Below are 72,089 nucleotides of genomic sequence, written 5' to 3'. Positions count from 1 at the left end.
ATCTCCCTTTTCCTTAGAGCCAGTGTCCTTAACTCTTCTCCCCACTCCCCCCGTGTGAAGAGACTTACAGCAGGCCCTCACAGCCCTCTCCACGTTTTTAGCCTTAAGGACATCTCACAATTCTCCCCCCCCATTTGCGTAGACTTTAATAAGGGTTTTTTGCCTTAAGCAAGGGTTCGTGCGTCATGCTCGTTTGCTCATACGGTGAGCAAACGAGCTCAGAATTCAGATCCGACTGAAGCGTTTTGATCGCAGCAGAGTGAGCTCTACAAGGCGACGCCTAAGATGGCCTCTTTTCAGAGACGTCAAAATATCGCCTCAAGAGGAGCACGTAACAACGAGATGGGGGAAGAGGCCCCCAACGCGGCTCCAGCCCTCCCTTTTCAAGCTCCTCAAGGAAATGGTGGCCAGGTTAGCTTGGTTAATTTTTAAAAGAAGAGATTTTTCTTAAATTAGTGTTAATGAATGGTATCTTTTCCTTTTAAAATGACGACATAAAGATTGTATGAAGTTACAAATTATGTGATGCTGTATTTGATAAATTGCGTTGAAATTGTTATCTTCACGAATTGTGAATGCTATAGTTAATAAATTGCATTGAAGTTGTTATCTTTAGAATTCAAGATTTTTTTTTGGCTTCAACGCTAACTCCGTTCCGTGCTTATGTAGCCGGGCGGCATCGTTAGCAAAGCCCGAGAATGGCCCAAGGTATCCCTCATACCTTTGGAAGAATAAGGATCACCGATTGAGGCAAGAGATTATGAGGCTGCCTAGTTCTGAGGGCCCAGGCTAGTGCTGTAAATAAGCCCACCCTAGTGCGCAGACATCCCTCTGAGGGGCGGGAGGATCAAGCGATGGAGCCTGAGAGGGCGACAGGCCGGCTTGAGTCCTTGCCAGCGACCGACGATGAGGTGTATGGTCCCGTAGGGTTTTGCCCAGCATGTAGAGGCTGGAAGGCCGAATTCTAGATCATCGGTAGTATAAGAATAAGAGAGCCGGTTTGGCTTGTATGGAATTGGTTCATGTATAAACTTTTTATATAAATATATCTTGTCTTTGGTATGATTACATTGTGTAAAAAGGCTGTTTTAACGAACCTTGTGAAAAAGGGTCTTAATCAAGGAATATGTTTATTTATGTCAAACAGTGTGGTAGGATTAATTAGAAAACAAATTGATGTGTGAGTAGGGTGGAAAGTGGGAGGATAGAATACCTCGATGGTACTATCCTATGGATGGGTGGACCCGATTAGTCGGGTAGCTTTCCAACAGATTAAGTGAAAGCCCTACACTAGATAATTAGGTTCTTGGGCAACTCTATTCTAGAAGACTAGGCCAGCGGGGCTGTGCCTTGCATAAGATGAGGAAAAAAGCATTGTCTCTAGAAATCAAGTCTAGTAGTTGCCCAATTTATGATCAATTGCCCTATGGGTGATTTGATGCTTAGAAAATCACGCTTCCCCTGCGGGATAGAGCTAGGTCATACCTATAAATCGTATCCTTGAATCTCTACAGGGTCAAGGTGTCGATGAATAGGAAATTTTTCCCAAGATAAGACTTAGTGGACTATCTTAAGTGTTTCTCCCATTTTAGAAGGGAGGAACCTTACAACTGGTATCAGAGCCAAGTTTAGCTCTTAGGAATTATCATTTAAGGATTGTTTTACAATGAATGTTTTACCTAACATAATGCTAATTAGTAAAGACATCCTACTAAAACAAATAAGTTGAATTGATGTTTGAATGATTGTAGGAAGAAGAAGATGCCTACTCCAAGTTTCTAGTTTTCCAATGCATCTTCGAGACTGCTAGTCATTCCTCGAATTTCGAGTTCCGTGACACCATGGTGCAGATATTAGAGAAGATGTCCCTCCCTCATTTCTCTCGTATTCAAAGAGGATGGGGTAGAGATTTCTGGAGTCGTGGGCCGAGATACTTCTTCATTTGAGCAGATCAAATTGGGAACCTCACCACCGACCTTAAGCGGATTCGTTGGATTGAGAAGCTGAAGATGATCCGCTTATTTTGGTTCGTCGGTACCCCCAGGGCCGACACCTCTGTGATTATAGATGGGGTTCGCATACCTCAGGATCGCTGGGTGTATGACAAAGTGATGCAAGTCTTACCTGCTGATAGAGTAGCAGTGTTGGGATCTACCCCAATCCAGAGTTTACCACCCTTACCATCAGTTTTTAGAGTCTTAGAAACTACAGCGGAACCCCCATATTTCACCTATGTGGACCGCTCTACCCTTATGTCATAGTCAAGCCTAGGAATTTCCCTTCATAGCAAATAAGACTAATTATATTAGTCTCAGATCTTTGTAATAAAACTTGTCCTTGTAAATATTTGGAAATAAAATAATTTCAATGTTTTACTCTCCAAAAATAAGCATTGTGCAAATATGAATCTTGTAATCTTAAAATTGTTTTTACAATGATGGCCAGGACGACCACCCTCCACTTTCCAATGCGCTTTACACCGATACCCAGGAGAAGAAGCTCCTGCTCAAGCAAATGCAACCTCCCTCCTTTAAAGGAGAAGGTTCAAAGGTTGAGAAGGATGCTGAAGTCTGGATTGAGGTTATTTACGATTATTTCTCTGCTGCCGGTTACTGGAGTAGCAAATCAGTCTATGCTCGCACGGTTTCGCCTAACTCTGGTGGAAACAGTGCAGGTGCCGTGACAAGGAAGTCACCGAGCATTCTCAAACGTGGGAAGACATCAAGCAGGCAGTGAAGGAAAGATATCTTCCTCCATCCCATGAATCCATAAAGATGAATGAGTTTTTTAGTCTTAGGCAGTGCAGCTTAACTCTTGAGGACTACTATTCCAAGTTTATCACCCTTCGGAAGTATGCCCCAGCTATGACTACTTCCCAGCAAGTGGCTCGTTTCTGCCAAGGGCTAATAAACCCCTAGATTCCCGCCTTGAAGCAATGAGGCCAAGCACATTACAGGATGCTCTCATACGAGCAAAGCCCCTTGTGAAAGAAATGAAGGCTAACAAACCGAAGAATCAAAAGAGATCTTACCCTAAGCCAAATCTTAAAGATCAACCCTACAAGAAACCTCAATAGAATTTCCCCTACTACAACAGAGGGCGACAAGGCAACTCTTCTATCCCCCTGCTTCTTCCAGAGAAGGCCCTTTGTGTTTCGAGTGCAATGAGCCGGGACACTTTAGAGCCAACTATCCCAAGATGGCAACATCATTTCCCCAAGGTAGCAGAGGAAATCAAGATCGTGGGACCCCTATCCACCAAGGTGCAAGAGGCAGTGGCCGTGGGGCAGAGGCCACGGAGGAACAGTTGTTGCTAGGACTGCCTGTGTTATAAGTGAAGAACCAACCTTGGAAATGGCTGAAGAAGAGTGCGCCACCGTCCATGCGGCAGTAGAACACCAAGGTCCGAATAAACAATTTGGTGTAATCCAAACCTCCGCCAATCATCACAGTAAGCCATTTCAGCTTTTGATTGATTGTGGCAATACCCATTCATTCCTTTCTCCTAGGTGCTTGCAAAAATTAAATTTGAGTCAAAAAACAGCTAGAAGAATGATTGTAGAGTTAGCCAGTGGGAAAGAACCTTGATTTTGAGCTGGGTAATGAGCAAACTCATGGTCACTTTAGAGTCTTGCCATTAGGAATTTATGATGGAATCCTTGGGATGGATTGGTTCATTGCAAACAAAGCTAGCATTCATTGTAACCATGGGAGTATCACTTTTGAAAATGAGCATGGCCAAGTAATATCTGTTCAGGGGATCACAGGAAAACCTAAATCTAGGGTAGTCAAGGCAAAACATCTTCTCAAGGGAACACGTAAGGGTTAGCAAGTTTTCTTAGTCAAACTCAACAAAGTCATTGAACCTAGTATGGAGACAGAACCCTCTTGGCTCCAAGAATTCTTTGACATCTTCCCTGACGAGTTTACAGGGTTACTGCCTCCTCGAGAAGTCGACCATGAAATCGAGGTGATCCCTGGAGCTCAACCCGTCTCAAAAACTCCCTATAAAATGTCCCTTCCTGAAGCCATTGAACTTAAGGAGCAACTTTCCCAACTCATTGAACAAGGATTTGTACGCCCCAGTAGCTCTCCTTGGGGAGCACCTGTTCTTTTCCAAAAAAAGAAGGACGGGACTCTCCGCCTCTGCATAGATTATCGAGAGCTAAATCAAGTCACTGTCAAGAATAAGTATCCTATCCCTTGCATCGACGAACTTCTTGACAGGCTTCATGGAGCCAAAGTCTTCTCAAAAATAGATTTGAGGTCTGGTTACTATCAGATCAAAGTCAAGGAAGCAGATATACCCAAAACAGCCTTCAATACCTATTATGGCCACTATGAGTTTACTGTAATGTCATTCGGGTTAACCAATGCTCCTGCAACCTTCAACCGCCTAATGCAAGATATATTCTGTCCTTACTTGGATGAATTTGTGCTTGTTTTCTTTGATGACATCTTAATCTACTCCAAATCAATGGAAGAGCATGAGGAGCATGTGCGTAGAGTTCTGCAATTACAGCGCAAACACAAACTCTATGCTAAGAAAAGCAAACACAAACTCTATGCTAAGAAAAGCAAATGTACCTTCTGTACTCATCAAATTGAGTATCTTGGATTCATCGTCTCCAAAGATGGCATCTCAGTAGACCCCGCCAAGGTCAAGGATATTCTAGAATGGCCACCCCCTAAATTAGTTCGTGAAGTTCGTGGGTTTTTGGGAATCATGGGATGGTATAGGATTTTTATCAAAGATTATACCTTGGTAGCTGCACCTTTGACGGATCTTCTTAAGAAGGATTGCAAAATAGTGTGGCTGCCAATCCATCAAAACAGTTTTGATCAGCTCAAGGTCATTATCACTTCTGCCCCAGTCTTGAAACTTCCTGATTTCGCCAAGGAATTTGAAGTGGTTTACTGATGCTAGTAGTCTAGCACTTGCTTAGGCCAAGAAGGAAGACCAGTCGCTTATACTTCCCGCAAGCTGAAGCAATAGGAAGAAAATTATGCCACCCACGATTTGGAGCTCTTAGCAGTTGTTCATTGCCTCAAATTATGGAGACATTATCTCTTAGGGGGTAAATTCCAGCTTGTAACTGACCACAAAAGTCTAAAGTGGATCTTCACCCAGCCTAACCTCAACATGCGACAAAGGAGATGGATTGAAATTCTACAAGAATATGACTTCGACATCGAATTCCGCCCTGGGAAAGATAATGTGGTAGCAGATGCACTTAGCCGCAAATCTTTCTTGAATGCAATTTCAATGCCAAATAATCCCATATTGGTCAAGGTGGAAGAAGTCACATCTCATGATCCAGATTATCAGAGGATGATAAAGTTAGTAGAAGAAGGGGGACATTCAGAGAAAGAGAAGAATCTAATCAAGGGATACTCCACTCATGAAGGAAGACTCTACTTCAATCACAGGATATGTATCCCTAAGGATCCTGCTTTAAAGAAACTAATCCTCCATGAAGCTCATGATAGCCCTGCTTGCAGGACACCCAGGCTATGCAAAAACATTAAATGCTGTAAGAAGGAGCTTTCATTGGGCAGGCTTGAAAAATGATGTGCTTCGGTACTTGAAGCAATGTCTCTCATGCCAAAGTATCAAAGCTGAAAGGGTCAAGATGCCTGGAAAACTTCAATCCTTAGATATTCCCCAAATGAAGTGGGAGTGCATTAGTATGGATTTTGTCACAAGTCTTCCCACTGTTCAAGGAGGATATGACTCCATTATGGTAATAGTGGACTTACTTACCAAAGTAGCTCACCTTATACCAGCGAAGAAGACCTTCAAAGCTTTTGATGTTGCTCGAGTATTCATCAAGGAAGTCCTCAAACTTCATGGTCTCCCAAAAAGGATAGTAAGTGATCGGGATTCTGACTTCACTTCAAAATTCTGGTAGTCTTTATTTCAAGCCCTCGGAACTTAACTTTGCTTTAGCATAGCTTATCATTCAGAGACCGATGGCCAGACTGAGAGAGTCAATCAAGTAATTGAAGACATTCTCAGAGCATATTGTGGACGGGAACCAAGAAGGTGGATTCAGTACCTTCCTCTCGTAGAATTTGCCTACAATACATCTTATCATCAAATCATAGGAATGTCACCGTTCAAAGCACTCTATGGGCAAGAATGCTTGTCTCCTCTAAATTTCTCTGATCCAACCATAAGAGTTGAGGCATCCAAGAAAATGCTCGAAGAAATGGAGGAACAAACCAAGGGAATCCAAAAGGATATTAAAGCTGCCCAAGATCGACAAAAGCATTATGCTGACAAGAGGTCTGAAAGGATCTTCAAGGAAGGAGACAGAGTTCTTCTACGAGTGCGACCCAAACAAAGTTCTCTATCACTTGGGAAATATAAGAAGCTTAGCCCTAGGTATTGTGGTCCCTATACTATTATCAAGTGTCTAGGTAAAAGTGCCTATAAACTCCAACTCCCAGCCCATATCAAAGTCCATAATGTATTTCATGTAAGTTTATTAAAACCATATGTCCCCAGTCTCGATCATATTCTTGTTGATGAACAAGTTGTAATCCCTACTCAAGGAGTCCTTGAATTATAGCCCAGTAGCATCATAGATTCTAGGGAGAGGCAACTCCGAAATAGAAATCTTATAGAACATCTAGTACAGTGGAAAGATTACCGTGAAGAGGATGCAACTTGGGAAGATGAAGCTACACTCTTAAAGGATTATCCCCAATTCATGACGAGATGAGGACATCTCGATTTCTTTAAGGGGGGAAGGATGTAACATACCCATCTTCACTAATAAAGAAATGTCCATGTAATAGATAAATTTATGAGTTTTTATGGTATAAAAATCAATGATTTTATTATTTAAGTCATTTCTACTTAGAATCTTCAAATTCTGAGCCCAAATTTGGAATCTGCGCGTGATTTTACTCCAATATAGGATTTTATAGCATCCAAAACGGACACTAGATCAAGCCTATACGCAAATTTCAGTCATTTTAGTTAAAAAACGACGACCTTTAAACCTTAATAAATGCACGACCGGGCGTCCGATTGACGAACGGTCTGAACCCCTACGACCAGGAGAATCTCCCGGACAAAAAAAAATTTCACCCCCCGGGGCGGTCCGGCACGCAAATCAAGGCAGGCACCCCAAATTTGGGTACCCCGTCCCAAAATTTGGTCTGTACACACTTACTAGGGTGCCCATACGATGGCCGCCCAAGAACCAAAGGACGATCGCCCACTGTATGGTCCCCACGTACCCCTACGTGGACACCCATGCTGCCCCAGACCAGATAAGGTACATGCGTACCACTCCTTTCGCAGACAACCGGCACCGTACCTTTCCCCTAGACCCATGCAGGCCACTGATCCATAGCCTTTGAAGGTACACCGTCCTTTCGTCCTTGCTTTGTGCAGCGCCCGTACCCATACCCCTCAGCTATATAAACCCCCGGGGTGCTCCACAGGCAGCACGCATTTCTGTGTAGCGTATGCCCTGTTGTACCACCGTCTGTACCGCCGTCCGTCCTTGTGCAGCGTACTTGCTGCAGTACACACTTACCAGGGTGCCCATTGTTGAAATGTCAAGCTCGTATACAGCTGGAGGATAGCACATGGGTGCTGACAGAGTGACAGTATGGTAGTTAGATATCCTGTGGTGTGTTTATGACCGCGTCCAGCAGGTCATGTGTGGTGTGGACATTACATTAGGTTTACTTTGTAGTGTGGACATAACACTATGTTGTGTTCCCTTTTTTGTGTGTGTGAGAGAGATGGTGACTATGGCTTCTCTCCTTCTTTATGGTTGATGATTATGGATTAGGGTTTGCTTCCCTTGTGTGTGCTGTCTACTGCTTCTGTTTTTTATCATGGTATCAGAGCCAAGAGCTCATTAGCTGTGTTGTGAGAGTGAGTGAGAGAAGAGGGAAGAAGAAGGAAAAGCTGTGAAGGAAGCCATTGAAGCTGTGGAGCAAAAGAAAGCTGTGGAGCACACACCGGCATCAGATCTGAGAGCTAAGGACCATTGGTGAGTGTAGCAAGACCCCCTCTGCGGATTGCAGGTATCAAAGAGCAAGTTCAGTGAAGATTGAAGTGCATAAAGCAAGCAGAAAATTTCTGGTTTTGAAGCTTTCATGGAAAGCTTGTGAAGGAATGTATTTTGTCAAAAGTATTGGTGCAAATACAAAGGAAACACAGAGGTTCTCATGTATTGTGAAAGGGCACATGTATTAGCAACACTGGAGCAAACCATTGCATGAAAATTGATGCATTACAGGCAATTTGTGAAGAAAAAAATTCTGGTTTTTTGGACTCTACAAAAACAGAGAACATATGCCCGGTGGAGGATCAATTGTGGCAATTCTACTCAAAATTGAGTCAAACCCTTCATACCCATGATAGATTAGGTCATTGCTAAGAGACCTATCCACTCATTAGTGATTACCCCTCTCTCCTAGAGCTCCAAGAGAAGGCGGCGCTTTTTGGAAGAGTTTCTTGAAAAGTTTGCAATGAATTTGGACTAATTCACTCATTTGGACACCAAATTGAATGCTTTAAAGCTTGGAGAGTTTAGCAAAGACATTGCTAAGGCCTTGTGATGCTTGGTTTCAGCTCATTTCATGTATTTGGAGCTCATTGAAGTGATTTATCAGAGGTGTGCAGGTTTGCAGAAATTCTGTCCAGAAACAAAGCATTTTTAATCAAGGCATTAATCTTTGTCTATATCAAATTGGCCTAATTCCTTTGGTACAAGTAGAGTCCTATGAGTTGCTAAACTTTTGAATCAAAAAGTTTTGGATTTGGAGAAGATTTGAAGGAGATAGAGCATTTTTAGTGAGCGGTGGTACCTGACAGATGCAGAAAAATTCAAACCAGAGGTTACAAAAATTGGTGGTTCTCATTCCCCTTGAAGAATTGGATCAAACCCTTCTAGGATATGTTGGAGAAATGTGTTGGGAAGCTAATGCAAGTTGAATCATTGAATTTGGACAAGATTTGAAGGATTTAGAGCATAATCTTGACTGGTTACTGGCGAGAAATTACTGGCGAGAAAAAAACCAGAAATTTTTTTGTGAAGGAGTATCATTTGGTTTCAACTTTGATCGAGTGTACATTGTTGATGAATCATTGTGGGATGTAAATGCACACAATTTGCAAGCATTTGATGTGATTTGGAGAGATTTGGAGCATTACAGGTACTTCAGACATTGTAATCGAAAGGGTACATCTACTCTATTTTTTTGCAACAATGGGAGATGGTCCGATACAGATTGTTGGAGAGAAGCTTGATCGCACTAACTTTCAAGTGTGGAAGTTTCGAATGAAGAGTTTTTTGAAAGGCAAAGGTTTATGGATTCTCGTCTCTGAGGAAGACCCGGAGCCATATCTACCTCCTCAACCAAATAATGCTCAGTTACTGGCTCACAAGCAATGGGTAGAGCGGTCTTCGAAGGTGTTGCATTATTTTTCCATATGTGTAACAGATGCCTTGCTTATTCACATCCAAGATGCAGATACACCGAAAGAAGCATGGGGTATATTGTGCCGAATGTATGAGACAGACACTGGTGCAAGGAAGATTCAACTAAAGCAACAGATTCACAGTGTAACACGCAGGAATAGGAGTATACATGAGTATGTTCAGGAAATCAAGGGTTATGCTGATTCCTTGTCATCAATCCATGCCCCAATGGATGATGATGATTTGGTTGCTCTCACATTGCGTGGTTTAGGCAAAGAATACAAATCTTTTGACACTTCCATCTCAGTAAGGTTGGGAGGAATGCCAGATTTTAATGAGCTTGTGTCATTGCTCATTGTGGAAGAATTGAAGCTTGGCCTTGGTGGTCTGAGTGTTACAGGTGGTGCATCCTCGTCAAGCAATGATGAGCATGCAAGGAATCAGGCTTTTTACTCATCTAGAGGCTTTCGAGGTAGGGGGAGATTTACCCCTCGAGGCCGTGGAGGACGTGGTTGGAATGACAGGTCTACTTAACCACAATCAAATCAGAATTTTCAGAATTCACAGTCATCATTTGGATCACGTGGAGGTCGTGGATTTCAATCCCATAGGGGGAGATTTGGAGCAGGTGCTCGTGGTAGAGGACGATGGCAAGGTCCTCAACAAAATTTGAATGGGATTGAATGTTACTATTGTGGCAAACTTGGACATTTGGCAAAAGATTGTTACAAAAAGCAGAATGATGTGAGGAATGGAAGACCACAACATGGAAATTATGCATCTACCAGTAACAATGATGGGAGTTCGAATCATCTTTTTGCAATGAAGCATGTTATGGGGACAATGGATTCTCAGAATGCAGGAGATGAGTCATGGTATATGGATTCAGGTGCCTCAAATCACATGACATGTCATGGTGAGTGGTTTGAGAAGATGCAACCATTAGATACAAATGGTTATGTGGTCACAGGAGATGATACTCAGCATCTTATAACACATGTTGGCAGTGTGCCTTTGAGGATGCATGATGGAAATGTGAAGAATATGTCAGAAGTGTTATATGTACCATCCATCACAAAGAGTTTGGCATCAGTAGGACAAATGGTTGAGCAGGGACTACAAGTCAGATTCAATGAGAAAGGCTGTTTTGTGGAAGATTTTAAGCATGGCTGTAGATTGGTTGCCAAGGGCAAGAAGGAAGGAAGGTTGTTCAAATTGGATGCAGGCATACCAGAATTGAGCTCAGCCATGTTTTCAAAGAGCAATGGGATTGTGCAGGACATTGACATGTGGCACAAGAGGATTGGACATGTCAATATACAGAGATTAAAGAACATGCAAACAAGAGGCATTGTCAGTGGATTGCCTCGATTTAAATATGATGGACATATGCATGTTTGTGAAGCCTGTCAGTTTGGAAAGCAGGCAAGGTTGAGGTTTCCTAGAGAAGGAAACATGAGTAATAGACCACTTGAGATAGTGCACAGTGATGTATGGGGCCCAGCACAAAACCCATCTATCAAAGGAAGTCTATACTATGTGACATTTATAGATGACTTCAGCAGGATGACATGGATATATTTTTTGAGAGAGAAGAGTGAAGTGCTGGAAAAATTCATGGATTTCAAAGCTCTTGTAGAAAAACAATATGGCTGTTGGATCAAGTGTCTGAGAACAGATGGAGGTGGTGAATACACCTCAAAAGCTTTCGAGCATTTCTTGCGGAAGCATGGGATAAGGAGACAGTTGACATGCAGGTATACACACACCTCAGCAGAATGGTGTGGCTGAGAGAAAGAATCGTGTCATATGTGAAGTGGCAAGGGCAATGCTCAATGAAAAGAGCATGCCAGATTACTATTGGGCAGAAGCATGTGCTACTGCAGTGTATATCCTGAACAAAACACCTACAGCAGCCATTCATGGAAGCACGCCAGAGATGCGGCTTACAGGTTACAGGCCAGACATTGGACATCTTAAAGTCTTTGGATGCGTAGCTTATGTCCATGTGCCAGATGAAAGAAGACGGAAGTTGGATCCTAAGGCAGAGAAATGTGTATTTGTTGGATATGCACAGGATCGAAAGGCCTACAAATGCTATAACCCTCAAACTAGACAAGTAGTCATCTCACGTGATGTGGTGTTTGATGAGCTTGCTAGTTGGTACAAAGCAAGAGATGAGGGAGTTATTGACACACTTGAGGCTAATGTGCCTGTGAACTTGCCATCACAAGCAAGCTCTAGCTCTACTACTATGTTTGGGCCAGCAGCAGAAGCTGAGAGTAGTAGCAGTGTACGTCCATGGTCAGGACAATTGAGGCATGAGAGTGTGAGCACTGGGAGTAGTGCTATGGATAAAGGCAAGAAGAAAGTTGAAGGAATTGGGATCACAGGCTATGAGTCCTCTAGTTCAGAAAGTTTGGATGAGGAGCTCGGAATACCTGTTGTACGTACACCTGGTGCTAGGCAGGACAGATATGTGCCACCACATGCTCGTGTTACAGGTGTACAGAGTGACCCGCATGCATTGCGGAGATCACAGAGAGTCAGATATCCAGTGGAGAGATTGACATATAGAGATTTTGCTATGCACTATGCATACATGACATCTATGGTAAAGCATGTGGAACCTACATGCTATACAGAGGCTATTGGAGAGCATGTATGGCAGAAAGCCATGGATGAAGAGATGGATGCTTTGGACAAAAATGATACATGGGAATTGGCTGAGTTACCTAAAGGAAAGAATGCAATTGGATGCAAATGGGTGTATAAGGTAAAGTGCAAGTCAGATGGCAGCCTAGAGAGACATAAGGCAAGGCTGGTCGCTAAAGGGTATGCACAAACTTATGGTCTAGATTATGATGAAACTTTCAGCCCAGTGGCTAAGATGGCTACAGTGAGGTCTATCATTGCACTAGCAGCACAAAAAGGTTGGGCTTTACATCAAATGGATGTAAAAAATGCTTTCTTGAATGGTGAACTACAAGTAGAGGTGTACATGGAACAGCCAGAAGGATATGTACATCCAAAATATCCGACTTTTGTTTGCAGGTTAAAGAAAGCACTCTATGGTTTGAAGCAAGCACCTCGTGCTTGGAGTGACAAGATCAGCAGATATCTTGTCAGTATTGGATTTGTGGTTGGAAATGCAGACTCTTCACTTTATGTGAAGAAGACACATGATGGTATCGTGATGATAGTCATTTATGTTGATGATCCGATTATCACAGGTGATTGTGGGAAAGGCATTGATGAGGTTAAGGCCTCTTTATGCAAAGAGTTTGATATGAAAGACCTTGGTGATTTAAGGTTCTTTCTTGGCATAGAGGTGATTAGAACAGGCAAGGGTATATGGTTGGTGCAAAGGCAATATGCACTTGACATGCTGGCAAAGTATGGTATGACAGCATGCAAACCAATGTTGACACCATTAGAGCAAAACATGAAGCTTAGGGCTGATTTGGGTGATGAGCTTGATGATATCACCATGTACAGGAAAATGGTTGGTAGCCTTATCTACATGACCATTACGAGGCCAGATCTCAGTTATGCAGTTGGTTTGGTGAGTCAGTTTATGCAGAGTCCTCGTAAACCTCACTTGGATGCTGTGAGACGGATTCTGAGATATGTCAAAACTACCGCGCATTATGGTCTTTTCTATGAGGCAGGAAAAGACATGCATGTCTATGGATATACAGATGCAGATTGGGCCGGTAGTGCATATGACAGGAGATCTACCAGTGGCTATGTTTTCAGCCTTGGTAGTGGAGCTGTGAGTTGGAGCAGTAAAAAGCAACCTACAGTTGCTTTATCTACCACAGAGGCAGAGTATCGTGGAGCAGCCATAGCTGCATGTGAGGCTATGTGGTTGAAAAAGTTGCTAGATGATGTCAGGATACAGAGTGATATGAGAGTTGTCATTCATTGTGACAACATGAGTAGCATTCAGCTTGCTAGCAACCTAGTTTATCATGCCAGGACCAAACATATTGAGGTCCACTATCACTTCATCAGAGAGAAAGTGCTAGATGGGCATGTTGATTTGACATATGTGCAGACAGATGAGCAGGTTGCAGATATCTTTACCAAAGCACTTGGTAAGGATAAGTTCGAGTATTTCCGTACTAGATTGGGAGTCCTAGAGATGGACATGTCGAGCTTGAGGGGGAGTGTTGAAATGTCAAGCTCGTATACAGCTGGAGGATAGCACATGGGTGCTGACAGAGTGACAGTATGGTAGATAGATATCGTGTGGTGTGTTTATGACCGCGTCCAGCAGGTCATGTGTGGTGTGGACATTACATTAGGTTTACTTTGTAGTGTGGACATAACACTATATTGTGTTCCCTTTTTTGTGTGTGTGAGAGAGATGGTGACTATGGCTTCTCTCCTTCTTTATGGTTGATGATTATGGATTAGGGTTTGCTTCCCTTGTGTGTGCTGTCTACTGCTTCTGTTTTTTATCACCCATACGATGGCCGCCCAAGAACCAAAGGACGGTCGCCCACTGTATGGTCCCCACGTACCCCTACGTGGACACCCATGCTGCCCCAGACCAGATAAGGTACATGCATACCACTCCTTTCCCGGACAATCGACACCATACCTGTCCCCTAGACCCATGCAGGCCACTGATCCATAGCCTTTGAAGGTACACCGTCCTTTCGTCCTTGCTTTGTGCAGCGCCCGTACCCATACCCCTCAGCTATATAAACCCCCGGGGTGCTCCACAGGCAGCACACATTTCTATGTAGCGTATGCCCTGTTGTACCGCCGTCCGTCCTTGTGCAGCGTACTTACTGCAGTACAGCCACCCTTGCAGCCACCCCTCTCACACCCCCTCATTTGGCTCTTTTCAGCAGATAAGCTAAAATTCCTCCATCTCCCTTTTCCTTAGAGCCGGTGTCCTTAACTCTTCTCCCCCCCGTGTGAAGAGACTTACAGTAGGCCCTCACAGCCCTCTCCACGTTTTTAGCCTTAAGGACATCTCACAATCCCCCCCCATTTGCGTAGACTTTAATAAGGGTTTTTTGCCTTAAGCAAGGGTTCGTGCGTCATACTCTTTTGCTCATACGGTGAGCAAATGAGCTCAAAATTCAGATCCGACTGAAGCGTTTCGATCGCAGCGGCGAGCTCTACAAGGAGACGCCTAAGATGGCCTCTTCTCGAAGACGTCAAAATATCACCTCAAGAGGAGCACGTAACAACGAGATGGGGGAAGATGCCCCCAACGCGGCTTAAGCCCTCCCTTTTCAAGCTCCTCAAGGAAATGGTGGCCAGGTTATCTTGGTTAATTTTTAAAAGAAGAGATTTTTCTTAAATTAGTGTTAATGAATGGTATCTTTTCCTTTTAAAATGACGACATAAAGATTGTATGAAGTTACGAATTATGTGATGTTGTATTTGATAAATTGCGTTGAAATTGTTATCTTCACGAATTGTGAATGCTATAGTTAATAAATTGCATTGAAGTTGTTATCTTTAGAATTCAAGATTATTATTTTTGGCTGCTTGTGTAGCCGGGCGGCGTCGTTAGCAAAGCCCGAGAATGGCCCAAGGTATCCCTCATACCTTTGGGAGAATAAGGATCGTCGATTGAGGCGAGAGATTATGAGGCTGCCTAGTTCTGAGGGCCCAGGCTAGTGTAGTAAATAAGCCCACCCTAGTGCGCAGACATCCCTCTGAGAGAGGGGCGGGAGGATCAAGCGATGGAGCCTGAGAGGGCGACAGGCCGGCTTGAGTCCTCGCCAGCGACCGATGATGAGGTGTATGGTCCCGTAGGGTTTTGCCCAGCATGTAGAGGCCGGAAGGCCGAATTCTAGATCATCGGCAGTATGAGAATAAGAGAGCCGGTTTGGCTTGTATGGAATTGGTTCATGTATAAACTTTTTATATAAATATATCTTGTCTTTGGTATGATTGCATTGTGTAAAAAGGCTGTTTTAACGAACCTTGTGAAAAAGGGCCTTAATCAAGGAATATGTTTATTTATGTCAAACAGTGTGGTAGGATTAATTAGAAAACAAATTGATGCGTGAGTAGGGTAGAAAGTGGGAGGATAGAATACCCCGACGGTACTATCCTATGGACAGGTGGACCCGATTAGTCGGGTAGCTTTCCAACAGATTAAGTGAAAGCCCTACGCTAGATAATTAGGTTCTTGGGCAACTCTATTCTAGAAGACTAGGCCAGCGGGCGGCTGTGCCTTGCATAAGATGAGGAAAAAAGCATTGTCTTTAGAAATCAAGTCTAGTAGTTGCCCAATTTATGATCAATTGCCCTATGGGTGATTTGATGCTTAGAAAATCACCCTGTGGGATAGAGCTAGGTCATACCTATAAATCGTATCCTTGAATCTCTACAGGGTCAAGGTGTCGATGAATAGGAAATTTTTCCCAAGATAAGACTTAGTGGACTATCTTAAGTGCTTCTCCCATTTTAGAAGGGAGGAACCTTACAGTTCTCTATAGTAGAATTCTCGAATCAAAGGGTTCAAGAATTAGATGCTTTATCTCTACCAGATGATGCTCAGACTATTGTCTCAGCTCAGAGCAACAAGCTCACATGCAAGACACTGCCCTCATATTAAGGACTGTACGAAGCACATAGCCAAATCATGCGAGTACCATCAATGACACGACAACCTCATCAGGAACGAGATATAGGGAGTTTGCAAGCTTTAATGTCGGCACCAGTTACGTGTACCATTCTACTTGCAGAGTTCTTAAAGCTTAGGCCAAGATTGTGGGGAGAAGTGGGACTACACAATTAACTGAGCAAGGATTGTGGGGAGAAGTGGGGCTACACAATTAACTGAGCAAGGATTGTGGAACCAGAACATTCAGGTTAAGGAGTTGTTGAAGGCAAAGGCTTCTGGGCTAATGCTTAAGCAAACAATTCCGGTTCCTGTGAACAAAGTTGGCAAGCATTGTGAAGACAATGAAGGAAATACTACGCTTCCTGTGGAGATCAACAAGATTGAATCTATAGCTATTCTAGATAGCGGAGCAGGGGTGAGTATAGCAACAAAAACTGTATGGGAAATGTGGGGAAAACCTATAATTAGAAGTACAAGGATGAGTTTGTAATTGGCAGACGGAAATCTAGAGAGTCCCATAGGATTGCTTGAGAACGTTATTGTCAAGTCATGTGGCATTGAGTACGGACATACCTTTGCTATTGTAAACTTTGGCAAGAACACAAATTACGAAGTGATCCTAGGAAGGCCATTCATGTGCCAATTCAAAATGATTCAAGACTGGGGTTACAATTACTTGTACCTCAGACATGAGAATGTAACCACGAGGGTGAATTTGAAAAACCATGCTTATCGAGATGTGACGCACTCTCCTATGGATGAGTTTGATTCGGCTTCTTCAGAAGCATCGGGAGCAACTATGTCTGAAGGAAGAGCTGATCTGTGGAGCATCTTGTCGAGACTTGCAACCTAGAAATGTTACCATAGACAGAAGTGTGACGGATGAGGCGTATATCCCTATACCTTTTCCTGAGAACTTGATAGATCCCTTAGAATGGAACCATGTTTTAGCTACCATAGACACTTGTGCATTGCCAAGGCAAACACAGTTCTGTGATCCAGATGGGTATGACATTATTCCCGTAAGAATGCCAAGACCGATCTATGCAGAGGAACCTCAAGAAGCCCCTAGGTATGAAGCAATAGGTATGAAGCAAACAAATCATTATTGCTAGGAGATATGGTATCTGTAGAGGAAGTATCCCCTCTTGAGTACAGCTCAGCTGACGAAGGAGATGAGGATAGATGCTTAGAATCCTCTGATGGGAAGGATTCGGATGACGATGCCATAGTCCTTGAATCAGAGTTAGAGAAGATAAGATTGTTGTTAAAGGGCAGAGAGGTCTTGCTGAGTATTCCTAGTGACAAATCGAAACGTAAGTTTTGCAAGAGTCACCGGAAGTTTCGCAAACAGAAAGTCAAGGAAAAGAGACAACAACAACAAAAAGAAATAGAAGATGTGGATAAAGAAGACTTTATTCCACCTCCAACCTTTGTATAGGGAAGAACGAGTACTTGTACTACTTGGGAGTTGATGATTGCATCAAAGACGAGATGAAATGGAGATACGGCTTTCAATTAGTGCAAAAGCTAAATGAGAAGGAGAGTGACAACCCAAAGAAGAAGAGGAAACAGAAACTGAAGCTAAAATCTAAGGCTTCAGAGCATTCAGTCAAGACTGAACAAAGCAACATGACGAGAGTGGAGCATAAAGCTTTAGTGCAAGAATGGAAGAGAATGCTAAAAGCAGCATGGTCTTCCATGAGTGATGACTCAAAGGAAGAAGAGGATACCACAAATATCCCCTCAAACTTTAAGAAATTCACCATACAAGATCGGAAAATAGTCTTGCAACAACCTATTCGTTGACAGAAACCTGAGGAACCAGGAGTTTCCTATGATGGCCCTGAGGACGCCAAGAAAATAGACCTGGCAGAACCAAGCGAAGGGCCACGTAACGTGTGGGTTGCCACAGACTTAACCCAAGCAGAGGAAGAATTGCTAATCTCTACTCTGAGAGAGAGAGTATCGAGATATATTTGCTTGGAGTTACAAAGACCTTAAGGGGGTAGATCCAAAGATCTGCCAACATACAATTCCCATGCGAGAGGATGCCAAGCCATCCAAGCAGCATCCTTACACATATAACGATAATTTTGCCAAAAAGATCAAAGAAGAGATTGACAAGCTGTTAGCGGCTGAATTTATTTATGAGATTGAACATACAGAATGGGTTTCACCGATTGTGGTAGTACCTAAGAAGAATGGAAAACTACGAGTATGTGTCAATCTAAAGAAAGTAAATGCTGCTACTGTCTGAGACCACTATCCGCTTCCACTCACTGATCATGTATTGGAGAGGGTAGCTGGTAAGAAGGCATACAGTTTTCTTGATGGATTTTCAGGCTACAACCAGGTATCTATTGATCCCAAGGATCAACACAAAACCGCATTTGCTATAGAATGGGGAGTGTTTGCATATAGAGTCATGCCTTTTGGTTTGACTAATGCTCCAGCCACTTTTCAAAGGTTGATGAGCCATACGTTCAAAGAATACCTGCGATTATTTCTTGAAATATTCATGGATGACTTGTGTGTGCATTCCATAAACAGAGAAGAACACATAGAGCATCTCAAAAAAATCTTTGAGAAATGCAGAGTGTATCGCATATGCCTTAACCCTGATAAATGCAAGTTTATGGTTAGGCAAGGGAAGATTCTAGGTCACATTGTGTCTAGGAATGGTATATCCACGGATGCGGAAAAGATAGCTGTTATTGTTGAGCTACCTAGACCTTACAATGCAAAAGGGGTACAAGTTTTCATGGGTCATTGCGGCTACTATCGTAGATTTATCTACATGTACGCTGAAATAGCATGGCCATTGTACGCACTCCTTGTTGTATTTGAATGGACAGAGGATTGTGAAGAAGCCTTTGAAAAGCTGAAGAAAGCATTAGTGACGGCACCTATTCTCAAGTCGCCGGATTGGGATAATTTATTCCATGTACATATAGATGCTTCGGCTTTTGCAATTGGCTGTATTTTAGCTCAACCAGGCGAGAACAAAATGGACTTTCCAGTCTCATATGCTAGCCGCTAGTTGAATAGTGCTGAAAAGAATTACACCACCACGGAAAGAGAAGGCTTAGCTATGATCTATGCTGTGAAGAAGTTTCGGCATTACCTTTTGGCCAACAAATTTATAATCTTTGTAGATCATCAAGCTTTGCTTTACCTTGTGAACAAGCCATGTGCAACCGGAAGGATTGTACGCTAGTTTGTTATTCTACTTGAATTTGAATTTGAAGTAGCGGTAAAGAAGGAAAAAATGCATCAGCGGGCTGATCATCTTTCCAGGATAACTTCAGGAGAAGCACCCATTGGTATAGATGATGATATTCCTGACGCTACTCTATTCTTGGTTGAGACAGCACCAAGATGGGAAGAACCCATCATTCAAGTTTTAACGATAGGATTTGTTAACTCCATTAGTCCCACCAATGAAAAAATAATGACCTTAGAGCATTGTGCTCCTTATAAGCTTCTTTCTGGACGATTGTATAAATTAGGAAAAAGATGGAATACTTCGTCTATGCCCTGACCCTGATCAATATGATGAGATTATCTCATATGTCCACGTGAGCTTAGGAGGCAGACATGTCTCTGGAAAGGATACGGTTAGGAGAGTTTTGTGGTGGGAAGGATATTGGTGGCCAACACTTCATGCTGATACAGAAGAGTACGTACGGAATTGTAAAATTTGTCAATAAAGGAAACCCATTCCTCATGTGACTCTATTTTATATTTCAACAACACCCAATTGGAGTTCGTACATTGTGAAGTATTTGACGCAGGGTCATACGGACGATAAGATGCCTAGGCATAGAAAGAGAGCCATAGAGGTAGAAGCAGCGAGTTTTCAGATTATTGAAGGCCAGCTGTACAAAAGGGGCAAAGATGGAAACCCACGGACTTGTGTTTGTGAGAGTGACTATCTTAGCGTATTGACTCATGCACATTCAGGAGTTGGGGGTGGACATTAAGCTTCCATGCACCTAACCGGGTTGAATCCCCTAGCGATGAAAGTTTATCATTCCATTGGTGAGCTAGGAGCGTAGTCTGCTTGCCCATATTGCATACGTAGGGAGACGACCGTCTTTCCATACACCTATGTTGGCACTTGTGACAAAGACATGTGTGCCATAAATCACATGTATGTGACAAACATCACCTGCATATCCACTAACTCATCTGTGCTATATAGCACAGATGTGTGCTATATTGCAGTCATGTTTGACAACCATGTCAAACATCTAAGTGATGACAACACCTATGTTGGCACTTGTGACAAAGACATGTGTGCCATAAAGCACTGGTGTCCCAACACAAGAAGGCAAAATAGGATAGAATGCCATACTAGCATATGTCCACAAGAGTCACAAGGAGTAGCAATACCATAAAAACCTACAGGATCAACTCACTACAGGGTAGAAAGGATAGGGAATTATATTTGCACAACATCCAACAACATGCTGCACATCAGGGAGCAAATCCAAATAGATGACAAGGGTTCTATAAGACTCAGCAAAAATTTGCACAGCACCACCACTATACTAATCCAGTTATAGCATGGATAATGAAAAGGTAGCTAGTACCCTATGATGACCAACTCAACTTTATAATGAATACTTTACAAAAATAGAACAAGTTAGCTGTCAAGATTAGTATTTTCAAACATACCAAGCCTGTATACAACGTTTGGCCTATACCTTCATGAGGCATGGCATGGTATATAGACTCATGGATCTATAGGGACAAGTAGTAAGTCTTAGAGACAGCATCTGGCCATCCACCAAAGGCATGTCAAACTTGATCGCTCTAACAAGATGGGAGTACATGTGGCTGACACCCATGTTTTCAAGCAAGACCTCCACTTCATTCTGATGCAAGCATTGCAAAAACATGATAGCTGCCTGGTCTTCAATTAAGTAACATCATGATGCAAAAACCCGCAAATGCTATGCAAGGATCGAGACCCGTTAACAGTCTCACATCCCCACGCTTTTGACCTGTCTACATCATTCGGCTTTATTAGCCAAAAAGTCTTGTTAATGTTAGGGCCTGCTTTTGTTGACTGAGCATAGGAGCTAGATGCACCACGTGACATTGTTTTTGTCAAAAAATCAACATCTACAGCTTGCCTAAGAATCACACCGTCTATCTTAAGGTGCTCATGTGTTTTGGCCCTCTTCACCACACAGCACCAGCGCCATCGTGTTCCCCCTTTCCAGGACCTGATCCAAAAAAGTTCCATGTCATCTCTGTCCCTCTCAGATTGTAAAATCTACCAACAAAGTAGAATGGCCTTGAAGCTTTGAATTGCAAAGCTGCACCATCATACCACACCCAATGCTGCTCAAAACACAAACCTTGATCTTTGAGCCACATGTTGTGCATAAGGAAGCAATGTTGGACAAAGAGGGTATCATGCAGCTTGTCATAAAAAATGTAAAAGTGCATTTCCTTAATCATGATATCATCTTTGTCGCTTTGACGACGATAAGAAATGTGAACTGAGATTGTACATTGGTTTGTGTGCCAATGCATTGACTAAATCTCATTTTGCTCTTTGAATGAGCAGTTCTTAGCAAAGTCCACCACACAGACTATGATATCTGTAGGAAACACCTTCAAGAACTCTCTATATTGATCAGCCTGCCATCTGTATATGTAAAGTTGTGCTTAATGAAGGACCTGGTTCTTTCTTGTTGATGCTTTGTGAATATTTCAAAAACCAGATGCTTGATGGACAACACCTTTTGTTTCCTTGTTTCACCATTCTTGTTTTGAACCTGAACATCTTCAAAGACTTGAACTGCAATTATTTTTGTTGTCTCTTGATGCTCACATGGACAAAAGGGAATATTCTTCTCATCGCATTTATCACATTTTCCCATAAGACATTCGTACCTATGAAATGCTAAATCGTGATTCTTTGCACATACACATGATTCCCATAGTTTTGTTATCCCAAACAACGAGTGCTCTGAAGCCGCACATTTGCCACCAAGCACAGCCTTTTCACAAATGTCATAGGCACATGAACATGACCTCCCATGAAAACCAGCAGCATTGGAACGTAGTTGATTGTATGCATCTTTTAAGAACAACATTTGTATGTGGTACACATAGCAGCATGTGTTCCGATCTTTTAGCTTTCTTACAAACCATGGTTTGAGCTTCTCAAAAGACCTCTACCCAATCTTCACTATTGGGTGTGTCTCTCTGAACTTTAGGAAATACTCTATCTCTATAGATAACACATATGCGTCAATGTCCTAGAGTAACTCAAAACTGTAAGCTATATAGCACACTAGCATATGATAATACTGTGTGATATGCATTGTATAGTGCATAGCAATAGTGCAGTGCATAGCAATAGTGCAATAGCAGAGAAATGCTTTTGCTATGCATTATATAGCACATAGCTGACCAAAAAAACACATTCTAGTGCAATGCATTACATAGCACACATATGAAGACAACAGCACATGTGCAAGTGCTATGGCTTATGTAACACATACTAGTAGGCAATAGCATATGTATTCTTGGCTACTATATAACACACAATAGCAGTCAATGTGCTAGTAAAAAAGTTGATAATAGCACATATGCTTTTGTTTGCTATATAGCATAGAAGCAATAGCACAGATGCAAGTGCTATGCAATAACTGGTATACTCGTGGATGCTATATAGCAGAAAATAGCAGTCAATACCACACATGCCAGTGCAATGCATTATATAGCACACAATAGTGGATAATAACACAGATGCCCTTGGTTGCTACATAGCACATAATGGCAATGCAGAGAGAATATCAAGGGAGTGATCATGAACTTTATCTTGTGCGCATTGTAAAATGTGTTTGTCATTTAGAACTTCCTTCTGGTCTTCTCTTCCATAAACACTCAACTCTCAGATAATGTGGTGAAAAATGGTCTCAAAAGACCTCCTTTTCCTTGCTTGAATGTCCTCTTCAATAGTAGGTTCCTCTCTATTGCTTGCACCTTCAGCCTACTTTGCATATTTTTCGATACTCCCTCTTCATCATGGCCTCATATTTCCATACTGAAATGATATTAGCCTCACCAAGCTGTTACATGCATTTAGAATTCATTTGTACCTTACGTACTAGTGCCTCTGAAACCTGTGCTTCCAAAAGTGTCTCCCCATCTGGCTCAGAACAACCCTATAAAGTGATTACGCTCTACATCTGTTCAACAAATCTTGGATAAAAATTGCCCTCATTAGTACTTCCAAACACACCTGTAATTCTTGGTGGACAGTTATAGCAAGCTCCATTTGACAAGTCTCAATTGTTGATTGTATGCCTTCCATAGAGAGAGAGAGAGAGAGAGAGAGAGAGAGAGAGAGAGAGCTCCAACACTAATGAAATCTCAATTGCACACAGAGATTAGAATTGAGAGAAAGAGACATAGAGACAAAGAGAGAGAGAGAGAGAGAGAGAGAGAGAGAGAGAGAGAGAGATGGAAGCCTATGCAAATCTGTTTGATATTCAATTTCTCAGTTGCACCCTCAGAAGAGAGAGAGAGAGAGAGAGAGATAGAAGCCTGTGCAGGCAACTCTATGCATGCTCAAGGTAGAGAGACAGAGAGAGATGGAGGTCTATGCATAGAGAGATGCATAGAGAGAGAGAGAGAGAGAGAGAGAGAGAGAGTATCTCACGACCACTACTCTCAGAGGAGTGGAGTCATGAAGACGTTTCAGTTGGCTCCACTTTTTTCAGTTGGCTTCACTTTTTTAAAAATGTTTCTTTAAAGTCTTTTTTTAAGATTGAGTCACCCTTTAAATTACCAGTATGAAGTGCCAAATATCTCTATACCTGGGTGTCCATGGACACCAGCTCTATTGAGCTATGTATTCATGCTTTCACCCTAGCAGGTTTGGTAGCTACTATGACATATCTTCGCCAGAGATTCTATAGCTGGACTACACCGATTAGTCCACACTTACCAACTCCTCTTAGCGTATTCACATTATGGACCGCTTGTATATACTCTATTATGTGTTGTCACTTTATCTTCTTCGTAGACCTCTTTTGTTGTGTAAAGAAGAAGAAGAATTTTCAACCTCTCACCTTCTGTGTTCTCTTCTAGGGTGTGTGTGAGAGTGTGTGTGCTTGCAAGAGCTCAAGCTCTCTCCTCCCTTGCATCTTTTCATGGTATCATAACGTGGTTCATGCTAAGGGTTGAGTGGCAAAGAAAGAGTAAGTGGTATGAGGTAAGAGCTTCATCTACTCTTCCCCCTTTGTGTTGGACACTACACCCTTGCGTCGGGAGCTCTTCGAGAGGCACTGGCGAATAAACTCTCATGGAGGAGCTTTCTTCGTGGGAGCAAGGCTACAAGTCAACTATATTGTTCTCCATTTTTTGGGCAGAAAACATGTTTTCGGGCCTCCGTTTTTCAGTTCACATGTATTCACGAGCACTGCGGTGGCGGGTAAGTTTCGATTCTTTGTAGAACTCTGTTTTTGGAATTGCATGAAAGGCGATTGTTGTGCAGACACTGTGTGTACTGCAAAGAGGTCTCAAAGTTGCCATTGGGTGTAAGTATGCAAATTGAGGTCACTGGTTGTGACAGTTTGGGTGCAGTATAGTATTGCTGCAGAGAATACAGCAGTTTGTGCAGGTCAAACAAGAGTGTTGTTTTTAGATAATTTGTATTACATACAAGATGTCAAATGATGGAACAAACCAGATTGTTGTAGAGAAGCTTGATAAGAACAACTTCCATACTTGGAGGTTTAGAATGACCAATTTCTTGATGGGAAAAAGGTTACTGGGACTACATTGAAGGTGACCATGAGGAGGCACTAGAGATACTACAGATTAATCCAACTGCTTAGCAGATGTAAAAGAATTCAAGGACTGGAATAAGGAGCAAGGAAAGTAATGTATTGGATTTCTATTAGTATACATGACACCATGATTGAGAATATACGGGATTCCAAGTCACCTAAGGAGGCATGGGACACCTTGGTGAAGTTGTATGATTGAGAATATACGGGATTCCAAGTCACCTAAGGAGGCATGGGACACCTTGGTGAAGTTGTATGAAACTAACACTAAGGCACAAGAGATTCAGTTGAAGAATGAGCTTCATACTGTGGAGAAGAAGAATATGTCAGTGAATGATTATGCCTTGAAGATCAAGGGCATTATGGAATCCCTTGCATCAATTGGTGTTTCTACTGATGATGATGATAAGGTGGAGGTGTTTCTACGTGCTCTCTGGCCACAATACAAGGCGTTCAAGATGTCTATCGAGACTTGGGAGAACATTCCAAACCTCACAGATTTGGTGTCAATGTTAATCATTGAAGAGAAGAACTTGGGTGAGGATCAACAGTGTTAACAAAAAAAAAACAGTTCAGAGCAGCACGCCTTCTACATAAGTGCAGGTAGAGGACGAGGTAGAGGTCATGGACGTGGCCAAGGTGGTGGCCAAACAAGTAATTAGAATTACGGTCAACAACAGTAAACAGGAGCAGGATTCACAACAACACACAAGTGGAAGAGGCCAGTTTAGAGGCATGGGGAGTCAAAGAGGTCATGGTAATTGGCAAAGGTAGCATAATGATATACGAGGGTGCTTTTACTATGGTAAGACTGGACATGTGCAGGCAAATTTCTATAAGAATAAGAGTAACATGCAAAATGGAAAAGTGTAGCAAAACAACTATGCATCCTCTAGTAGAAATAATCTGGATAATGAGAGGTTGTTTGTTATGCAACATGTGGTTAATGTTGTGTCTAGAAATGATGTAGCAGCATGTAATGTAAAGATGATGTATGGTATGTTGATTCAGGTGCTTTGAACCATATGACAAGTCATGGTGAATGGTCCAAGGAAATAAAGAGTCTTGAAAGACTAGGTTTTGTTAAAATAGGGGATGACAGTGCTTATCTGATTGCCTCCTATGTTGGAGATGTGCCATTGTCTATGCAGGATGGTAAGGTGGTGAAGTACCTTGCAAATGTACTTCATGTTTTGAACATTACAAAGAATCTGGTTTCTGTTGGTCAGATGATTGAGTAGGTTTGCAGGTCCATTTTAGCCTTGATGGGGCTGTTATGTAGAAGACTTTAAAGATAAGTGCAAGTTGGTTGCAAAAGGTAACAAGGGTGGGCAAAATGTTTACATTGAATGTAAATATGTCTGAAGTGAGTGCTGCAATGTTTACAAATGGTTCAAGAGTTGTTACAGATACAGAAATCTGGTAAAAGAGAATTGGGCATTTAAATGTACAAAGAATGAAGTCTATGCAGACTAAAGAAATTATGATAAGGCTACCTAAGTTTAAAGTTAAAGGTATGCAGAAAGTCTATAAAGCATGTCAATTTGGAATGCAAACAAAGCATGCATTTTTCCATTATTACAGAAATGTGAGCAAGAATGTACTAGATGTTGTGCATTCAGATGTATGGGGTCTTGCGAAGACAATGTCTATGGGTGGCTATAGGTACTATGTATCATTGATGACCACATAAGGAAAGTGTGGGTGTACTTCATGAAGGAGAAGAGTGAAGTGTTCTTTCATTTTCATAATTTTAGAGTTATGGCTGAAAAACAAACAGGAAAGCATGTGAAGTGCCTAAGGTCAGATGGAGGGGGAGAATACTTCTCCAATGAGTTCTCTAAATTCTTGTGAAAGAATAGAATTCAGAGACAATTTACATGTAGATACACTCTGCATAAAAATGGAGTTGCTGAGCGAAAAAACAAGCACATTGCCGAGATATCACAAGCATTGATGGCAGAGAGAATATGCCACATAGCTATTGAGCTGAGGCTATGTTTACAACAGTTTAAATTATGAACCGTACTCCTACTATAGCCATACTGATGTAATGCTAGAGGAGAAGTTTACTAGAAAGAAACTTGATTTGTCTCACTTGAAAGTTCTTGGATGTATTGCATATGTGCATGTGCCAGATGAGTTACGTACTAAGCTGGATCCAAAAGCAAAACATTGTGTGTTTATTGGGTATTGCCTTGAGCAAAAGCTGTATAGATGTTATAATCCTACTACACGTTGTTAGGAGTTTTTCTGAAAGGCATTTTTGGGCTCGTGTATATATGTGTGCATGGCATGTGTGAAGAGTTTTGCTCAGGAACACCTTGGCAGATGTACAGGGAGAATGGTTTTGCTGTGAGCATGTACAGGCCTATCTGGAACGAGGTCTTCTGGAGATGATATCAGCCGTCTGGTTGCTCTAATGTGTACGTGTCCCTTTAAATGAACAGGCACTCGAAGCTGTATTGAAGTGTGTGTGGAAGGCATGGGCAATAAAAGATTGGAAGGGGCCAAGGTAGCTTTGGGCATTTGGTTGTGAAAAGGCATTTTGGATGGCCATCTTCTAGGCCTTAGGAATAAAATAAAAAAAATATATATAATATCAATGTGGCCAATAATTTTTGAGGCCACATGGGAGCTTGCATTGTTGCCAGTGTAACGTTCAGGAAGGATCGCAAGAAGGTTGGCGAGCTGGCGGATGGAAAAGATGACGGGGGGGGGGTGGAACGAGCAGGAGAGGAGACAGCCGGCTAGGAAAAGGTCGCGCGGCCTCTGTTTTGCAGAGACAGGTTGGGGCGGCCTTGGTGTGGGTAGAGCCTGGCCGGGGGTGATCGTGTAAAGGCCGAGTGATTGGTGGTGTTGCCACCTCGTGGATTGTAGAGGCTGGCGGGTGATTCTGAGAGGTAGCTACAGACAGGCGAAGAGGGAGAGAGCTGGAGGCCGCCTCTCTGGTGTAAAGGGCTCGCGGGTAGCCCAGCTGCTGCAGAGACGAAAGCTGGCGAGCGTGGAGCAAACAAAAAGCGTGGATGGCCGTCTCGAAGGGATGCCGCCGAGTAGAAGGGAGGGCTTGTTGAGGCACAGCAAAGAGCTGCGAAGAGATGCTTGAAGGCGCAGCGCAGGAAGAGGAGGTGGCCGCCTGGTAGTAGAAGGCTCGGGCGCTTGTGCAGACACGGGCGAAGAGGTGTGGTAGCCACCAGGTGTGAGAGCTGGAAAAAGCTGTCGTGTGCCAGACGGGTGATCATAGCAGCGTGGAGGAGAGAAGGCCTCGTTGACGTCTAGTCTTTGGTGATAAGCATGCATAGAGTAGTGGAGCAGCCGCCTTGTGCGGGTGACGAGCTGCAGTTGGCTACGCAAGCAGGCAAGAGGGTGAAGCTAAGGGTCAACTGGGGTTGACAGGCTGGCACAGAGCAGCTAACTAGCGCAAAGGAAAGGGAAGTGGCCACCTGGTGAGAAGGGATGGTCGTCGTCAGAGTGCAGGCGCAAAGGAGTGCAGCCATAGGTGCAAAGGGAGAGCAGCGAAGAGACAGAGGAGCGCAGCGGAAGGTGCTGCGGGGCAGAGCTGACTGGGACAGCTGAGGAGAGAAGAGTTGGCAACGGCTGGGGAGCCTTTTGGATGCAATAAAAGGGGACAGTGTTAAGCAATGAAAAGGTGTGGTGTTGACTTTTGAGAGAGCCACCTAGGGGAGCAAAAGAAGCAGGTGATTATGGGGAGACTGCTGCAAGGCAAGGGATGTGTTTTTTGAGACCAGGTGTGAGGGATTAGCCAAGATTTATGGGCACAGCTGGGTGAGTATACACTTTGTGTTGATGTGAGGGTTGTGTATGTGAAAAGGTTGTGTGAGTGAAGCTTCTGTGTCGGAAGAAGCTATATGAAGTGTTGATTGGAAATCAAAGATGAAAGACACTGGTGATGTGTCTGGTTATGTTGTTGTGTTGGTATCCTGTGTGTGTTGATTTGCAGGAGAAGGCGTGATTGACGTGTTTAGTGGTGTAGTCCACGGGTTACACTCTCACAGCGTAGTTTGTGCCAGCCTTTGATTACCTCGTCACGCACACGGTGGAAGTGTATGTGTTGCTGGGTGTTTACTTGGTTTATGGTACCCCTGTTTTGGCTGTTTTGTCTGGCGTGGGTGGGTGGTGAAGAGTGAGAGATTTCTATTTCCAGCATTGTGCTGGAAGTGGTGCCCCTTGTGTTTGTTGTGTCTTCCGAGGCTGCTGGGTAGGTAGCTGTAGAGGCATTTCTTCTTTTCCCAGCCTCTCGACAGTTTTTTGGTGCCCCCCACTGAGGATCTTTCTTCAGGTTCCTTCAATTTACAAGTTGCAACCATGGCGTTTCCTTATCCTGAATTTCATGGTGATAAGAATGAGGATGTAGAGGATTTCTTGGAGCAAATGGAGGTAGCATGTATTACCAACCATGTGGATAATCTGGATCAAATTTTAAGGCTCTTTCAGATCTTTTTGAAGGGCACAGCGTGTACATGGCTTCGAGGGTTTGAAGCAAAAAGAACGATTGGTAGCCCATCTGGAATGATGATGGTGGAAAACCTGAGAGAAGCCCTTACAAAGGAGTTTCAGAGAAGAGAAGATCCCAATGACGTTTGGCAGGAGCTCCAACAGCTGAAGCAAGGTGAAAGCCAGAGTGTGGCAAGTTATGTTACAATTTTCAGTGAGCTATGGACAAGATGGTGTTTAGCTCTTGAAACAGAAGTTCCCCCCATGTTTGTGAAGAAGATAAGATTCATAGCAGGTTTGAAGCAAAGTTTATTGGTAAAAGTGGACTTGAAGCAACCTTCTACTTATGAAGAGGCACTGAGGATTGCGGAAGAGAAAGAATGGAAGCTGAAGAAAATGGCGGATTATGGGATGATCAAGGAAGATGAAGTGGTCAAGAATGGTTGTCTTGATGTGTTGATTTTGTGCAACAAACACCTACTGGGTACCAACAAATTGGCAGGGGAATGTACCGGGTAAATCCTAAGGTAGTCACCAAAGATTTTGGGCAGTTTAATGAGAGCACTGTGAAGTCTATAGCGGTGGATGTTATGCCAGCTTATGGTTATGAGAATTACCAGATTTCTGATAATGTTTCCACTAGTCAGGGTGTGTTAAGTGATGTTATTTATGCTTCTAAAGTTCAAAAAGAGAAAATTCTTGCAGAGAATAAGGTTTTGCCAATCATAGGCAGGGATTTAGATGTCAACAGATGCTTCTCTTGGCTTAAAGAGCCAGTTCAAGAACTTAAGGGGAGGAGGGGAGAGACAGAAGATAGTCTACAAGAAGAGGATGGAGTGAAAGAGCAAGTAGACGAAGAGATTGAAGGAGATGGACTGCAAATGGAGGATCTAGCACGATTTGACACGAGGAGTGAGATAAGGGAGAATCTTGAGCTTGAAGAAGAACCAAAGGTGGTTGGCAATGAGGAAGTAGAGGACAAGATGACGCTTAAAGCACCTTCGGAAATGAGTCTCTCTTCCGAAGAGGACAATGGAAGTGGAAAGCTGGTCACGAATGATCCTGTGAGTGAGAGCAATGCTTATCTGCTGGATTCTGGGAATTTTCTTATTGAACCGGTTGAAGAAGAACTAATGCATGAGAAACCCGGCATGTGGGAGCCAGAGTCAGGTGAATTTGGGGTTATGAGGTCTGGGAATGCTATGCTGGAAAAAGACGAAAATTTTTCCACAACAGTGAATGCTTATGAGCCAAGTAATCAGAGGCCCAAGGATTTGGGTTGTAAAATGTTAATGCATATGCTTTTAACTGTGGCTCTGAAGTGGGCAAGTGAGGCCCAAGTATGTTTGGGATTGACCCAAGGAGGAAAAGATGTGGATGAGAGTTATGCAGACCTAGTTTTTGGTGATGCTAAGAGTGTGCATGAAGAGGATAGTCAGAATGGTGTGATGCCATTAGTTTTGAATGAAAGGAACTCCCAATTGGTATATCACCTAGATGATCTAGATGGGCAGGCGTGTATAATTGGAAGAGACATGCAACAATGGCCTTTTGACCCTGGAGGCTGACAGTGTATGGATACTAACTACTAGGACATGAATGTCCTGTAGGCTAGGTGGTTGGCAAAGTATGTTAGGAGTTTTTTTGAAAGGCGTTTTTGGGCTCGTGTATATATGTGTGCATGGCATGTGTGAAGAGTTTTGCTGAGGAACACCTTGGCAGATGTACAGGGAGAATGGTTTTGTTGTGAGCATGTACACGCCTGTCTGGAACGAGGTCTTCTGGAGATGATATCAGCCGTCCGGTTGCTCTAATGTACGCGTCCCTTTAAATGAACAGGCACTCGAAGCTGTATTGAAGTGTGTGTGGAAGGCATGGGCAATAAAAGATTGGAAGGGGCCAAGGTAGCTTTGGACATTTGGTTGTGAAAAGGCATTTTGGATGGCCATCTTCTAGGCCTTAGGAATAAAATTTAAAAAAATATATAATATCAACGTGGCCAATAATTTTGGAGGCCACATGGGAGCTTGCATTGTTGCCAGCGTAACGTTCAGGAAGGATCGCAAGAAGGTTGGCGAGCTGGTGGATGGAAAAGATGATGGGGGGTGGAACGAGCAGGAGAGGAGATGGCCGGCTAGGGAAAGGTCGCGCGGCCTCTGTTGCAGAGACAGGCTGGGGCGGCCTTGGTGTGGGCAGAGCCTGGCTGGGGGTGATCGTGCAGACGCCGAGTGATTGGTGGTGTTGCCACCTCGTGGATTGTAAAGGCTGGCGGGTGATTCTGAGAGGTAGCTACAGACAGGCGAAGAGGGAGAGAGCTGGAGGCCGCCTCTCTGGTGTAAAGGGCTCGCAGGTAGCCCAGCTGCAGAGACGAAAGCTAGCGAGCGTGGAGCAAACGAAAAGCGTGGATGGCCCTCTCGAAGGGATGCCGCCGAGTAGAAGAGAGGGCTTGTTGAGGCGCAGCAAACAGCTGCGAAGAGACGCTTGAAGGCGCAGCGCAGGAAGAGGAGGTGGCCGCCTGGTAGTAGAAGGCTCGGGCGCTTGTGCAGACACGGGCGAAGAGGTGTGGTAGCCGCCAGGTGTGAGAGCTGGAAAAAGCCGCCGTGTGCCAGACGGGTGATCATAGCAGCGTGGAGTAGAGAAGGCCTCGTTGACGTCTAGTCTTTGGTGATAAGCATGCATAGAGTAGTGGAGCAGCCGCCTTGTGCGGGTGACGAGCTGCAGTTGGCTATGCAAGCAAGCAAGAGGGTGAAGCTAAGGGTCAACTGGGGTTGACAGGCTAGCGCAGAGCAGCTAACTAGCGCAAAGGAAAGGGAAATGGCCGCCTGGTGAGAAGGACTGGTCGTCGTCAGAGTGCAGGCGCAAAGGAGTACAGCCACAGGTGCAAAGGGAGAGCAGCAAAGAGACAGAGGAGCGCAACTGAAGGTGCTGCGGGGCAGAGCTGACTGGGACAACTGAGGAGAGAAGAGCTGGCAACGGCTGGGGAGCCTTTTGGATGCAATAAAAGGGGACAGTGTTAAGCAATGAAAAAGTGTGGTGCTGACTTCTGAGAGAGCCACCTGGGGGAGCAAAAGAAGCAAGTGATTACGGGGAGACTGCTGCAAGGCAAGGGATGTGTTTTTTGAGACCAGGTGTGAGGGATTAGCCAACATTTATGGGCACAGCTGGGTGAGTATACACCTTGTGTTGATGTGAGGGTCCTGTATGTGAAAAGGTTGTGTGAGTGAAGCTTCTGTGTCGGAAGAAGCTGTATGAAGTGTTGATTGGAAATCAAAGATGAAAGACACTGGTGATGTGTCTGGTTATGTTGTTCTGTTGGTATCCTGTGTGTGTTGATTTGCAGGAGAAGGCGTGATTGACGTGTTTGGTGGTGTAGTCCATGGGTTACACTCTCACAGCACACTTTGTGCCAGCCTTTGATTACCTCGTCACGCACACGGTGGAAGTGTATGTGTTGCTGGGTGTTTACTTGGTTTATGGTACCCCTGTTTTGGCTGTTCCGTCTGGCGTGGGTGGGTGGTGAAGAGTGAGAGATTTTTGTTTCCAGCATTGTGCTGGTGGTGCCCCTTGTATTTGTTGTGTCTTCCAAGGCTGCTGGGTAGGTAGCTGTAGAGGCATTTCTTCTTTTCCCAGCCTCCCGACAGTTTTTTGGTGCCTCCCCCACTGAGGATCTTTCTTTAGGTTCCTTCAGTTTACAAGTTGCAACCATGGCGTTTGCTTATCCTGAATTTCACGGTGATAAGAATGAGGATGTAGAGGATTTCCTGGAGCAAATGGAGGTAGCATGTATTACCAACCATGTGGATAATCTGGATCAAATTTTAAGGCTCTTTCAGATCTTTTTGAAGGGCACAGCGGGTACATGGCTTCGAGGGTTTGAAGCAAAAAGAACGATTGGTAGCGCATCTGGAATGACGATGGTGGAAAACCTGAGAGAAGCCCTTACAAAGGAGTTTCAGAGAAGAGAAGATCCCAATGACGTTTGGCAGGAGCTCCAACAGCTGAAGCAAGGTGAAAGCCAGAGTGTGGCAAGTTATGTTACAATTTTCAGTGAGCTATGGACAAGATGGTGTTTAGCTCTTGAAACAAAAGTTCCCCCCATGTTTGTGAAGAAGATAAGATTCATAGCAGGTTTGAAGCAAAGTTTATTGGTAAAAGTGGACTTGAAGCAACCTTCTACTTATGAAGAGGCACTGAGGATTGCGGAAGAGAAAGAATGGAAGCTGAAGAAAATGGCGGATTATGGGATGATCAAGGAAGATGAAGTGGTCAAGAATGGTTCTCTTGATGTGAATATAGTCCAGGTTGATTTTGTGCAACAAACACCTACTGGGTACCAACAAATTGGCAGGGGAATGTACCGGGTAAATCCTAAGGTAGTCACCAAAGATTTTGGGCAGTTTAATGAGAGCACTGTGAAGTCTATAGTGGTGGATGTTATGCCAGCTTATGGTTATGAGAATTACCAGATTTCTGATAATGTTTCCACTAGTCAGGGTATGTTAAGTGATGTTATTGATGCTTCTAAAGTTCAAGCAGAGAAAATTCTTGCAGAGAATAAGGTTTTGCCAATCATAGGCAGGGATTTAGATGTCAACAGATGCTTCTCTTGGCTTAAAGAGCCAGTTCAAGAACTTAAGGGGAGGAGGGGAGAGACAGAAGATAGTCTACAAGAAGAGGATGGAGTGAAAGAGCAAGTAGACGAAGAGATTGAAGGAGATGGACTGTAAATGGAGGATCTAGCACGATTTGACACGAGGAGTGAGACAAGGGAGAATCTTGAGCTTGAAGAAGAACCAAAGGTGGTTGGCAATGAGGAAGTAGAGGACAAGATGATGCTTAAAGCACCTTCGGAAATGAGTCTCTCTTCCGAAGAGGACAATGGAAGTGGAAAGCTGGTCATGAATGATCCTATGAGTGAGAGCAATGCTTATCTGCTGGATTTTGGGAATTTTCTTATTGAACCGGTTGAAGAAGAACTAATGCATGAGAAACCTGGCATGTGGGAGCCAGAGTCAAGTGAATTTGGGGTTATGAGGTCTGGGAATGCTATGCTGGAGAAAGATGGAAATTTTTCCACAACAGTGAATGCTTATGAGCCAGGTAATCAGAGGCCCAAGGATTTGGGTTGTAAAATGTTAATGCATATGCTTTTAACTGTGGCTGTGAAGTGGGCAAGTGAGGCCCAAGTATGTTTGGGATTGACCCAAGGAGGAAAAGATATGGATGAGGGTTATGCAGACCCAGTTTTTGGTGATGCTAAGAGTGTGCATGAAGAGGATAGTCAGAATGGTGTGGTGCCATTAGTTTTGAATGAAAGGAACTCCCAATTGGTATATCACCTAGATGATCTAGATGGGCAGGCGCGTATAATTGAAAGAGACATGCAACAATGGCCTTTTGACCCTGGAGGCTGACAGTGTATGGATACTAACTGCTAGGACATGAATGTCCTGCAGGCTAGGTGGTTGGCAAAGTATGTTAGGAGTTTTTCTGAAAGGTATTTTTGGGCTCGTGTATATATGTGTGCATGGCATGTGTGAAGAGTTTTGCTCAGGAACACCTTGGCAGATGTACAAGGAGAATGGTTTTGTTGTGAGCATGTACAGGCCTGTCTGGAACGAGGTCTTCTGGACATGATATCAGCCGTCCAGTTGCTCTAATGTGTACGCGTCCCTTTAAATGAACGGGCACTCGAAGCTGTATTGAAGTGTGTGTGGAAGGCATGGGCAATAAAAGATTGGAAGGGGCCAAGGTAGCTTTGGACATTTGGTTATGAAAAGGCATTTTGGATGGCCATCTTCTAGGCCTTAGGAATAAAATTAAAAAAATATATATAATATCAACGTGGCCAATAATTTTGGAGGCCACATGGGAGCTTGCATTGTTGCCAGCGTAACGTTCAGGAAGGATCGCAAGGTTGGCGAGTTGGCAGATGGAAAAGATGACGGGGGGGTGGAACGAGCAGGAGAGGAGACGCCCGGCTAGGGAAAGGTCGCACGGCCTCTGTTGCAAAGATAGGCTGGGGCGGCCTTAGTGTGGACAGAGCCTGGCTGGGGGTGATCGTGCAGACGCCGAGTGACTGGTGGTGTTGCCACCTCGTGGATTGTAGAGGCTGGCGGGTGATTCTGAGAGGCAGCTACAGACAGGCGAAGAGGGAGAGAGCTGGAGGCCACCTCTCTGGTGTAAAGGGCTCGCGGGTAGCCCAGCTGCAGAGACGAAAGCTGGCAAGCATGGAGCAAACGAAAAGCGTGGATGGCCGTCTCGAAGGGATGCCGCCGAGTAGAAGGGAGGGCTTGTTGAGGTGCAGCAAAGAGCTGCGAAGAGACGCTTGAAGGCGCAGCGCAGGAAGAGGAGGTGGCCGCCTGGTAGTAGAAGGCTCGGGCGCTTGTGTAGACACGGGCAAAGAGGTGTGGTAGCCGCCAGGTGTGAGAGCTGGAAAAAGCCGCCGTGTGCTAGACGGGTGATCATAGCAGCGTGGAGTAGAGAAGGCCTCGTTGACGTCTAGTCTCTGGTGATAAGCAGGCATAGAGTGGTGGAGCAGCCGCCTTGTGCGGGTGACGAGCTGCAGTTGGCTACGCAAGCAGGCAAGAGGGTGAAGCTAAGGGTCCGATTGGGGTTGACAGGCTGGCGCAGAGCAGCTAATTGGCGCAAAGGAAAGGGAAGTGGCCGCCTGATGAGAAGGGCTGGTCGTCAGAGTGCAAGCGCAAAGGAGTGCAGCCACAAGCGCAGGAGAGAGCTGCAAGAGGTGTGAAGAGGCACAGCCAGGAGCACCCTGGTCTTTTCTGAGAGAGCCAACGCTATGAAAGGTAAGTGGCTGGTTTTACTGTAGGCGCTAGGGGGTCCATAAGGAGGTCGCCCTTGCTGTAGAGAAGGTGCCCGGGTGATCGTGGGTTTGCAGAGGTTGCTGGGTGTGAGGCACGAAGGCAGTCGAGGGTGTATGCCGCCTGTGTACGTGAAGAGTGCTGAGGCTGAGGCGGAGACGTGTATGGGTGGGTGCTTGTGCAGACAGGCGCTTTGGTGAAGAAGGGCTGCTGAGGCAGATCTAGGCATCTGCAGGCGTAAAGAAGGGGAGCAGCCGCTTCGTGGACGAGTGAAGCGCCCTGGTCATAGCAGCGAAGTGAAGCACAGCTGGGGTCAAGGTCAAAGGTGGTCGCACTGAAGTGGCTGCGAGGAGAGAGAGCGTAGAAGTGGCCACCTCTCTGGTGAAGGATGCCTGGCAGGTAAGGGTGCTCGCAGGGCTCTGGAGTGCAGTTGCAGACGCTACCGGCAATAGGTTGTGTGGGCTAGGGAACCACTGGAGTGAAGGACCTTGGTATCTGGTGTTGCCTGCAGGCAAAGAGAAGGCTGGTGTGGGCCTTGGGTGATGGTGGAAAGCTAACAAGGTGATGGCTGCCTCGTTGTGGAGAGTACCCTGGTGATAGCTACAGAGGGAGACAGTAAGGCTGGTGACTGGAGCGTCTAAAGGCAAGACAAGGTTGGTGGCTGTGGGTGATTGGAGACGCCGACATACAGGTCCAGCCGGTGATTGGAGTAGTGGCGCAGAGGAGAGGAGAGAGTGCAGAGCTAAGAGACTCTTGGGTTTTTCATGTGTGGCTAGCGAGAGCGTGGAGTCGCCTTCTAGCAGAGACAAAGAAGGGAGAGGTAGTAGCCGCCTGGAGATAAAGAGGACGCCTTGCTGTGATTCTGCAGAGCTGTAGCGAAGGCAGCCGCCTTGGATGAGTTGGCATGGAGGCTAGTGAAGAACAAAGGAGCCGCCTCTGGCAACTGTGAGATTAGGGGTTGGTGCAGCTCTGCGGAGACAGAGGGTCATTCAGGTTTGGGTAGCCTTGTTTGTTTGTGTGTGGTGAAGGCTGTAGCTGAAGGTGATTGTGGCTGCTACTACTGAAGATAAGGTGGCAACGTCGACAGGCTTGAAGTGTAGAGGCAAGCCGAGTGGAGTCAGCTGATTTGTGAAAGAAAGATCTTCTTTTTTGCATGATTTGTGGATAAGTGTGCGGGTTTTCATTATCTTGTGGAATACAGGGTTTTTGAGGTATCTCTGTGTGGTGTTTTGAGAGATTTCTGTTTCCAGTATTGTGCTGGTGGTGCCCCTTGTGTTTGTTGTGTCTTCCAAGGCTACTGGGTAGGTAGCTATAGAGGCATTTCTTCTTTTCCCAGCCTCCCGACAACGTGAATTCAGGGTAAGCAGGAATGTTGTATTTGATGAGATGAGTGGCTGGTATGCTGCTGAAAAAAGATGCTGTTAGGGTTGATGTAAGTGGAAATGTAGTTGCACAGAATGTAAGTTAGCAATCACAGTCATTGATGGACTAGGAGAGTCCTCATCTAGTGGTTCTCTTGATAGACTATGGAGTGGCAGGCTATATCATAATACCAGTCCTGAGAATGTAGTTGGTACATCACATAAAAGCAAAGAGAAAGTGATTGAGCCCCTTGGATGCCTGATATTTGTGCAGGGCCCTCTCTCGTTGATGGAGATTCTAGTGGCTCGAAGATGAGCCTTGATGAGGAGCTTGGGATTCCAGCAATGAGGGAACCTGGTGTGAAGAAGGCTATGGAAGCCATGAATGCAAAGCTACGAAGATCTGCAGCACTCAAAAATCTTGTCCAAAGGTTAACTTATGATGGTTATGTGGCACATCATTAGGCTTATATGGCAAAAGTTGTACAGGTTATAAAACCCACATGTTTTGATGAGGCTATTGGAAATGTGTGTTGGGAGAAAGCTATGGATGAGGAGATGGATGCATTGTATGGAAATGAGATGCTAATGCATCAGTACATTCTTTGATCTCCTGTATATAATCATTTATGGTCCTATTGTTTCAAACCACACCATGTATCTTCTTCTTCAGTTGCATCTTCTTTGGTGTTGTTGTCATATCATACAACTTTATCAAAGTATCCCATGCATATTTGGGATTATGTGTGTTATGTATATGGCATAACATGGTGTTTGTAAAACATAAATCGAGAAATAGTGTAACACTTTGAAAGCCCTCTCTATCCAATTTTGATGTGCTGTAAGCTGAGCAAGTGTCACATTCATTTGGGGAACCCTTGGCTCCATCTCCTTGCCTGTCGCCAAGTTCCATAGCCCTTCGCCTTTGACGAAATTTTTCATACAATACTTCCAAATACAGAAGTTGTGTCTATCAAGATTCTCACCAAAATTTTATCAAGACCGCCACTCATGTTGCATAGCCCAATGTTCAATGAGGATTTTCAATAATCAACTCAGACATACACATACATACATATACCTCAGCACCAATGTTGTCCACACAACCCACAATTTTTATGATGATAACTTCTTGGACTCAAAAACTTTTGCAAAAGCTGAAAACAACTTTACGCTGCTCAAAAATTCTAAGAAATATGTCCAAAATAGTCCACTTTTCAAAAACCTTTAATTTTCTTGTAGATCATCCACATACCATTTGAGCTCAACTATGTACGAACATCGCACTATGCCCTGTTGTTGTGATGGGATTTGCCGAGCCTTCCAATTCCCCAAATCACTGGGAAATGATCAAATCAAGTGTGGAAGATATGCATTTACATCCATACATCCTCCATGTTGCATATAAACACCATCCGAGGTCACCAAGTACCAATTACATGCCAAAAATAGCTCTCTGTTTTGGTTAGGAACTTGTAAATTGTTAATTACTGACACTAATCCGCTTCCAATTCATTTGATATGCATCCAAATCTTAGGCCCAAGAATTCATTGGCTTTCTATAAATTCCCTCTAACTCTATATACAAGGAGTTAGCCCAGTTTGTGAAAGTGGAGGAAGTAATTAATAATTTAGTGAAGCTCTGTTCACTAATCATACTTAACACATTTGCTAATCCTATTTAATCTAGCCTTCAAATTAGTGCTTGTGGGGGTCAATTTCTAAGCTCCTCGTCAAGATATACATCAATTTGAGCTTCATTTGATTTTTCTTCCCCATGGTGGATTTATGTGTGATTTCTAGCCTCCTTGTAGATGATTTAATTTCTCCACTATGCTTTGGTTGAGTATGGCAAGTGTTTGGGATGCGATATAAGAACTTGCACGCTATACCCTAATCACATCAATGTGCATAGATTGACCCTCCAATGGCTCCAGTTTCTTGCATACATTCTCTGTTCTTGTGTAGCTCAAAAACCAGAATTTGACCTCTTCAATAGCACATAGATTTTCTCCAAATCAATCCAAGGGATTGCATATGTGTTTCTATTCCATTCACCAATGCACATACATGTGCCCTTCAACAACTATTACATGCATTTTCCTCTTTCAATCAAGCTCTCAAGCTTTCCATTAAATCTTGCAAAAAACCAAAATTTTCACTTGCTTTGGGCAACTCAAATCCTGCTTTGCTTGTGTCAAATCACCTGCAATCCACTTAAGGGTGTTTAGCTTTGCTTACCCATGGTGGTCTTTAGCTTTCAGATCTATTGAGTAGGTATGTGATCCAAGCTTCTCTTTGCTCCAAGCACCAATGAATAGCTCCAGAATAGAATTTTCCCTCTTCTCTACTCACTCACAAAACCCTAATAGAGAGCACCATGCTCTGATACGATGATAAAAGACTGATAATGAGAGAGAAAACACACGAGAGAAAACCCTAATTCATTAATGTAACCCTAACCATAGAGGGAAGACATATCCCCACTCTCACACAATGCACCCTATCTAATGTCCACACACTATGGCCAGCTCGACGCGGCCATTTATTGTCACACACATGCTATTGTCTACCATGCCAGCACATATCGTGCCTAGATCTAGCTATCATCAAGCTTGTAATCTCAATAGGCCACACCCCCACTTGTACTCATCAAGCATTCCAGATGCCATGGCCGTACCAACCCCCACTTGAGATTCCACAACTGTACCAAGCCCCACTTGAAGTGCCATGACCGTACCATTCCCCTTCAAAGTTGCTATGGTTGTACCATTCCCCTTCAAAGTTGCTATGGTTGTACCATTCCCCTTCACAGATGCGATGCCCGTTCCACTCTCAACACCAGTTGATATGCCCGTACCAAATGGATGCCATGCCCATACCAAACGTAGAACCCATTGGTATGCCTATTTCATTCAAGTTGTCATGGCCATTCCCTGAAAATGCCACTCCCATACCAATCAGGTTGCCACGGTCGTGTCCTCCCCACCCCTTCATTTCTCACTTTCAGCTTTTATCCTACTATAACTCTTGCAAATTTGTTTTTCAAAGCTTTCCCTTTCTGCCATCCTCTCTCACCCATGGGCAACACCTCAGATTCCTCTATGGAGGTACTCCACCACCCCACCCTCAGGAAGAAGCACCCGGCAGGGAGGCTTTGAGGAATACGTTCGCCACACCCAACTCAGCTTTCACACTTGGGGGAGCAGCTGATGAAGGAGGTCAGTAGACATACAATGCACTCACTCATGAATAATAACCATAAAGTGGAGCATAAACTATTGTACTTCACTGGGCCATAGTAACAGATCCTGCAGTCACCACCGCAGCAGATCGCCGCAGCAGATCCTGCAGTCACCGCCTACCTAGAGTAGCTAGGGCTTGGAGACCTACTACCTACAATGGAGCTGTGGGGTCCAAACCTTTACAATTGCCTATTTTTTACATAGACTTATGATGCTAACTAGAAAATAGAAGTGGACAATGAAGGGTACCTGAAAACAGTACATCTTAGTGTGGACCTCATCAGAGAAGCCCTACATCTCCCCCACCTCGACCACCCATATGTGAGACTCACCAATGCCCCAAAGTTGACAAAAGGCACTTTCAGAGGCACTACCACTAAAGATGGAGTGGAATGGATTAACATCACATAGGAGGAGCTGGTGATGCCAACAAGGGCTCTCTCATTTCTATTGACCACCAAATGGACTGACAGGTCCACATTGGCCAAAGTTCACCAAGGGATGCTTGTGAATTGGGCAGCGTATTTACACAAAGAGCTGCATGCAGTCCATTAGGAACTCAATGGAGTCTTCTTGGGCCCTTTAATTTGGACGTTTAGTGAAATGCTTAAAATGCTAATCCATCTTTGACCAAGCCTAGAGGCCTAGTCCTAAAAGCATATATTTGATTTTTCACAAAAACAAAAAAAAGTAAAAAAAAGGAGATATTCCTAGATCTGGCCACCTAGGTGACTTTAAAGCTTTGTAATGGGCTGTCAGTCAGTAATCATAGCCTGCAGCAACCTTTTCAAACTCCAAACATTCCAAAAATTTGTCACTTTCTTCCCCCCTTTTTTGTGTGTACACCAGATCTCTTTCTCTCTCTAAATCTTCTCTCTAAAACGCCCTGCACTCCTTCTCCATGGAAAAAAGCGTCTTTCTCTACTCCAAAAGCCATAGCTAACAGATCTGTACTCCTAAATGAGCCTTCTCTCTCCAAACCCACAGTAGTAGCCATGGCTTGCAGGGAAGAAGCTTACCATGAGCATTCTCTCTACAGTACTTGGTCCTCTCTCCATAGCTAGCAGGTCTGTACTCCTAAATGAGCCTTCTCTCTCCAAACCCATAGTAGTAGCCATGGCTTGCAAGGAAGAAGCTTACCAGGAGCATTCTTTCTACAATACTTGGTTCTCTCTCCAAACCCACAGTAGTAGCACAGAAGAACCTTTTCATGAAGTATTCTCTCTCTATATTGCTTAGCAGCCATAGCTTGCACTAAAGAAGCTTCCCATGATGCATTGTCTCCTTTGCATTTTCGTCTCACCATTGCCAACCCTCTCTGTTTCTTTGGCTCCCTTTCTGGCTTCTTTCTCTATCCACAATGCAGCTCTAGAGAAGCAACCCTCATCTCCATTCTTCCCATTAATTTTTGATACCATATCCTGCTCCTTCCACTCCTATTCAACCCAAGCTTACAAGCATACTTTCTTGTAGATGGCACTACAAGACATCACCAATAAGCCTTCTAAGATCCGCCTTCAGGTTGATTTGGAGACAGAATACGCAACCCTACGCAGTAGGAATGTTGCACCCAATATTTCATACGATCAGCTTCGAATGCAAGGAGCAAAGGCCATTGATCTTTGGATTGATGGAAATCTTTATCCACCAGATCCAATATCTGGTGCCCCTCCACCATTCAAAAGCATTACAAGTTTTCTTATGTTTGTTGGTGATGGTTTCAATGGGCTTCTTGGCTATTGTAAGAGATTACACATGTTGTGGCTAGATGAGGCAGCTGAAAAGAGGCAAACACAATTTGCCTTCGACCAGCTTCAAGCGGCATCGACTAAGCAGATCAATAGTTTGATGCAGAGGATTAAAGAGCTCTCAGAGGAGCTTGAGGTGCAGAAGAATAATCTAGCGGATCGTGTGCGCACAATAAATCAATTTACCGATAATTATGTTCGTCTTCAACACTCCACTCGTAATCTTCGGCGTCGTGTTCCACCATTTCACTCACCTTCCCATGGGATATCACGCAAGGCAAAGAAAACGTAAAGCTGTTGGGTTGCTTTCTAAGACAGCAGGCGCATGCAAGAGGCGTAAACAAACAACCAGGTAGAAATTTTTGTAGGAATTATAGCAGCTTTGAGAAGCAATTAATGAATAAAGCATCTCTCATGGTTGACCATTGTGATTGTAGGGCTTGTGCAACAGCTATACTAGGATGTAACAACGCTGAGGACAATGTTAATGCCTCCCTTCTTCAGCATGTCCTTCAGGAGAAGGATATTATGGAAATGATAATAAGTTCTGGTAATGATAAGCTGCGGGAGACCCTTTGTCAACATTTCTTGAAGGAAATCAAAGAAATTGTCACCCCCAAAGAGATGCTTGATATATGTGACTCAGCAGGTATTAGCCAGAAAGGTTACAGAGCAATGTACAGGTCAATCACTTTAGGGTTGCGAGCAAAGGGAGTTATGCAATCCTTGCTTCCAACACTTTATAGCTTACAGATGGCAAAGAAGTGTGCTAATGGTGATATTGCATCCATGTTCGAGGGTGGGTACAAGTGGGTGGAGGATATTATGCCAATGCCAACAATCAAACCCTTTGAATACAATGCATATAACAATGTCTACATTGACATGGAAGTGCTACAAAAAGCAATGATTCAGTACTATGGCCTCACACTTGAAGAGACAGGTGGAAATGCCGTGTTTGTCTTGAAGCTGGATGAATGTCAAGTGGTTAAAGGTCAAAGACTGGAGCGTGTTAGTTTAACCTTGATGAGCCGAGCACTTAGAGGAAGGCCTTTAGAGACCCAAGAGTTGGATGCAACTGAAGACAGCAACAATAGGGGTCAAGGGCATAAGCAAGACTACTACGGCATTCAATCAGAGAAGAACATCTGGTGGCAAGCAGCATGGGTCCTCCCAAAAGAGAATCATGATACCTTGAGGTGGTATTTTGAACGGTCTGGCATTCAACATGTCGTCTCTTGTCAGGTCAATGGTTAGAAGCTTGATGTTCCCGGAATAGGCTGCTTTAACGTTGAATGGCACTTGGGTGGCGATCTAAAAACCTTAAAGTGTATGTTGGGTTGTAAAACAGGTCCGAATACTATATTCTCATGTGTTTACTGTTGTCATTCCAAGACAGCAGTAGACTCAAGAGTAAAAGGGAAACAACCTAGCAAAGGCAAAAGTCAAAAACAGGTGGGTGCAAAAAAAGCAATCGTTTTTGATGCTGAACAGAGGAAAGGATCAAAGGTATGGCATAATGGCATATTAAGTTGTGACCAGAGCAAGCCACCTAGTCGTGACCAGGAGGACAATGCTTGGAACCCAATCTTGGAAATTCCACTATGTCAAGTGCATGTGTGCACATTACATGCAAGACTCAGGATTTTGGATAAGCTATTGATGCTCCACATAAACTATGTCTGGAACATGGAGCCCGAAGATCGACGAGAAGAGTCAATACGTGCACTAGAGGGTGTACTTTCCTCTATGGGATTACATGCTGGAGCAGTGGTCTTGACAAAGGATAGAAAATCAAACCCTAAGACAACCCTAATAAAATTTGCATGGGTGGATCAAAGGCAAGACACTTGCTATCAAACCACTTGGGTTCTCATAGCCACACTGACTTTGAAATTTGGAAGAAGATATGTGATGTCACAACATATCGAGGAAATGATGCCAGGCTTGGCCTAAAACGTGCACATGTATGGGAGGTGTGTAATAAAATGGTCGATCTTCTAGAGCGACCTCACCTGGATGACCATGGTATTGAGGCACTTAAACAAGCCACTTGTAGATTCACAGAAGAAATGGTCGAGGCATGGGGAGAAACACACATTACTCACTACATGGTAATGTTGTATTTCTTGTGTCCTTGTAGTATGTTCTTCATACTGTTTGTTGACTTTTTGTAATTTTCTATGCAGCATATATTGTATGCACATGGGCCATACTTTCTCGATAGATATGGCTCTTTAGCACTTTGGAGCAATCAAGGCATGGAGAAATCACATTACCAAGCAAAGGCCGTGTATTTTAAGGGCACTCGCCATGGTGGTGGCAAAGTCAAGAGTAATGCACTCCATGAAATGTTCAACTGGTTCTACCGCGTTCTGGTTGGCAAAAAAAGACAGAAAAGTCGCGGTAATTTGTCTCTTAGGCGTCAAATAATGAAAACTGTTAATGCAAGAAGAACTGAAGGATACAACAGATCAAATGCTAGGGAGAGACTATAGCAGTGGGTAGCAAGCAAGCGTCGGTGTGGTTCCTCATGGGCTTAAACTCTCTGATTATAATCTTTTTGTGTTTTTAAATTTTCTAAAAGTTTTAAAAAATTATATTTATAGACATATTTAAGTCATTTTTCATTTATAGCCACCACATTTCAATTTCTTCTTTGTGCTCTACTCTCTCTTGCCCTCCCACTATCTCTTGCACTCGTACATACCTAGGCCATGCCAGAAGAACAGGAGCAAGACTTGCGGTTTTTCGATCAACTCGGCCCACTACCTGCTACAGCAAAAAGGACAAGTCTACCTATCGTAACAGAGCAAGAGGCAAAGGAGATGAGAGAAGAAGAGCGCAGGAAGGAGGCCGAAGAAGCGCAACGCAGGAAGGAAGCTGAAGAAGCAGAGCCTAGTAGAGAAGCAGAAGAAGAGCGGCGTCGAAAAGAAGCCAAGGAAGGTCAAGGGCAACCACCGGAGATTGTTATTGAGGCCGACACCCTAGAACAGCTAGAGGTTATCTTACAGAACAGGGAGGTCGAGCTCTTGTCCTACGGCATCACGAAAGATACCATTGACAAAGAGTTTGCTCTTGTGAGGGCAGCTTGGGAGACAGAAATGCAAAAGAGACAACAGCCCAAAGAGGACGCAAGGAGGGCAAGCCAAGCACAGCCACCACAGGCAGCCATAACATCCAGACGGCCAGTCAAGAAGTGTGGTAAAAGAATGGAGGGCAAGTTTCGGGACCAACAAGAAGAGGAAGAGCGTGCACAAAAGAAAAAGAAGTTCAGGTCTGAACGACCACCGTGGGAGAATCAAAGACCACCACCGCCTCCACCAGTTACAAAGAAGAAGAGAAAATGGAGGCCAGGGACAGTCGCGCTACGAGAGATTAGGAAATATCAGAAAAGCACAGATCTTCTCATCCCCAAGGCACCATTCTCTCGACTGGTGAGAGAAACAATGGAAAAATATTCTGACAGGGTTGACCGCATACAGAGCACAGCTCTTGAAGCTCTTCAAGAAGCTGCTGAAGATATTGTAGTTTCTGTTTTTGAAGACTCAGTGCTGGCTATGGTACATGCCAAGAGAGTTACTTTGAAGCCTGTAGATATGTCCCTAGCCCTACGTCTACGTTTAGAGCGTAGCCTTCTACCTCAATAGGCTAACCCACTTTGTAATTCTCCCTACAAAATTTTGTAATGTTCCCAAATTCCTTTGTAGCTTTTTCACACATTAATGAAAACTTTGTGAGTTGTGTTACATTCTTTGTTGAGTCCATTTTTTTTGTATGCTCAGTGCCAATGAACATTTCATTTAAAAAATATAAAAGCACTATACACACAGGAAAAAACACACACAAACACACACACACACACACACACATATATATATATATACACACACAAACATATATACACACACATATATATACATATACAAATATATATACATATGCACATATATATATATATATATGTACACACACACACACACACATATATATGAATATTTATATATACAAAAAATGTAGATCCTATAAAGTCAACTAGAGAAACTTATAGAGTGCCTTATGAGCCTCAAGGCAAAAAAAATAAAAAAAATGCCATGTGCGCTACGGCGCGTTAATCGCTAGTTTGACCAGGTCAAAATGGAGATTTACGCGCCGTAGCGCACATGGTATTTTTTTAATTTTTTTTTTGATATCTTTGGTCTGGTGAGGCTCATAAGACCCTTTAGGTGCCCTAACAGCCCCAAATCTTATATATTTATATAAGATATTATTTATATTTATATATATCTTATAATAGCCTTAAAATCTTATAATATCTTATGTCTTATGTATATATATCCTATATATCTTATATATATATATATATATATATATATATATATATATATATATATATATCTTTCAATAGCCCCAGAATCTTATATATATATATAGGTGCACACACACACACATATATATATATATACACACACAAACATATATACACACATATATATACATATGCAAATATATATACATATACACATATATATATATGTTTATTTATATATACAAAAAAGGTAGATCCTATAAATGCACCTAGAGACCCTTATAGAGTGCCTTATGAGCCTCAAGGCCAAAAAAATAAAAAAAAAATAAAAAAAAATGCCATGTGCGCTACGGCGCGTTAATCGGTACTTTCACCAAGTCAAAATGTCGATTTACGCGCCGTAGCGCACATGGTATTTTTTTTATTTTTTTTTTGATGTCTTTGGTCTGGTGAGGCTCATAAGACCCTTTAGGTGCCCTAACAGCCCCAAAATCTTATATATTTATATAAGATATTATATATATTTATATATATCTTATAATAGCCTTAAAATCTTATAATATCTTATGTCTTATATATATATATATATCCTATACATCTTTTATATATATATATGTATATATATGTATATATATATCATTCAATAGCCCCAGAATCTTATATATATATATATAGGTACACACACACACACATATATATATGTATATATATACATATATGTACATATATATATACATATATGTGAGTGTGTTTACGTCTATAAATACAATATTTTTTCATACCGCTCTAACCCAATCTTGATTACTTTTTTTAATCACGATCTCAATTAAAATAAATCCTAAACAATTTTTTCTATGAACACATGAACAAAATCTTAAAATTGCGAGGCTTGAAATGGTATATCACAAGTACGCCAGGAAAAATCACAACTTACAATGCACAACAAAAAAATTTTATTAAACTTGGAAGAGAAGTTTGCATTACATCTTTTTAATAAGCTCTTGGAAGAGCTCAGGAGAGAGAGTTCTAGAGGCTGGTTTCTGGCCTAAGCTTTGGAATACATCACTCGGCTCATTGATTCCTTGAGCCTGAGAAAGGGCACAATGGCCTAAAACTGAGCCGGGATGGTTGCCCGTGAAGCAATAGAAGGCAGCTTCCCTAGCTACCAAAATACATTTATTTATGTTCGAGGCTAAGGGGTTCTCCGACAAGACTGCACTAAGTGCTTTACATTTTAGGAGCTCGGCATAGGCGATCTCTGCATATTCTAAATGAAAAACCCGCACTATGTCGGCTCTGAGGGCAGGTATGTAGTGCCAAAGGGATGCATCTCGACCCTCTGACTTTGGCCGCGTTCCTCCTACGCGCATAGCAAACTTGTCCACTTCAAAAGCAGTCTGTCAACATGTCAATATAGAAGTTAGGAAGCGTGAAATGATACAACTAAAAATAATTTGCTTTACAACTAAGAAGTAAGGACATACCTCAGTTGCATCGTCACTTGCAACTAGTTGCTCATTCGTCAAGTTTATGCTTCCTTGGTCTTGAGCATTGCCAGCAACCAAGGGCATGTGTGGTTCAAAGGCAGCTACGCTCTCATAGAATTGCACTTCTTGCTTTATTTCAACGAGCGCTTTGGCCACTACAACTTCCAAGGTACTGCTACCAATATCATATGCAAGCGCTTTTGTGAGGTTGTCATCTTCAAAAGAGATTTTCACTTTTCCTTTGTCTTGACCCCCAGCATTCACGGCAATAATAGAAAGTGCCTCATCCTCACGAAACCCGAGTGTCTTGGCAATGTCATCCAAAAACAAAAACTCTTTCCCATCAATAATGATTGGATGCAAAGACATGATAACAAGGTCTGGGACCTCCTCGAGTACTTCATCGCCCTCTAGAACTAGGTCCGGAACCTCCTCGGGGACATTATCTTGTAGAGCCACCAATGCCATTGAGGCCTCCCATTGTTCTGTAACATTCTCTTCCTCAGCATGGGCCTCTTGGACCTGCTCCATTAGCTTTACTTTGCCCTTTTCTTTTTCCTTGCCACTTTCTTTCGCCACACCCTCTTGTAACAGAAGGACCAAAACCATGTCCCAGCTTAGGAAAGAAGTGCCGATGTTGCCCATTTGTAGATCCAGGAGTAAGTCTTCCTCCTCACTTCTGTAGTCCTTTTCTGTGAGGGATTTTAAAAACCTGGATAGGCGAAATCTAAAATTCTTGTCTTCCCTGAATATGTACTTGATGAGGTCAACTGGAACCCATAAGCCCTCATCACCCTCAAACATGATGGAGTACGTGCTAATGTGTTCATCCATATACTGAATGACATCTGTAAAAGCATCCGCGTGTAGATGCATTGTTGCACGTACATCAATTGCTCCCTCAAACATAGGGACGATCTCATCAACCCTATGAAGTAACTCAAGCTTTCCTAGCTGTGCAATAAGTGCGTCAAGTAGAGGTGCCATGTCTATGAGTGATTGGAGGAAATAGAGAGTGTGTGATACAGAAAGGTGTGCGAAATTGAGAGCAAGTGTTAGGAGAGAACGATAATTGTCAATTGATGTAAATGAGTAAAGTATCGTTTATAAATGGGCGACCTTGTTATAAAATTTGTAAAAACTTTTAAAATTTGTAAGTACCAAAAAATTTTAAAAAAATGGTATGCGAAAGCAAGAACGTATCCTTCCATCGCAAGGTCATTTCCAATTTACTAGTGGCTCACGCCACAGATGCTTGTGTGACCAACCTTACACTATCACAAAAAAATAAAACTGCACAAGACAATTGAAAAACCTTAATAAGACAGTGAGGCAAAAAAATTGAAATTGTATTTACTTCAATTCAAGATTACATATCCAGTGGTTATCTGATAGCTACACAGCCAGGGAAAGTAATTTCTCTACAAAGAAAAGATCGTTCCTGCCTTTTGCGCACTACTCTACCATTGATTATCAAAGCAAAATCACCACTGAGTGAGAATCGAAGAACTAAGTAGTCACGTAAGTTGGCAAGGGACCAGTCATCATTCACAGTAACATCTTCTACATCCCCACCTTGCATGGATATATGTAGCACACCCTGTTCTGTAGAGGTTGTGTCGGAGTCTAACGCCTCCCATTCTCCATTTGTAAGCTTCCATCGCCTGTAAGGAAACACAATGGACAACTGTTTCTTGGCAATATGATAGCGCATCACAACCTTCTCAACAATTACTCCGCATCTGATGGTGTCTCCATTGTGTTGAACAACTTTTTTATCCCATGCAAGTGATAAGAAACAAGTCAGAGCTCTCTCCCCCTTTGCAATCCATAAAGTTGGGGTACGATGTGTGTCACTTGTACGGAACAGGTACACAAAGAGGTGTAGAGGTATGAAGCAGGTTATGGTTGCTTTGTGAGATCCATATGTGCACTTCATAGCATTTTGCACCTTGCTTTCGATCTGCAAACAAGCCATGGCCACTGAAGCATTGTCTGGAATTGGCCATTCAATAGATGTGAGAGTTGGCGTAGGTTTTGGAACTAATTTTCCAGTACCATTTGCTGTCGTGGGAACCACATATGTATCCTCATAGAAGAAGATGTTTCGTGCAAGAAGTTGTGCAGCTGGACACCCTCCAAAGATTAAACTACCAAGCTCCACATGGTATGCTTCAAAGGTTCCTGAAATTGCCTCCATAGGCTCCCATTCACTATAGTTTGAGGGAAAAATATCTACGCACAGGAACCCAAGAACAATCGAAGCAGTGCTCAGTATACCATTATTAGCACACAATTGATTTGCAAACAAGAATATAAAGTGGTGAAATAACTTACAATTTGCAGGAAATCGTTGACGTTGGTCATGGTTTGCTAGTTTTAGCTCTGTTGCCTTGTAAACATGTTGGACCTTGGCTAGCTTTTTTCCATCACAATCTTGTTTGAGCTCCAATATCCACCCTTTCCAATGGTGACTTTGTATATCAACGTATCGCTTTGACACCTTGTGGCTTCCTCTTGTACTAGGCTGCATCGTAATCCAATTCCACTTCTCGTACTGTTTGATGTTCCAGTGCCCATCCTCATCTTGACCATTGCTACAAGAGAGAGATTGAATACTGATCGGAGGCCTTCGAGCTCTAGAAGAAGACATCAGATGTATATATTAGAGAGATTATAAACCTTGATGGCAAAGAAAAATAGAATGGTGAGAAAAAAACTTAGACTAGGGAGATGTAAAAAAGAGAAGGAGTTGTAGAGCAAGTTCCAAGGGCTTGGTTGTGCTATTACTGCACTTTGAAAGAGGATATTGGAGGGGGTGAGAGGAGACAATGAGTAAGATTATGAGAGCCAAAGCATTTGCAACTCAAGCTTCCATAGCTTGGCTCCACTGTTACACTCTGTAAAAGGAGGTTGGACAAGGTAGAAGGATGTAAGTGAGGATCAAACTTCCCTAGCTTCTGAGAGGAGGTTGCAGATCAAGCTTCCATAGCTAAGCTCTGCTGTTACACTCTGTAAAAGGAGGTTGGACAAGGAAGATGGATGAAGTAAGGAAATGTAAGTGAGGATCAAACTTCTATAGCCTCTGAGAGGAGGTTGCAGATCAAGCTTCCATAGCTAAGCTCTGCTGTTACACTCTGTAAAAGGAGGTTGGACAAGGAAGAAGGATGAAGGAAGGAAATGTAAGTGAGGATCAAACTTCCATAGCTTCTAAGAGGAGGTTGCAGATCAAGCTTCCATAGCTATAGATCTAGGTTTCTGAGTGAAGAGAGAGGTAGATCAAGAGGTAGATAGCTAAAAGAAGTAGTCTAGAGAGTGAAAAACGCCCTGCTATGAGAAAGGGGGAAGAGAGAGCGTTTTGGAGGGAACGTGGGAGAGAGGGATAGTGGAAAATGAAGGGGAATGTGCATTGAATGCATGGGAACTCGTTTTTGGGCCTCTATCACTTTAGAGACCTTAGTTAATGATGGCTGCAGGCTGTTGCAGGCTGCAGCTATCCTTTTCTATATAAAATAGGGGAAAAATGCATATACGTTTTAAATTTTTGAGTTTTAGTTGATTTTGAAAATTTAAAAAGAGCCTATTTAGCCTATTATTCTAAGTTTGACCACTACCTTCTAGGCTCTTACAAACCATTGGTTTGAGTCCACATGTAATCTCCCTATTTGTCTATTTCTTAATCACCTCCATCAGGAAATGGCAAATTAAAGGGCCCAAAAAGACTCCATTGAGTTCCTAATGCTTCTCCAACCTTGAGGGAAAGCTCACAGCCATAACACTCCTCACAAAAGTCCTTTACAATGCCGTAGGGTGGAAGGAGCTTTGTAGAGCCATCCAACTCAGTGGGCCGAATGTAGTCCCAGTCTCTTTGCCTCCACCCTAATCCTCTCTCCAATCACCACTGGCAAAGTGCCATCACCCAGACCCCAAAGTCAAAGAACCTATTCCCCCATAGATCAACTAGGGCCCTACCCCTGAAGAGCAAGAGGTGCTGAAGAAGCCAAAAGAAAAGCCGCTAAGGAGGAGGCACAAAAACATGCATTTTTCTGGAAAAATCTTTTTAAACCTCGCTCTTGGAAGGATCAATAGATCCCCCCCTCACTACTCAGATGCGCGCCCTTCCTCTCCTCAGTCGTCCCATTTGAACCCTCTGGAGAGACTTTGCTGGGCCAGTATAGGAAGCTTTAGATCCAGTGAAGCATATGCAAAAAGTGTCCATGCTGCACATGAGCAAGTCCCAAACTTTGCCCAAGGATTCTCTCACATGGCCCGTGAGCTCTGGACAGATTGCATTTACTACTAGAGCAGGAGGTTACAACAATGGCACATGAAGAAATGTTGCTAGAAAAAGCTCAAGAGAGGCAGACTTCTGATGATTTATACACTTCTGATGCATCGACTCTATGCATAGATCCTATGCATAATCTATATGAAGAGGCTTTTATGCGTAGGCTTTCGAGCAGCATAAGAAGCCACCCAAAGGGCCCACATCAACCTCTCTCTAGCCCAAGAGTTGCCAAAGAATCCCATCAACTAGCTATTGCCATAGAAGAAGGCCTTAGCAAGACAAAGCTAGACTCCCAACGCTACTCGGAGATAACTGAGGAGACACTCCATGAGAAAGAGGCCCAGTTGGAAGGTACAGAGGCAAGAGCAATAGCCCCCACTGACACCCTTTGCCCCCTCCTCTAGTGCCACAAACAGAAAGGTTGATCGACGGAGCTCCCTGACCTCACCATCCCTCCCCAAAATCCATCCCAGCTCCTCGGCCTCTACTACAGACGGTCTACCTCAACCTCCTACAACATAACATCTTCCTCGGTGAGCCAATCTCTTGTTTGTACCACCTACGCCTACATTATCACCAAACGCCCCCTCCACAATATCACCCTCCTCCCCCAATTCTTTTCCAAGGCCTCATAGCATCCCCCCCCCGATAGTGAGAAGACTACCATCGGCCACCCACCTCTGCTCACCCCAAAACATTCAATCTCATGGGCAAGAAGCCCAGCTAGAGGTGCCCATTATTACTAAAACCATTCATTTGGCAGTCCTACCCCCTTTGAATCAACCCAGAGTACCTGCCAATCCAAGGAAGGTGGGCTTGGAACCTCTTCTGTGAGCAGCAATGGAACCCCAAGCTCTGTAATTCAACTTCCCCTGGCTCGCTCCTTTGACACCCTAGCAGCCATGCACTGAAGAGAGCATGATCAAGCGTATCCACCACAAGTTCATGCGGAGGTATGATCAAGTCTTAGATCTAGCTATGATTTTAATGATCAAGTTCTTCAACTTAATCATCACTCTACTAGAGGCATTCATAGATTGAAACCACTACCATGAAGGCACCCAGAAATAAGCCTTCGACATCAACAAAGGGCTAACACTAAAGCAAATCTTTGGCTAGTATAAGCGCATCATGTGGATGCCAACTTGGCACCTCTAGACTTTTGAAGACATGATGGAGTCTACCTTTTGGACCACCTCTTGAGTCTTCCATCAAGTGCCCCTACGGACTCCCGTATACCGGGTGCCGTGATTTTATCATAACCTGTTTGATCTACTATCGCTAGATTTGGCCAACTTAGAGAACAAACCTAAATTAGGGACCATGGCCAACCCTTTATGCTCAGTTGTGGTATAGTTTATTTTTACATCATGGCCAACCCTTTATGCTCAGTTGTGGTATAGTTTATTTTTACATCATTTAATTATTGACTGTGGTAAATCTAATTGTAAATCTAATTTGAATTCCCTAGGTTGTGCCAATAAGCATCCTTTAGCAAAATTTGATGCATTGATGTGCACATGGAATACAAGATCCCAATTGGGTGGTCTAAAGATTGGTGCACTAGCTAGTACTTGCTTTAACTAATCATATTATTTTGGCACTCTTCAGTCCATTCGAAGACTATGAGTAGTCTATACAATGACCTAGTAATTTAAGCATAGAATATGATGAATCTTCGATAGTACCCCAACACATGTTCCATAAACTGATGTACACCCTTGTAGTTTATTGGTGGTGGTAATTCCAAAATCAACTTCACTTTGCTCTCATCAGTGGAAATAGCATTCTTAGACACAATGTGCCCTAATATAACACCGTGCTGCTTGACCTCAAATTAGCATTTTAAAGAGTTTAAGGATATTCTCAAACACCTTCTTTAAGCAACCCAGATGTTCAATCCATCGTGAGTGTGCACACAAATCTTCAATGAATACCTCAAGCCACTTTTGTAGTTTAGTCCTTGAAATATGTGTAGATCAATCTTTGGAAATTTGCAGGAGCGTTAGTGAGACCAAAAGGCATAACCGTATAAGCACAGGTATCCCACATTGTGTTAAATGTTGTCTTATGTTGGTCCTTTGGTGCAATAGACACTTGATTGTAGCCTAAAAAACCATCTAAGAAGCTATAGGCTTCTTCACCTGCCTACCCGTTCTAATACACACTCCATATATGGTAATGGGTAGCTGCATTGACCTTTTTGAGATCAACACACACTCTTAGCTTTCCATTCTTCTTTGGCACAATCACGATTGGTGATAGCCAACTTGTGTTTTTAACCTCATAAGATAAAATCCGAAACTATGAGTTTATCCATTTTCTCCTTTACAATAGGTGCGCATTTGGGATTCATCTAGTAAGGTTTTTGCCTGGATGGTCTCGATCTAGGCAGAAATCCACAACTACGAGTTTATCCATTTTCTCCTTTACAATAGGTGCATATTTGGGATTCATCTGGTAAGGTTTGTGCTTGGATGGTCTCGATCCCTCCATGATCAAAATAGTGTGTCGAACCACCTTGGGTGGTACACCCTTTATTTTAGTGTATTTCCAAGGAAAACAATCCTTGAATTCCTTCAATAGATCGATGTGCTCGTTCTTCTTCAACAACAGGCAAATCATTAAAAATGCAGACAGGTTTAGAATCCTCCCCTCAACAATGTCTACCTCTTTAAATTCTGTTAGTCCATAAGTAAGACATGCAATGGCCATTCTCCTTCACTCTTTGGCCTTTAGCTAGACTGCCTTCCGCTCATCAATGGTGTAAGTTTTGAAATGGTATGTAGGGTAAAAAATAAAGTACCTTCAAGAATGTTTAAGTGTAGATGGGTTGGCGAATATATCTTCCCCATAAACCTATAAGTATAGAATTTGGGGTGAATCTTTGAACTTTTTTAACACAAAATGGTAGTTTCTAGTGTATTTTTGGCGAATCTTTTCGAGCAAATCTTTTGATAGATGGTTTTTGTAAAATAGCCAAATGTTTCTGAACACCCTTGAAAAATAGCCATTGGGCTATAAATAGCCCCTTAGTTTCCTTGATGGTCTAACACTGAGAGCAAGTTTGGTTTATTGTCCTCATCATCCTCGTTTTAGGCCTTCCTTGCCTCTCGCTCTGCCTTAGCCAGTACCTTATTTTGTTTTCTTCTTCCAGCCTTAGTAGTTTTAGTGGATCATGATCTTGAAGAGTAGTTTTCTCTTCTCATTTCCCTTCCACCAAGGTGATCTTACTCAACTCCTCACCCCAGCTTTTAGAGAACTCATTGTGCACCTTAGTGACCTTGAGATATCTTAGCCACTGGACGTATAGGACTGAGAGGGGGGGCAAAGTGTGTACATGTAAAAGAGAGAGATAAGTCACATTGTCGCTATGCTTGGAGGTATAAGGTGACGAGGAAAGGGTCTACATATAGCTGGTCGGTGAGAGAAGAGATAAATGGGAGAGAAGGTGACATGGCTCGTATCCAGTGGAAATGAGACGCCATGATGATTAGAAATTTGTGTCGGTTGTCAGCGATGTGCAAGGAAAGGTCCAGCCACCTGCACTGACATGTAGTCCTGAGCCAGGGGGTGGTCGACAAAGTGCTGACCACCTCCTTTATATTTATTAAAAATTTAAGATATATATATATATATATGTATATATATATATATACTTATATATTTATAAGGTGAGATTAATGCACGAGTCATGATATCTAGGATTTTACATAGGAGCTACCGGTGCATTCATAAGCTTTAGGCATTAGAAGCACCCGGCAGGAAGCTACTGACATACATTCATAAGCTTTAGATAATCATAAACCTTATGCATAATCTACACACATGAGGCATATGCATATGGCTGATGTATAGGCCTCATGTATGAGGCTGATGCATATGGCTAATGCATATGTCTCATGCAGATGGCCACCTCTTGAGAGATGTATGTGGCTTATTGATAAGCCTCATGCATAAAGCTTATGTATAAGCCTCATGAACAACGCTTATGCATATGGCTAATGCATAAGTCTAATGTATGAGGCTTATGCATAAGCTTTACGTCCTAGCCTCATATATTGGGAGCTACACTCGACATTCATTGGTAGCTACCAACATGCATTAGAAGCTACCGGTATGCCTAGGTAGCACCTGGCATACATTGGAAGCTACCAACATGCCTAGGAAGCACCGAATAGAAAGCTCCTAGTGCATACCGATAGCACTTGACATGCATTGGTAGCTACTGGCATGCATTGGTAGCTACTGGCATGTATTGGAAGCTACCGGTACCGGCATACCTAGGTAGCTACCGGCATGCCTATGAATCACTGGCATCCATTCGAAGCTCCTAGTGCATGTCGATAGCACTCGACATACATTGGGAGCTATGGGCATGCATTGGAAGTAATCGACATGCCTAGGTAGCTATCCATATGCATTAGAAGTTAACGGTATGCCTAGAAATCATCTGGCATGCATTGGAAGCTCCTAGTGTGGCGAGGGAAGTTTTTCTAGGTTTGGTTTTGGAAGAACCGAGGGATTAAAGTCAATATTAGATAAAGTAGGAAAAATCCCATTCCCATGAAAAAAGTGGGGGTATGGTAAACTCATCCAAAAGTTTGTCAAACCATATTCATGTGATATATCATTGGAAAGAGCTTGAAAAGTAGAATCTAGATCTACTTTGTCCGACAAATTTGGAGTTTGCATGTTCAAGATATGGCCAAAATAAATTTTTGAAATACATTCCCATTTTGAGGGATTTTTCCTATTTTATCTAATATTGACTTATTAGTCTCTTGTCCGGATATCCATGGGCGAGGCCCCGAGTCAGAGGCTCTGCCCTGTGCGCAAGAAATGCTACTTCCGTTTGCTAGCACCCCGAAATTCGTTGGGCAGAGGGGGCAGGGATCTTTCACAAGGCGATTTAGGATTTTGGGCAATCCTCTAGCCCTCACATGCCAGTAACACTCAACATGCATTGGGAGCTACCAACATACATTGGAAGATACAGGCATGCTTAGGTAGGTACCGGCATGCATTAGAAGCTACCGGCATGAGGCTTAGGCATATGGTTAATGCATATGTCTCATCAATATGGCCACCTCTTGAGAGATGTATGTGGTTATTCAAGCCTCATGCATAAAGCTTATGTATAAGCCTCATGCATGAGGCTTATGCATATGGCTAATGCATGTCTCATGCATGAGGCTTATGCACTAGCCTCATGCATAAGCTTTATGTCCTAGCCTCATGTACCGAGCATGCATTGGGAGCACCCAACATGCATTGGAAGCTATCGGCATGCATTGGCAGCTATCGACATGCATTAGAAGCTACCGGCATGCCTAGGTAGCTTCTATCGATATGCATTAGAAGCTACCGGCATGCCTAGGTAGCTTCTACCGATATGCACTGGGAAGCTACCGGCATGCTTGGGTAGCTTTCTACTAGCATACACTAGAAGCTACCGGCATGTATTGGACACTATCGACATGCCTAGGAAGCACCGGTATGCATTGGAAGCTCTTAGTGTATGCCGGTAGCACTTGGAATGCGTTGGGAGAGATACCGGTATGCATTGAAAGCTTCTAGCATGCCTAGGAAGCTACCGGTATGCATTGGAAGCCACCGACATGCATTGGAGACTATCTACATGTGCCTAGGTAGCACCCAACATGCATTGGAAGCTACCAACATGCCTAGGTAGCACCCGACATGCATTGAAAGCTCTTAGTGTCTGTTGGAAGCACCCACCATTGGAGACTATCTACATGTGCCTAGGTAGCACCCGACATGCATTGAAAGCTCTTAGTGTCTGTTGGAAGCACCCACCATTCATTGGGAGCTACCGGCATTCCTAGGTAGCATCCAGTATGCATTGGAAGCTACCAGCATGCATTGGAAGATCCTAGAGTATGTTGGCAGAACCCGACATGCATTGGAAGCTCTTAATGTATGCCCGTAGCACCCGGCATGCATTGGGAGCTACCGGCATGCATTCATAAACCTTATGCGTGAACTACATACATGAGTCTTATACATATGGCTAATGTAAAGGGCTCATGCATGAGGCTTATGCATATGGCCACCTCTTGAGAGATGCATAACTCTCTAAAGGCTATGCATAGAGGCTTATGGCTAATGCCTAAGCCTCATGCCTAAGCCTCATGCATAAGCTTTATACATGAGTATTATGCATGAGACTTTGTGCAAAAGTCTCATGCATGTGGCTTATTCATAAGCCTCATGCATAAAGCTCATGTATAAGCCTCATGCATAAAGCTTATGTATAAGCCTCATGCATGAGGCTTATGCATATGGCTAATACATAAGTCTCATGCATGAGGCTTAGGCACTAGCCTCACACATAAGATTTATGTCCTAGCCTCATGCATGAGGCTAAGGCATTATATGGCCACCTCTTAAGACAAGCATAGCTCTCAAAAGGCTATGATCCATAGAGTATGGAAAACATAGCAAACCCTAATCTTAAAATTCATAAAACTTATAAACCCCTTAACATGTAAAAGCATAAGAGAGGAAACATACAAGAAAGAGATATCTTACCTTGTGAGTCTTGTATTAGTCAATAACCTACAAAATCAAGCCAAATTAAGAAAAAAAATATTAATAATCCTAATGCTAGCCCTGATAGAAAGCATATACAAAACTCTAATCTTAATAGAAATCTCAATGAAAGCTTTTGCATAACATAGAAACCTTATTTAATTTTTGTTAGAAGGAATGATCCAAAGTCATGTCAAATGAACTAAGGTTGAAGGGTACTTCATGGCCTAAGGTTAAAGGCAATGTAAAAGCTAGAGGATCAAGTAAACGAGGTAGATTCTGTCATGACATAACTGATGATGTATGTAGTACCTCTTGTGTGTGTGAAAGGACAATGACCTTTGGGGAGATGGAGAGATTTTAGGAGATGCCTTTTGGCTCTTTGTAAAGGTTGTATCATGCCTATTTAAGAGGCTATTCCTAATGAAGAAACATGAATTCTATTGCCCCATTCATGTTGTTATTATGCTGTGATTAAGTCTCCCTAATCATGCTTAACTAGTGCTTAATTACTAGCTTTATGATATGGCTCATTTCCTCAAATGAATCATATGTGAGAATCCTCAAATGAATCATATGTGAGAAAATCCCTCAAAAGCACAAGAAAAATCAGAAAGCCAAGGATGCGGGTAAAAACTAGAACCTACTACTATCATCATGCTAGAGCTTTAGGGTTTGGGGAATTTCTAAGTAACAACATGCACTTGTATGTTGATGGTGCCTTCTAGTTTTTGAACTCTCTTATTTCTCATGAGACTAGACACTGCCATTGTTTGGTAAGACCTTCTCATGGAGATGTCATCTCAAATCCTCATTAAAAAATTCAATGGCCATGACTTCCACACATGGCAAGTCAAAATGAAGTTTTTGTTGATGAAAGATGGTGTTTGGGGCATCGTCAATGGATCTATACCTAAGCCCAACACTAGAGAAGGGGAAATCTCATGGCAAACCAAGGATGAGAAAGCTCTTGCTCTCATTGCTCTTGGATTGGAAGATAGTTACATTCATTACATTGGTAATGGTAACTCGTCACAAATAGCTTGGAACACACTTGACAAATCTTTTGGAGCACAAGGTCTACACAGTAAAATCAGTTTAAAGGTTGACTTTTACAGCTTGGAGCTAAAAATGGAAGAGACACTTGCGTCTCATATCAACAAAATGAAGAGCATAATGGCTCAACTAGAAGCCATAAATGAAACAGTCAAAGAAAGTGATGCCATTGCTATACTTCTCAAATCTATGCCTCCTGAATATGACACCATAATGCCCACTTTGAAGTATATGCATGATCCCACTTTAGAAGGCATTGAAAGTGTCCTTCTAGAAGAAGAAAAGAAACTTAAAGGAAGGGCCACCACAGAATTTATGACTCCTGCATATCTTGTTCAAAAACAAAATGGTAAAGCTCTTCAATGCTCACACTGTGGAAGAATGGGACACACCATAAAGAACTGCTACCACAAAGACAAACCAAAGCGTCAATGCACCATTTGTGGAAAGCCAGGACATCTAGCAGACAAATGCTACAACAAAGTGGAAGCAAACATTGCTAGCACTTCAACCAATGCAGCCAACACTACTACCACCGAACAATGTAATCATATATCCACCTCTTATGATGATGAAGAGGTACCTGATGATGAATGGGCTTTCTAAAGCCATGATGATGCACTCCTTTACTCAAGATGTATGTTCACCTCTGACCACCGATGATGTAGGTCATGTGATATGATGTATGCTCACAGTTCTCCTACGTTGGCCATGTAGCCCACAAGGGGGGATTGATGGGAGTTGGGTTTCCATGCTCAACACATGATGGTGCACATGAGGCACAATGTTCATGGATATGGAGTATTGGAGAGACATGTTTTCATATTTATGTTTTTTCAGTTTTTAGAGCTATGCTCCCTATGAGCTATGCTATCTCTTTCATGCAATGTAGAGCTATGCTCCCTATGAGCCATGCTATTTTCTTTTATGCAATGTATTGGTCAAGGAAGGGTATTACACTATGACATGCCTTGATCAAGGAAGGGTGTTAGAAGGAATGATCCAAAGTCATGTCAAATGAACTAAGGTTGAAGGGTACTTCATGGCCTAAGGTTAAAGGCAATGTAAAAGCTAGAGGATCAAGTAAACGAGGTAGATTCTGTCATGACATAACTGATGATGTATGTAGTACCTCTTGTGTGTGTGAAAGGACAATGACCTTTGGGGAGATGGAGAGATTTTAGGAGATGCCTTTTGGCTCTTTGTAAAGGTTGTATCATGCCTATTTAAGAGGCTATTCCTAATGAAGAAACATGAATTCTATTGCCCCATTCATGTTGTTATTATGCTGTGATTAAGTTTCCTTAATCATGCTTAACTAGTGCTTAATTACTAGCTTTATGATATGGCTCATTTCCATCCACCATAGCTCATCCATTGAGTATGAGATCAAGCTCATTCATACATTTAGTATTCTATCAATTTTTTCCCTTCTCATTGAAGCTTAACCCTAAGCCTATATTCTACATAGAAATCCTAATAAAGAGCTTTGATGGAGTGCTCTTTATTAGGGTTTTTAAGTATAATCTAGGGTTAGGATTAATCTTCAATAAGAAGAAAAGAAAAACTTAAAAGAGAGGAAAGAGAAGGGAAATACTCACATGAAAGCTTTCATGGAAAGCTTGTTTGCATAGGAGATGAAGGAAAAGAGAAGACACACCTTGCTTAAGCATAAGGAGGATAGGGTAGGAGAGGTAAATATGATGATTAGACATAAACCTTTAAAAAATGCAAAGTGCCAAATTTAGGACATTCAAAAGATAAAAATGATGTGGTAGCAAAAGAAGTGGGATACTTTTTGCACACCATACTATTGAGCAGCGTTTTTTTGCTGCTAGGAACGCTAATGAGTTGCACTTTTATACTGCAGTGCACTGTTAATAGCCCCAACATATTGTAGTTTTGGAACAAAATTTTCAAAGGATAAAGTTCTCTAGTTATAGTAGCCTCATGATTGACGAATCGATGAAATCTCTCATCAAGCTCTTCAAGCTCAAGCACTCTTATGCTAGTTACATGCTTATGCTAGTGTAATACCCTTGGTACTCAGCACGTCATTGTGTATGCCTCTTTTATATAGGATGTTCAGCTTGTTAGGATGGTGTTTTTAGGCTTGCTAGTAATTCAAGGTGGAACCTCTAGTAATTCAAGGTGGAACCTCTAGTCACTTGTTAGGATGGTGTTTTTAGGCTTGCTAGTAATTCAAGGTGGAACCTGTAGTCACTTATATGAATCTTACATATTCTCCTTATCACAACTAAACCTTGATGTTAGCAACAACAATGTCTATGTAGGTACTAACGGTGCTTCACGGACATGTAAATGGACTAGCTAGTCAGATGAGACGAGCCATTCCTTACATGAATTTCCATTAATTACATTGCTCATAGGGTTAGTCTTTTCTTGGATGATGCAATAAAGAGGTCATCATATGCACAAGAAATTGATAAGATTGCTAATGTGGTTGCTCGAAGTTTCTCTACTAGAAGTGGTTTGAAAAGTTCTTTATTGAAGAATATGGAGTTAGAGCTTGGTTATGTTGATTTGCATATGAGCTGTATCCATAAAGTGATAAGGTTGAGCAAATCTTCAGCTATTCACAAAGTATGGAATCCTATGAGCCTCTTCTTATGTTTTTGAAATCTGAAAATACAGATTTGTAAGCAAGAGTGAGCAACTTCCACTTTTTGTTTACAGCATTCATTTTATGACCGATATCCTTGAGAGATGGCTATACTCAACAACGACTTTTCAAAGCAATTTTGTTGATATAACAGCTATAGTTGGGCTTATAGAAACACATATATACACCTAATGTGCATGCAATTCATTGAGAATCTAGTTTATCTCTTGTGAAAGTAGAAGAATGGTTGGATGAGTTCTTTAGAGAACAAGAGCTTTTATAATGTAGGTTGTTGATTGCATTCTTGAGATGAAGGGTTTAAGGATTTCAATTGTTGTTAGAGATAGCTTGTCCTTTCCTTGCCAATTGTTGGTGACTTATATGTAAGAAAGTCAACAACAACGGTGATAGTACATGAAGATAGATGTCTCAACAAAGGAACTTCACTTGTGGAAGCATTATAAGAATTAACAAAGCTTGTGCTTTTCTTGTCAATTGGTGACTTATATATAATAAAGCCATCAACAATAGTGATGGTAGTAGCCTATAGGTACATGGGGACAAGTGTCTCAGCGTACATGCATTTGTTAAGTAATGGGCACTTATTCAACAATTGTGTTTCTTCTAGCACTTGTTCAGACTAAAAATATGAGAGAGGAGAATTATAATTAATGGTAGAATCTTCAGTTGGAGAATTATAATTATTGATAAAATCTTTGGTTGAAGAATTATAATTATTGTTGGTAGAATCTTCGGTCTTAAATTGCTTAGAGTACACATCACCCTTTGTCATGTGGTGGTTATCCTGTCAAGGCTGCTTACATGTAAGTATGCCTTTAAAGGCCGGTTGAAAATTCAAGGTTGCTTACATGTAAGTATGCCTTTAAAGGCCGGTTGAAAATTAAATGTCTTCTTTTATTAAGGTTTTATGAGAGTGTAAGCCTTTAAAAGGTGGCTTTTGAAATTTAGATCTCTTGGAATCCGGGTTCGTGTGTGGAAAGCTGTCTTTATTTTGAATGGTTGAGAAAAGGGTTTTCCATGAGCAGTGGCTCGGGTTGCAACGTGTGATAACTTATAAAGCTCTATGATACGTGTACGTTAATTATTTCGAGCTGGTAGCTTCAGGTGATTGTGGAGATTTTATGATTTTTGCCTTTATTAACTGAAGATAGCAAAGCTTCTTTGTCCTAGAACCTTAATCTTTAAGCGCGTTGCTTTCGAAATGGCGTGCCCCGTAATGCAATGATTAGCGGGTAAGTAGTTTCTCCACTTACCCACCATATCTGTCCACTTACGTCTCGTGGGCAGCTTATTATAAGCTGTAGGGTTTTCAATATATAGCTCTATATAGATGAATTATGAAGCTATATATCTTGTGTCCTTGTTCATGTTGCCTTGAAGAGTGGTAGCAACCACTTGTGAGCTTGCTTGCAGGTAAGTACATAGTGCTTTTAACAGCAACAAAATGGCCAGTTTTTAAACTTGCTCATTTCAGCTCCCGTGTGTGTATTTGAGAGAGGAGAGAGAGAGATTCTTATCAAGGAACAAGATTGTCTGGCTTGCTTGGTGCATGCAACACAATATTGTGATAGCAATTAATTTGTTGGTGAATCTATCAGAGTCCTAATTGTGAGAACTCACAAAGAGTAGAGAAATGGTAAGGTGAAATCTCCTGATAATTAATGCCATAAGTTTGAGCATAACCTTTGGCAACCAATTTTACTTTATACTTGCTAATACTTCCATTTGAGTTGTGCTTTATTTTGTATACCCACTTGCATCCAATAGCCTTCTTGTCCTCAGGTAATAGCACCAAGTCCCAAGTCTCATTTGTATCCAATGAAGTTATTTCTTTATCCATGGATTTTTCCCTATCTACATTCCTCACAGCTTCTTTAAGACATGTGGGTTCAACATCTTGCACAACTTTGGCCATATATGCATAATGATGAGGCACATAAACATCATAAGTCAACCTGTCTCATCGATAGGTTTTCTAAATCTCCCTAACCTATATTATATATTATCCATGATCATTACCTGGCATTTTTGTAGCTTCTCTTGATTTCCTTACACCAGGTGTTCTAATAGTTGGAATCCCAAGCTCATCAATGTCAAGAATTTGCTCTAAGCCAATAGACTCTCCATCAACAAAAGAATGCCCTGCAGAAATGTCAGGCATACCAAAAGGCTCACCAACCTTCTCTTTGCCTTTACGTGAAGTACCAACTACATTTTGAGGAGTGGTGTTTTGACGTAGCTTGCAACCCTATCAACAAACCCAACATAAGAGGACTCTCTAGGTCCACTCAATGACTCTGATTGCTGATTTGCATTCTATGCAATCACGCTTCTAGTTGCATCAGCCCGAACATCATCTTTTTTAGCAGCGTGCCATCTACTCATTTCATCAAACACAACATCTCTGCTTACCTTCAACTCTTACTCGATCATTTGGCTAAAGGAAACTTGATTCTTTATAATATTTGGAACGTAAAGTACATCTGCCATGTACTTCACCTTACCATCCTGCATAGACCATGGCACATTTCTAACATGGGCAATTGGATGAGTAGTATTATCCCCTATTTTAACAAAACCTGGCTTTTCAAGATTTTTTATATCCTTGAACCACTCGCCCATGACTGGTCATATGGTTCAAAGAGGTTCAATCCACATACCATACATCATCAATGCATGCAGATGTAAACTAGTGTAACTTCCTAGCAGATTGAATAGGATGACAAATAACCTAAATTCTCATCTGACAAACAAACTCTAACTTCCACATTCTCTCTAAGATAAACAAAGTTAAACATTATTGTACAGAGTACTATAAAGAGAGAAAACACCTTCCATTAATGAGACTGATAAACATTACTCACACAGCTTCAAAAACATAAACATCAACCAACAAATTGACAAACTTGTTGACTTCTACATTGCCCAAAAACCACAGTTCTGCTTACATCCATCTACATTCTTCTTTCGCACAAAAACATAACTATCCATTTTTATCCAATGCCAAAAGACATTCCAACTTCCCCTAAGATCCCAAAAGTCACATTTAATTTCCCTAAGGTTACATATCATATGACAAAATAATAATCCTCCTAAGTTCATCCCCTAAACAACTGGCACAGCCTGGTGGCTTGAGCCAGAGGCTGACTTCGAACTCACAATCCCTTGATCCGCCAAACCTTCTGCCTAATCCACTGGTTTGCCAACACTTTTGTCCACTGCACCCAATCCAACTTCCGCTTCCTTACCTTTTGCTGCATCCAGCTTCGCATCATCTTGAACATTTAAAACAACAATTTTTACCAAAGACTCACCTTGCTTGAATTTAGCAGTATCATCTTGTTTATCACGTGTCTCATCCCATAATATTTCCATCTGGTCCATTGCTGCACTCCATTCTGTCTCCAGCTGCTTCTTCAACTCCGCGACAGTACTCCTCAGCTCTCGATTCTCTTTCCTCAGTGCTTCCTCACCTGCTGCTTCGAGCCAAGACTTGAACTTGTCTATTGGCACTGACAGATGCTCCTGAAAAATGGTAGTCGCCTGCCTCCATAACTCCTGAGTGTAATCAAACACCTCTTTCTTCAACAGATCCGCATCTAAACGAAATTCTTCAAATTCCAAAACTGATTTATCTTCCTCCTCAAAATCAACACCCACATACTTAACTGAAATGTCCTCAGCTTTGTTTATCATCCATTCATGAATCTCACGAATTCTCCCAAAGAACTTCTTCAATCTGAACCCATTAACTGGCTTCTAAATCAGAGTTTCAAACACATCCCTCAATCGGAATGTTCCTTGGCCCAACTCTTCCACTATCGTATATGGCCCAAAATACCTAAGCTTCAGTTTGCCTGGGTGTGGTCCTAACTTTGAATTATACAGCATTACCAAGTCGCCTTTCTGAAAGATGAGCTTCACTTGCCTTGCCATCCATGCATGTCTTCTGTGCTGACCAATTTTTTGCTGCATATGCACTGTAAATCCTATCCTCCTCTAATTTCAGCAACTCTCTTTGGCGATGCAAAATTGAATCTTTTGGGCTCAATCTATGTTGAACAGTTAGCCTCAAACTAGGTATCACATATTCCATCGGAACATAGATCACTTGAAAGGTGTCATACCTATTGCCACTTTGTATGTTGTTCTGAATGACCACAATGCTGAATCTAACTTATCATCCCAGTCTGATGTGTTATCTGAAACAATCTTTTTCAGAATCCTCACCAACACCTTATTCGTGCTTTCAGCCTGTCTATTTGGTTGTGGATGATATGGGGTAGATTTCTTGTGGAGGATCATGTGCTTGGATGTCAACTTCTCAATGACTAAATTCAGAAAATGAACACCCTATTCTGACACCAATTCAATTGGGCATCCAAATCTAGTCATGATGTTCTTATAGAGGAACCTGGCCACACTTGCTACTTTATTATTCCTCAAAGATACTGCTTCTACCCACTTTGTAGCATAATCTGTTGCAACCAAAATATATCTTGCTCGTGTCCTCCTAGCCTTTGGCTTTATTGGTCCAACAAAATCTAGACCCCATTTTTGAAACGGTTCAAGTGGTAATACTGGGTGATCCTGCATCCGATCCATCTGAGTTGGTTGACCAATTTTCTGACATTGAACACATTCTTTGGCAAACTTGTGTGCATCTCTTAAATAACAACAATGGCCACCATAGACCTGCTTGCATAATCTTCCGCCCTGTAATTTCTCCTGATGAAAAATGTCCTCTAGCCATTCCGCAATGTCGCTCTTGCAAAACCGCCTTCTGTTCTTCATCTGGAACACATCTACAAATAATCTGATCTGCTCCTCTTCTATATAATGATCCAGCAATGATAAAAAATGTCCTACTCCTCAAGGTAAATTTCTTCTTCTGATCCTTTGTCATATTAGAAGGTAACACTCCATATGTCAAAAACTGCAACATTTGGTCATGCCAATTGTCAAAGGACTAACCTTCCACTCAAAACAATTTTGCATATGGCAACTGATCTGACACTTCTGGTGTCTCTTGTGAATTCTCCAGCCTACTGAGAAAATCCGCCACCGCATGCTTATTTTCGGGAGTATGCAACACTGTATAATCGAATTCCTGCAACAAAAGCATCCACCTGGCAAGTCTTCCTTCCAGCTTTGGCTTCTTCACCAATAATTTCAGCGCCTGATGGTCAACATGAAAGTCTACTTTGTTCCCCAACAGATAATGCCTAAACTTTTCCGATGCAAAAATCATCCCTAAAGCTTCTCATTCTGTATCGGTGTAGTTCTTCTTCGCTGGCTTCAACATCCTACTGGCATAATAGACTAGTCGAAACCATCCCCGGATCTTCTCCTGCATCAAAACCACTCCAACATCCATATTAGATGCATCTAGAAATACATGAAAAGGTAACTCCCAATCTGGTGGTTGGAGAATAGGAGATACTACCAACATCTTCTTCATGATCTGGAATGCTTTTTCTTGAGCCTCACCCCATACAAACTCCACATCTTTCTTTGTCAAATGACTCAATGGAGCACTAACATCTGCCAAATACCTCAAATATTGATTATGCCATTTAATATGACCCATAAACCTTGAAATTGCCTTCAAGTTGTCAGGTGCTGGTACTTTCTGAATTGCACTGATCTTATCAGTATCAATCGACATGCCTTCTTTCGAGATGATATGCCCCAACAATTTCCCTCTTTGAACTGCAATAACACACTTGTGTGGATTTAGGGCCATTCTAAACATTCTGCATCTTTCAAAACACTTCCTGAGATACTCCAAATGCTTAACTTTCTTTCCGAACACTGAAAAGTCATCCATAAAGATCCGCATAAACTCTGTCACATATGGCTCAAAGTTTTGAAAGCTGCTTTTGAAAATGAAGGTGGTCCATTCTTGAGACCAAAACTCATAATTGCATAAGCAAATGCTCCCCATTCAGTAATAAATGTAGTCTTTGCTATATCCTCTTCATCAGCGATCCGGATCTGATACCCTGAAAACCCATCAAGAAAGCTATACATCTCATGTCCTGCTACATCATCCAAAATTGAATCAATAAATCGCAATGGGAATGGATCTGCAATGGTTGCTGCATTCAATTTTCTATAATCCACACACACGTGGATTTTTCCTGACTTCTTAGGCACTACTACAATTGGTGACAACCACTCCGCCTGATCCATTGGCCTTATGAAACCAACTTGCAGAAGCTTATCCAACTCCTCTTTGACTTGTTTGGAATAATTTGGATTCATTCGATACCTCTATTGACTGGAACTGCATCCTCTTTCAGATTGATCTGATGCTTATACACTTCAGGATCCATACCCTTCAAATCAGAATAATCCCAAGCAAACACATCAATGAATTCCTGTAGCAAATCCTTCAAATCCTCCTTGAATTCCTCATCCAAATGAACACTGACTTTGACTACTTTTGGATTTTCCTCTGATCCCAGATTTAGATCCTGCAGATCATCTTCTTTGACTCTTGAAACCTTGTCCACCATCAACTTGTCATACAAAAATTCTGCTCGACTGATTGCCTCCTTTGGTGCAACATCTCCATCTAAACAATCTGTACCCTCCTTCAGGTTATCTTGGGCACCCTTATCTAGCTTCTGCGTCGTCTGATCTTGTGCTGAACCGTTCTCCACAGGTTGACTAGGCACCATCTTTGATTCCTCCTGCAAGGCATATCGATCAGTAATCCGTTCCACATCTACTTCAAATATAGGAACTACAGTCGGATTAGCCGCCAAGAAACAGTCCTCTTCATCATCCTCAACTTCTTCTGCAAAATTGATTGTCTGAGCCATCATTGGCTTCAATGACATCGACAACGTTTTCCTAGAACCCATCAAAAATCTTACCAAATTCTTCCCCTTTTTCAATATAACTTCATTATTTTCCCCATCCTCCTTGAGCTTTGCTGTTTTAAACCATGGCCTTCCCAACAACATTGTATAGGCATTCTCTGCACTTGCATCTTTAAGACAACAAATTTTTCTTGAAACTATAATCCGTGAACTTTGAGGGATTGGTGTCTAAGCATTCCAATTGGTTGGACCCTTCGCTGATCCGCCATCCTCACTTGAAATGGTGCTGGTTCCAACTTTGCATTTTTCAACTTCAAAAATTTAGTTTCTGACAAAATATTCACTCCAAAACAGCCATCTAGCAAAACATCAGAAAACATTCGATCATCAAACTCTAGTTGAACAGTTGGAACAGTAAAATCCACATCATCAGGACTGATCTGATAACTCCCCACACTTTGCTCCAATTCATTCAAAATTTCTGGAACTTCCCCGCGGCCGAATAAAATCGGTCTCTGAATATTGGAACCAACGAAAGCAATTGATCCAATGTGAAATGCATTGGGGTATTTAGCAATTCCTGAAACAATGCTTCTGACTTTTCCACATTACTCTCCACCTTCTTCAGTAAATACACCTATCCCTTCGGAAATTGGATCTTCTTTTTGTGCTTTCAGAGTCTCTTCTGCTGCCTCTTCACTCACGAACATCCTTCTGCTCTTCCCAATCCAAAGGTGGTTTTAATTTTGCTTTAGCACATGTAACAACCATCACTTCCGGATCCTCGCTGACATTGAGAACAATCACATTCAGGAGAGCAATCCGCCGATACCTGATTTGTCCCATGATCCTAAGGGATCTCTACTTCTATCAAATTACTTTGTGGTGCTTTATCCTTTTCTCCTTGTTACGCAAGTGGTGCAGGTAACTGAGGTAACTGCTCACTAGGTCCCTGCTGATTCCACCCTTGCTCATTCCAACGCTACAGCAGATTCCAGCCCTGCGGATTCCAATTAGGTGGTTGTTGCCAATTCTGTTGTTGTGGCCAACTCTGTTGTTGCTGACCCCAATTTCCTCCCCATGATGGTCTGAAATTTTGCCATCCGCCAAATCTTGGTCGACTTCCTTGATTGAAATTTCCTCTGAATGGTGGTCTCTAGTTTGAATACGGCTACTACTGCCTTTGCCATCCTTGGTTGTTAAATGATCTCTATTGTCCGGAAGCTTTCGAAAAAACACATTGGCTTGCGCCATGTTCTGCTGAATCTTTTACTGTATCCTTTCAAGGATTACTCCCCTAAAATTTGGATTATACCAACAGTGTTTTGTCTTATGGCCATCCTTACCACCACAGATGTCACAGTAAGTTGTCTTACTACTTGACTCCTTCTTGACTCCTAGTTCCTTCAACTTCTTTTCTACCATCTTTTCAACCGAACTATCCTTCACCTTCTTCTTAGACTTCTTACTAGATTTCTTTTTATGTTTCTTCTTTCTGTTCCCATCTTCATCTGAACCTGAATCAGTGTCTGAATCATCCTCACTATCCGATTCTGAATCCTCTTCCGAATCCAAATTGTCTGAATCTGTGTCTAACTCCTCCTCTGAATCCTCATCACACTGCTATCATCTTTTGACTTCTTCTTCTTCTTCCCGTTCAACTTTTTCTTCTTCTTATCCCTCGAGCTCTTCCATGCTGAACTTGGATTTGATAATCCAAATCTCTTTTCTGCCCTTGTGGCAGTGTCCACCAATGCATCCAGACCGGCTGCAATATCCACACCTGCTACTACATTCCGTAGCTCCTTGCGCAACCCATTCATAAAAAATATCCCGCTAGCATTTCATCCGTAGGTCTCTCCGCATTCATGAGCCTATTCAGATATACTGATTAAACTTCTGTGCATAATATTCCACAAACATCCTCTTTTGCTTAATGTCCCTAAGCTTGGAAAGCACTTCATTTGGAGTCTTCTCCTTCTGAAACCGATTCAAAAATCCATTCCTCAATGCATTGTAATCCACAAAATGTCTTGCATTAAAATTGCTGAACCACTGCATGGCTTTGCCCTCCAATGTTGCCTCAATGCATCTTAGCTTGCGCATCATATACTCTGTTAAATCCTCTGGCCTACCATCTTGTCTCAAATTGAGCTACGTGGCAATCAGGGTCTTCTTTAGACTTTCCCGAAAAGGTCCCGAACTTGACGCGTAAATCCGCTTTAGCTGCTGCCATGTTTTGAAGCGTATTTGGGGATAACTGCCCTGCCTGTGTCGATGCTAATGATGATGATGCTGCTGACCCCGATGCTGGTGGTCGAGGTGCTTCCAACACTGCTCTTCGTACGAATGTGGATGTGTATGTAGAATAATGAATGCGAATGTGTATGTGAAATGATGTGATGTCGATGAGTGA

Source organism: Cibotium barometz, chromosome 44 (genome assembly GCF_041138505.1).
Source record: "Cibotium barometz isolate CiBa-2024 chromosome 44, ASM4113850v1, whole genome shotgun sequence".
Taxonomy (NCBI): domain Eukaryota; kingdom Viridiplantae; phylum Streptophyta; class Polypodiopsida; order Cyatheales; family Cibotiaceae; genus Cibotium; species Cibotium barometz.
This window is presented reverse-complemented; position numbering follows the sequence as displayed.